The sequence below is a fragment of the Pinus tabuliformis genome, chromosome Q (assembly GCF_031772625.1).
Source record: "Pinus tabuliformis cultivar Carrire ecotype Pingquan chromosome Q, CPIR1, whole genome shotgun sequence".
NCBI classification, from domain to species: domain Eukaryota; kingdom Viridiplantae; phylum Streptophyta; class Pinopsida; order Pinales; family Pinaceae; genus Pinus; species Pinus tabuliformis.
Window position 1 is genome coordinate 413,532,320 of NC_142296.1, and position 72,089 is coordinate 413,604,408.

General features: G+C 37.4%; 1 protein-coding gene across 1 annotated transcript; it reads right to left on the reverse strand.

Moving 5' to 3' along the window:
* Nucleotides 1-47,105: 47,105 nt before the first annotated feature.
* LOC149219945 (uncharacterized) lies at nt 47,106-47,663 on the reverse strand. The gene has a single exon (XM_089386964.1). It carries the CDS (start codon nt 47,661-47,663, stop codon nt 47,106-47,108), a length of 558 nt encoding a protein of 185 aa, XP_089243090.1.
* Nucleotides 47,664-72,089: the final 24,426 nt, after the last annotated feature.

Consider the following 72,089-nt stretch of genomic DNA (forward strand, 5'->3'; position numbering starts at 1 on the left):
TCCACTTGTGAACAACTCTCAACTGCCCATTGCTGCTCCTCATCTACTCAGGGACTTCAACCCACTATGTTCTTCCTGCACTACTTTGATGAAGACTAACATAGGGCATTGAGGGCTGCCACCTATCACTATAAGATGTCCATCTCCCACAATGAACATGGGCTAGGAGGACTACCCATCATCTACTGTAGAAGTCCTTCTCCACACACAAGTCTCGGTCTCAACAAACTGCTCCTGGTTGATCAGAACCTTGAGCTCAACAACTGCGTCTCTCACAACTACCTTTGTCCACCAAGGTGTTGCCCACCAGGCTCCAACTTGGACACTAACACTCATTTTCCTCCAAAAAACCAGCGCTTAATCACATCCACTCTTGGCCCACTCTCTCGCTACCCTTAAACAATCCATGAGTGAGCAAGTCCACGCTATAGTATATGCACCTAGCTAGGGCATCCTCACACCCAGGAGACCCTTACACACGACTTCCCACAGACTTCTCCAACTCTACCTTTTGCTCTACAATAGAGGAGCTATTGCACAAATATAGGCTTCATATGTATTGCACTTCATTGCTATTCATGGACTGAGTTTTGATTATTGGTTAGGGCTTCCACTGAAACCTACAACAACCCACTAACCCAACCAAAACTCAACTAATTTTCTGCAGTTTCTTCCCTTTACCAAGTCTGGCAACTCACTCTCCTAGATGACTTCTCCTGCACCCATTTTAAGTTTCTTTAGCCCTCTAAATAGTTTATTAAGGAGTGCGGCTAGTTCACCATAGCCCTGTCACCTTCTTGGACTAATTCCCATGCCACATCTAGCCTTGAACAAATCTTCTCCCACACCTTCAAATTGATCCCTCACTATAGAATCTGTCACTTGGTTAGGGCATCTAACCATCAGGTCTTCCCCTCCTTTTTGAATTCCATAGGCTACACGTTAAATGATCCAACACTGGTCAAAACGTTGACCCAACATAAAACAGGAATGCTACTCCAACTCATTGTTTAAGGGTCTTCTTAACTGCTGCAACTCTGGGTCTGGTTAGGGTAAACATAGTCCTAACAACCCTCATAAGACAGCTACAACAGTCCTCCTTTGGTGAAGATTCCCTTTTCCAGCAAGCCCTAGCTCAACACTTCCTGATCTCTGCTACAACACCCTTGAATAGGCCTTACAACCCTTCTATCTTTCCCATAACAAGCATGCGGTGGTTCTAGGGCCCGTGGCCTCTCTAAGCAGGGATATCCACCCTCAGAACATCCCTTAAAACAATCTCTAAGGTTGCAGCTTCTCCAACAAGGGTACTCATCCCTTCTCTAGCTCTCGGTCACCCTAAAATAGGCTTCAAACAACATCATTCTCCCACGCTGGTTCTACTTCTCCCTTCTATGGCTAACCTAGAAAATACCTTGCCTCACCGAGTTCTTCACTTGTGTTTTTGTTGCACAAAGGATGCCTTCTAGCCTTGTATTCACCTTGTATTTATATCCAATACAAGGGATCCTCCAACATCATAATTTAGGGGCTGTCAACCTGTCATGTGCCTAAAACTCCTTAGGCCGATCTTGACATTCACATTGCAAACCCACCATATAACTTTAAAAATTCACTTCTCCACTTCTACAACTCAGAATTCGACGATTATTGAAGCATTAGATTCCTGTTTCCGCCCTCTATCGTCTCATGCCATCACATGTAGAAATGTGCTTATGGTTTTGGACCAAATCCGATGGGTGAAAAACCCCAAGCTTGGGTTTCAAGCCCACAAGCCTACTTGTGGCGCTTTTGCATCCAATCCCCAAACTTAAGGGCTTGGCGTACCCCCCAAGGTACCAAAAAATCAACAATAAAATCATGCACACAACACCATATGTACATAGCACTGCATATACAACATGTACATAACACCCTATGTATGCAACAATACATGTCCAACATGCACACAACACCATATGCACACAACACGACATATCTATCTTGCACTCTGTACAATATGTACACAACACCGCATATCCGACATGTACATAACACCATCTATATCCAACATTGCATATGAAATGTACACACAACGCCATACATACCACAGGCACACAACATCATATGTACATAATACTACATATACAAAATTACACATCACCATATGTAAAATCACTGAATATACAACATGCACAACATATACACAACAATAGAACTGCACATCCTATACCATACTACCTCTACCAAGAAACCTTGCTTCCAATGTCCCTCTGCCATCCATCCTTATCCTAGCATGTCACGGATCACGCTGCTTTCATTCCGCTGATGTATCTGTGTCCATAACATAAACATAGACATAGTATAATAACATAATATCAATTCATACCCACATGATACTAAACTCAAAGATATCTTAGGCTACTCTTTCCACTTGATTCCTCATGAACAAGGAATCTCTGCATGCCATTCACTTGCATAAGCAATCATTCCTCCACAAGAACGATTCTTGATGACCTGTCAGACAATAGTATGCACAGAGACACAGACACAGACACAGACACACACACACATATAAACATCAACATAAAACAATCATTATCTTTTTAGAAAACAACATACATACATACATATGTATATAAACATTAACATAATCATGATCATAACATAATTACCTGATAGCATAAGGTCAAGGTTAAGATAATTCCATTTATCTATGCACACCATGCACAACATTGAGAAAAATCGTCCCCAACAAAACCAAGGCATTTGATTCCTCAAATCCATTTACTTCACCTTTCTTGTTACCTTTCTCATGACTATACTGCCACTAGCCATTTACACCCATGGACCGAAACAATCCAACCGATTGTCATATTCTTACCTTCAACTTCCCTTACTCATGCACCAAGATTCATTCAGGTCTTACATTACCTGCTAGGTTTCATTAAGCTCTCCCTGAGCTCCATTAACTTTCCTCTTTCCTAACCAATTCCCAAGACCCTCAAACATAAAGGACAAGAAAAAATGAAACCAAGAAGAAAACCCTGAAAACCAATAACAATATGACACCACCAAAAAAGTGGTATGTCCATACACTAGACATAAACAAAGCTAAAAATCAAGCGCAAACAAAGCACAAAGAATCAAAATCACAAGGATCTCAACATACACCATGAATCAATCCCCATGGTTCCTAATGCTTCCAAAGGAAATCTTAACTTGAGCCTTCTTCAGAATTTCATTGTTGTCTCTTTGCCATGCAATTCCCTGCATCATATTTCCATAAACACATAACTGTCACTGCATAAATAAACATAACAATGCACCAGTTACCTTACCTTGTTGTGCTAAGCACATTTCTTGCAACTGAACACATCCACAACATCTCTTAAGGGACTCCAATCCTTTTACGAATCTAGCCATAACTAGAATCAACTGTTATACTTGTCAAATATATATTTATGAATATAGCACATCCTCATAATGTCAGACAAATTCAAGATTAATAAGACTTCCTGTTTGCAAAGCACTCATTAGTTTGGAATTGTGGTTTCCAAACAGAGCCAAATGAATTTTTAGCCAATTCCTTCCTTTCACCTTTTCCTTGTTGCAATTGAGTCTTACTATGCACTGTCACATTACCCGAATGTTAGTTATATAAACACATCAACTATTACTTTGTGAAGCTAATACTAGGCATGTTGCCTTACCACTGCTCACACATGTCAGTCTGAGGTTCCAAAGATCAAGACATCATGTATATTAATTTGAATCAACCTTTACCAAGTCTAACAACCATGTCATACTCAACAATCAACTCACATTCATCAGTCATAATACATAATTCTACAACTATCACCTACTTACACTCAAGTACATATCAACTGTCTCAACACATATGTATTAGTACAACCATCTTAAAACAAGGTCATTTCGGCAAGAAATATTATAGACATATACTCATATCATTCAAGTAATAAAACATTCAGAAAACAAATAGATGACATAATAGACACCAAACACTCAAACACCAAATAAACGACATAGTAAAACATTCAAACACCAAATAGACGACATAAGAAAACTCATACCTTAATGTATATCAGGGGAGGCTATCTTGTCTGCACAATCAATCTATATTAGAATGATATAACTTCACAACATATCAACTCAAACATAAATAAGGTCATGATATCCATAACAGTAACTAGCTAACATGTTCACATCATAAGCTCATAAAAAATTGTCATTCATGCATAGCAATCACATATGCACAATCAGTTTAGATTAGTACAACACACTATCACAAATAAGTCGACTCATACATGAATACCATAACCATAATCATCTTCATAGACCAATCCAGGTTAGCATGATACGTGTAACATCAAGATCTTCAATGCAATGAGCATAACCATCATGCATATGACCATAATGCATACAACAACATGTTACTATCATTCATGACTATATGAAACATGTACACATGACTACACTAATAAACTAGCATTTATCATACATGTAACCACAACAAAAATAAAATGATAAGTATATAAGTAACCCTAATTATTATAACAACCATTAACCATAGGGAGTGACAATGGTTGTAAGGTTCTCGATAACTTGATTGTTTCCCCTTCGTTGAGTTGGAACACATCACATTCAACTACAAAAGTAAGAATTTCATTTTTCATGCCAGTCCAAAAGAAAGAACGACGTGTGTGAGCATAAGTCTTCTGAATGATGAATGTCATGTAATTGGAGATGAGTGCAATCATCCAAGATGTGGGTTTTGAGGGTGGAGGCCATTGATATAACTACTCGATCCTTGTAGCGAAGAATCTCATCCTTCCAAGAGTAGTTTGATGAGGAATTATTATCTTCTCTTAAGTTATTAATGAGTTGGGAAAGAGAGGGGTGGGAGAACCATTCCTTGTGGGCCTCTTAAATCCAATATGGTATGGGTAGAGATATTGATAGCATGGTGCTCTCATCCTCAAATTGGCGCGATAAATCATCAACCACTACATTGTCATGCCCTTTCTTGTAAATTATCTCATAATCATATCCCATCGTTTTGTTAAGCCATTTATTTTGCTGTGGCGACGATAGACGCTGCTCAAGAAAATATTTTAGGCTTTGCTAGTCCATGCGGATTTTAAAACGTCTCCCCAATAAGTATGATTGCCAGGTGTCTACTACATGTAATATCACCATCATTTCTTTCTCATAAGTAGATTGACCTAGATTTTTTCCATTGAGTTGTTGGCTGGTGAAAGCCAATGGTCTACCTTCCTGCATTAATACAACGCCAATATCGGTACCATAAGCATCACACACTCAATCACAAAAGATTTGGCCAAGTCTGGTAGGGCCAATACGGGAGCAGAGCACATGGCCTATTTGAGAACCAATAAGGTCTACTGAGATGCATCAATCCAGAAAAATGATTTTTTCTTAAGAAGATTAGTGAGGGGTCTAGAAATGCGACCATAATTGTAGAAAATTTTGTGATAGTACCCAGTGAGACTCAATAATCCCCTCAAACTCTTCAAGGTTTTTGGCTAGGGCCAATCTTGTATTTCCTGAATATTTTTCGGATCAAGCCTTACTCTTTCACGACCCACAATGTGTCTCAAATACTTGACTTCTTCCACGACAAAAGATCACTTGGATAATTTGACAAATAATTTATTATCTCAGAGCAGTTGCAATATCTGGTATATATGCTGAAGATGTTTGTCCCATGTTATGTTGTAGATGAGAATGTCATCGAAGAAGACCAAGACAAATTTTCGGAGATATGGTTTTAGTGAGTGGTTCATGAGGCTTTGAAAAGTAGATGGAGCATTATAGAGACCAAATGGAATGACCATGAATTCATAATGGCCTTCATGATTTTGGAAGGAATTATTGGGAATGTCTACTTCCTTCATGCGTATTTGGTGACAGCCCGAGTGTAGGTCTAGCTTAGTAAAGAATTGAGCACCATGCAATTCATCAAGAAGATCATCAACAACTGGAATAGGAAAATTTTCCTTGATAGTGAGCTTGTTGAGGGCCTGAAAGTCCGGACACATGTGACATTATCCATCTTTCTTTAGAACCAAGACCATTGGATATGAATAACGGTTGATGCTAGGAGGGATAACACTGACTTTGATGAGTTCCTTGATGATTTTTTCAATTTCATTCTTTTGGGAAAAAGGATATCGATATGGGTGGACATTAGGTGGTTGGGCACCTGGGACCAAAGGGATGCTATGATCATGTTCACCCCTAGAGGGTGGAAGTTATTTAGGTTTTTCAAAGACCCATTGGTGGTGATCTAATACCTGTTGCATCTCAGGATGAATATGAGGAGTAGTAGATCAATGGACTGAATTACATTAAATTGGGCGAATACTCTGTGATGGCCCTTTTTTAAAAGCTTCTCCATTCGATGCGAGCTGATGATAGTAGGAGCACCTACTTAGAGTCCCCTTAATGTATGAATGTGGTCATTCTTCTTAAAGCTCATATATAACTCCTGTAAATCCATTGTGATAGGGCCCAGTGTGCGAAACCATTCAACACTTAGGACAATGTCGCAACCACCCATTTCAATAGCAAACATGTGGGTCCTTAGGTAGCAGTCTCCCATCTGAAGCTCAATATTTTCACAACGTCCTTCACATTTCATGGTCCCCCCATCAACGATAAGGACTTGGAAATTAGATACCACCTACACAAAGCAATGAAAAACTTTTGCGACTCTCTTATGGATAAAGTTATGAGTGCTACCACTATCAATCAATACCACTATTGGTCGATGTTTAATAAAGCCTCATATTTTGAGAGTTTGAGGCGAATAAATGCCAGCCAAGGCATGTAGTGATATAATCGGCTCATTTGGCATAGCTATGAGATCATTGTCGATTTGGGTTCCCCATGCTTCTTCCTCAGGCACCTCAAGGGATGGAGCTTCATCTGTTGAGCTGTTATCAGTAGCATCAATTTGAAAGAATTTTGGTTCCTTGCATTTATGTCCAAGGGAGTACTTGTCATCACAGTAGTAGCACAATCCTTGTTTTCTTCTTTCAACCATTTTTTTTGGTGACACCTTTTGAACCTTAAGTGTTTGGGTGGGGCCCTGAGCCTAGGTGGGACACACCTTGGCGATGAAATTTGGATGATTGGACTGGGCATTTAAGGCAATTTCCACATCTAAGGCTTTGCGGCATGCGTCCAACCAAGTAACTGGGTGGTGCATCTGGACATGGGCTTGGATGGCTTCTTTTAGGCCACTGATGAAACATTCCAAGTAGAAGTCATCTCCTAGACCATCAGTTCTGATGGCCAATTGCTCAAAGGCTACAATGTAGTCCTTTACTGTACCTGTTTGCTAGAGCTTTGTGAGACAACCCAAAAAATTAGATTCCTAGTCAAAGTGATCACATATGGATTTTGAGAACATCTTCTAAGTTTCTCTCCCTGGATAACATTTCTGATGCCACTTCCACCACTTCCATCTCTCTTGGTCCAAGTAAAGGGCTCCCACATGTAGTTTAGTTTCATCTTCACGGATATCATTAAGGGAGAAATATTGTTCCATTTGTGCTACCCATACTGCAGGGTTAGAGCCATAAAATTTGTACATTTCCAGCTTGGGTGTCCAGTGGTTGGAAGAGTGGTGATTTGCATGGATGTGAATGTGATGGCTAGATTCTCCTTCTATGTGTGCGTCAACCCTAGGCTTCTTCGTATGAGATCTTCTTATAAGGGCTGCTATTTTTGAGAGATGTTTGGTAATCTTGGCCTCGAATCTGTCTTTAAGGTTGGAGACCCTCTTGATTGCCTTTTCCGCAACCATAACTTGAGATCTGGTACACAAAATACATAAACCCCGATCATTTTTTTTAGAGCTTACTTAAGAGTAGTCTGCTCGTAAAGAGGGCAAGCTCGGGAGTTTAATGATGTGGGTCACTTGAAGCTGTGTCAATAAAATTTTTGGGACCGCCAAAAAATTGGGGGCTTACAAGTGAATGGTACCACTGCGACCAGTTCATCGTCTTGAATCTTATGGGCTAAGTCTCTTGCAAGTGTCCGGGATGGTCTCTAATTTTTTTTTGTACTCTGAAAGGAGTTTTACTCCCCGTTGATCAATACTGCAGTGGCTGAATTCCAAAAAGCTTGATACTACCCAATGTCCTGCGAAAATCGGGCCTGGACTGTAGTAACAGAAACCCCAAGGTCTTGGTCTTGCTGAATGTGTTGCGAAAATTTGATCTGGACTATGGCAACCAAAACCTTCATTGCACAAATAATCTAATCTACACTGTGAAAACCCCAACTACTGAATCTGAGTTGTACAATGATTACATAACCCCAACTGCTAGATCTGATCTAGAAGATAAGGTAGAGGGTGATCTTCAGATAACAGAGGGAACTATGGTCACAAAGGAGTGTCAGGTGCTACAGATCACAATATATGCAGGGGTCCAACAATAGTACTCGACCCAATATTTCAGGGTGCTAACTAAGGAGGATCGACCATACCCTTAGTTGTACTACCCGAATACCCTATTGTATGTGCAAGTAATCTCCTCGAGTGTTGTTCTTAGTGTACTATAGTAGCAAGACGACCAACGACTTATTTAAGGTTAGGTTTCAGGTGAACTTACGAAGCTTCCGATGTACCCAAGTGTACGTGGAAGTGAAATTCATGCGTGGTTCTATCTAATGCGCTACTACTTGAAGGGGTACCCATAGGGGTTACAAGGGATTAAAACAAAGTGTGAAAACCTCTTGTAGTTCCTGCGTGCATGCCTCCCCAAATCTGCAGGTTTATGCGCTCAACGACAAATCCCGTGGTTTAAAGACGTCGAAACACGTCTCTAGCCTAAAAATAATTCTGCGAAAATTGGAGGTACAACTAGCCCTAGAAAGTGCTTTGATACCACTTGTTATGCTCTTGACCTACGAGAAATACAGAATGCCAGAAATACGAAGAAATATAGCCCAGAACACAGAATTATCACATGAAATGAGAAAAACTGCAAAGTATTTTATTATTCAGAAACAAATTCAATGTTCACTTGCCTCTTTGAGGGGGAAACCTCCAATAGAGTAGAGCTCAATTACAATAAGACTCGATGATATTTCCCTTACTAACTAAGACTATTTATAGCTAAATGACATCCAAAACCCTAACTACTAGTGGTCCCTTGCATAACACAAGTTAACCACTTTATTTATTAACTATGGCCCATTTACAACTAACTGTGGTCCCTTTTCTCTAATGTGGGTCAACCACTTACAATTATTAATGCAGGATTTATTGACTCTCTAACTAACTATGAATCTGACTCAGCCCATTGGGCTTATTACATAAATAAAAGGATTAGGGTTGGACCCTAAAAATTTTTATTTTCTTGCTTTTGACAAATACAAAATACAATTATTAAGACCAACGCTGGTTACATTCTTCAACACTCACTCTTAACTAGGAAGGTATTCAAAATTTCATGTAGGTACATGGAAGATCTTAAAATGATATGAACTATGAAGAATTATAGCACACACAATGCTACATATTAGATACCCAACTAAGGTACTCTAATCCGGTGGGACTAAGGTGTACTCAAACGTTAGCCTCTCTAGGTACCATCATGCTTTTAAGCTCTAACACCAACATGAGGATATAGGTGCGTATCCAAGGTCAGATCTCCATGACCAATGCCACCCTCCATACTTTAGGATCTAGACATCAACACATAAGCCGACTAGATATCCTCCGTCTCTCCTTTACAACTAAATTTCACTTAATAATTTATTGTAATTAATTCTTACCTCTTCTTCTTTGTCATTATATGTTTATCATCAAGACAATTGTCAAAAATTCAAAGAAAATAAGATAACACAAGATCTAGGCACTCAGCCAGGGCAAAACCCCTAAGAAGGGGAAAACCAAATTAAACTCTTCCACTATAAATTCAAAGCAAGATGAGACAACCGAGACCTCTTGAATAAGACAAGAACTCTTATCCATCCACCAAGTTGACCTCTTTATGACAACATAAATATTCTTGAGTTAGAATCTTTGACCTTTACTGCAAAACTGTTCCCTTTGTCCTGCAATTTTCATAGGTGGCAAAGTCACAAAAATTCCGGCCAGGAATATTCTTTCTCTCTATTCAGATTTCTTCTTTACTTCTCTTCAAAACCTCCTTTTCGCATTTCAAACTGCATAAGTGGTTGGAGTATGTACTTTTGAGGCTGACATGATGAGATTGAGGTTGGCTTATGAGGAAGCCGACTTGGTGGAGGATAGACACAATTTTTTTTTCTTTCTTGACCTTAAGGAGCCCAAGAATTGTCTCTTATAAAAATGACTTTGACTTTGACTCAACACAAACCTAGAGCACTTAATGGGTGCTTTGACCTAATGACCATTGACCCAAACATGAAACCCATGCTTTAATAGAGTTAATAAAAATTTATTTATAAATAATTTTATTTTCTTTCTTTTGACAAATACAAAATACAATTATGAGGATCGGCACTAGTTACATTCTTCAAAAATCACTCATAACTAGAAAGGTATTCATAATTTCATATAGGTACATGAAAGATCTGAAAATGATATGAACTATGAAGAGTTCTAGCACACACAATGCTACATATTAGATACCTAACCAAGGTACTCTAATCGGGTGGGACTAAGGTGTACTCAAGCTTTAGCCTCTCTAGGTACCATCAGACTTTTAAGCTCTAACACCAACCTAGGGATCTAGGTGCGTATCCAATGTTGGAGCTCTATGGCCAACACCACCATCCCTACTTCGAGATCTAGACATCAATACATAGGTCGACTAGATGTCCTCTCAAGCATATTGTTGCCACAAGATGCTTCATCTCTCCTTTACAACTAAATTAGATATATATCCACCATTACAAGCATGCTTCAAACATTCAATATTTTTACGGACAAATTTTGCATAATCACAACCCCAATCAGTAATAAACTTTCATATATATATATATATATACAAGTAAACACAATCCTTTGGGGCCCTCAATCATTATGATGATACTTATATCATCATCAAATTATCCAGATACAACTTTGTCAGAAGCTTTCTTCTTTCAATTCTTTAGTAGCACCAAATGTAACATCAATACTTCTTGGATCAAATCTCTTGAGATGCAAACATATTTTAGAGTGAAAAATAGATTTGATTCCTCTCGGTGCTTGGTAGATCCAGAGTTAAGATAGATTTAGGTTGGTATAATATATATGTAGTTGACATTGAAATATTTTATTTATAATTCACATTCTCCACATTAAAATGTTAAAATATGCCCCCTCATATTTGTTTCATGTATGTATATATTTAATTACTTTTAATATTAACATTTTCTAAAATATTACATATCAAATCCATATTAAACATTGAAAAATTAACAAAAATCCTTGGTACATTGAATTAAAAAGCAAGAGATAGGCATGTTTCATGATAAAAAACCATTAAATGCATTTGCAATAGCTTCCATGCATTCCTAAGAACACATTATGGAACCATAAAGGAGTATTAGGTTGTAAAAACCATAACTATTAATGGAATAAGAATTCTCTCAATCTTTCTCACTTTATATATGTTTATGTTAAAATCTTTTACTCAACCTATGTATTGAAATATTTTATTTATAACCTAAGTTAAACTTATATATCAACTCCATATTAGAAATAAAACAAATTACACATCTCTTTACTAATATAAAGTGAAAAAGAAAGGTTCAATAAAATTACTTTGTTTTTCTCTATGTAAAGTAAAAATAAAATTATGTAATTTAATATGCACATTGAAATATTTTACTTAGAGTTGAGTAAACTATTTTTTGTTATTAATATATTTTTATTTTAAATATCACATGTAAATAGAGTGGACCCTAGAATGAATTACACATCATGTGATATCAATAATATTATTTCCTCTCACATTCATATTAAATAGTGAAAAATTTACATTTCTTCCTTGTAACTAAAAGGTATTTTTTTTTTTTACTTGATATCTCTATATAAAATTATATAAAATTAAAGTGTAAATTGAAGTATTAAGATTATGGTGGACATTAATTTCTTTTGTTATTACTATTTTTAATTTGTTAATTTAAATTATTATTTTACTATTTTTAAATGCAACATTACGTGACAACATCTATCCCATATATTTTTAATTTTTTTAAACATAATTTTTATTTTTTTATTTATTTTTTTTAGTTTTTTTTTTGGCTTCTATTTATATTAAAAGACCAGTACATACAAACTGATATAAATATCTCCATGCTTCATAGCAATAATATCAAAACTGCAGAGTGCCTAGAGGCAATAATGCAAGTTATCCATATATACTAATACTAGTAGCAAATATCGAAATAAAAATAAAAATATGACTGTAAGTTTGATTGTCTCTTCAGAAATGTTACTCAAAATAGGAAAATCAAGAGTTTCCAGGAAATATCAATATGGCAGGCAGATCTTGCCTACTTCTCGAATGTGCTGATCTACTATAAGTTTGTAATGCATGATCCCATATTGCCCTAGAAGACCTACCTTGGACAACTTGTCAGCTTCCACATTGTTCTCTCTGAATACATGTGTCATAGAATAGGAAGTGAGAGAGGCCAATACCTGTTGTATCCTGTGGATCCATCTAGAAACTAGAGGTGGGTCGAATGCATGTTGACCCAACATACCATCAATGCGGGTTTTTGAGTCACCATAATATTACTGCTTTTCTTTGGCAAACCAGAGCAACCCCCAAAGAGCCATGGTTTCTGCTCTAGTGTTGGTACTAGGACCTCCATTCCAGTGTAGGTTGTATTTGATATTGTTATTAGGCTTTGTATTTGATATTGTTGTCAGGCTTGAGAACTACTCCACAACCACACATTCCTCTTTGTGAAGCTCTGTCGAACCACCCTGCTGGCAGATTGATTGTAGGAGAAGATCTAGTCTTCACCAAGTTCCAATTTGTATATGTAGGTGAAGGAAAGGCACCCACCCATGTGATCACTTTGTAGCAGATTCTGTTTGTGTCAATTGGAATGCCTTCAAATATGTTTTTATTCTTAGCATTCCAGATCTCCCAAATTGTATATAAAGGTGTTGCAGAATCCCCAGAAGTACATGCAGTCCATTGAGAAATTAAATCTTCCAGATTTGTAACCGAGAAGTGTGGTATGTTCAATAAACATGCAATCTTCCCCCAAATCCGAGCAGTGGTAGAATAGTGAAAGAAAATGTGAGAAAATGTGATTTGCAGATTCTAATGAATTTCTACAAAAAATGCATATACTAGGACCCTGAAAGCCCCGCCCATGTCAATATTTTATTTTTCCATACGAGCCAGATGAACAAAGTGATTTTAAGAGGGATCTTCAGTTTCCATACCTTATAAAACCAAGAAATCTGCTTGAGATGTGTCGCTGGGAGATGAAATATCTATATGATTCTGCTACCATGGGCTATATATATGATTCCGCTACCATGGGCGCCTGGTTGCGCATCTTCCCACTCTAAGTGATATGATCTCCCAATGGGTTATGGAATAGCCTTGCCTAGCTAAGAAGGATAGTAAAGTCTCTCCAATTGTTCTCAAACTATCTAGACACACCTAATTCCAATGATGACTTCCAAATAGGAATCCATATTGGAATCTGCTAATTGCTTGGCTCACGAAAAATATACATTTTCTATTAATGTTTTCCAAAGTGCATTTTTGTAATTTGTGCATTCCGTTCAATCCTTTGATATTATGGGAACCTATCAGAATTCCCCCCATCTCCCAAATCCCATACCATCCTCATTCACCACCATGGGAGTATCTTCATGTGGCTCCTCGAGATATTGGATGCATAATTCCTCTCTATGATATTATTTCTGAATATTTCTTCCATTGTATTGTTCTTCAAATATTTCCAATAAATAATATCTTGCCAAATTCCTCTACCATTTACAACTCCCACAAAATTTTTGAGGAAATCATTTAAAAAATATAATTACATCACATCTTCCTAATATTCTTTATTTTTCATTATTTAGTAAACATACATTTTTATTTATTTTTTATATTTCTATATTCTTTATTTTTCATTTTTTAATCGATATATATTTTAATTTTTTTTAAACATAATAATAGTTGACAACATCTCTCACATTCCTTATTTTTCATTAATAACCCACATATATTTTTAATTTGGTGACAACATAACTTATTAATAACTTAATAGGTTGTATGTAAGGCACCTTCATACAAACGATAAACTATATCAATGCCTAAACCTCTAGAGCGGTTATTATCTAGGCATCCTCACGGCATCAGAGTCGAGTAAGAGAATCGCATAGTAATGATTACTATTTTATTTTATAAGAGTAAAATAAAATAGTAATGATTAATTTTTATTTCATCGCTCCTTCGTTTGGTATTCATAAGTTTTGTGGTCTAATTGTTAGAGAATTATATACACCGGAAAATTACTCTGAACATGATTTTTTCAGTTGGAAAAAAAGTAAAAAGAGACGAAATAGAAATCGAATATAATCGGATGACAATAGAAATCAATAAAAAGATTAAAGACGTGATGATCCAAGGTAAAATTTAGGTTTCTGCGATATATATAATATGTTTGACAAAAAATTCTTTCATGAAGAATTATGGGAGAGAAAAACAAATTTTAAAGAAAAAATAATTAAATTTTATTTTGTTATTTTTATTTTTTTATTTTAAAATTAAAAAAACTATTCAAAAATTATGAAAAATTTAGCTTTTTGTCATTTATATAATATGTGTGACAAAAAATTCTTTCATTAAGAATCATGGGAGAGAAAATTTGTAATTCATCTTCAGGACAATTCTAATATAAATTTTTTTTAGACTTAATTATTAATATTTCTCAATTTACTATTCTTTTAACTATTAAATTTTATTATTAAGTACAGTTTAGGCGTAAATTACATGAAGAAAATCTTTGACGACACGTTTCGAACCAACTAATGTGGTTCATCGTCAGGACAAGTTGAATGAACAGATCTAACTTTTCATATTAAATAGATAGCAGAACATTCTAAATCAGGAATCGCTATTAAATCTTCTTTAATTTTTACTACCAATTATATTTTTCATTTTCGGTGTTTTGGGAAAAAGACTTTTGCATCATGAAAGTTTTTTATAATGTGCTTGATAAGAAACACTATGTCAAATACATTTGATTGCTATAAAAATATACAATATGATTGAAAATGCTTAAATGTCAAGTGGCTATCAAAACTTTAAGCTTTTGGTCTAAATTTATTTTGATCGAATTAGAATTCTTATATTAAAATACCCTATGTTATATGATAAATATATTTTTATATATTAAATATTAAAGGTATATTGAAATATAATTTATTTTTCTATTATTTAGTTCATTTTTGTAGGTTAAGAATTTCATATATTCATTAAATTTGAATATGTAAATTTTTGAACATGTAAATTTTCATCGATGGAGATTGTATTGTTTAAAATTTGTCATGAAAAGAGCATTATATATTTTTAAGTAAATAGGGTTCAACGTTAATATAATTATAGATAGTTATAAAGTTTCTTTATAAATTTTAAATTATTATTATTAAATAATATTGAAGATAATGGAGAATATATTAGAATAGGTAGAGTTGGTTCATGTAACTTCAGGATAAGAATTAGTTTCTATTTTTTAGGATGTTGTTCTAACTTCCCTACAACCATGTTTTCTATTTAATGTGTAATGTGTATGAACAATGTAGAGCGTTCTGCAGAGTTAGACTCTCCTGGTTCAGACTCTCTTTCGTAGAGTTGATCAGTGGGTTTTATTTTTATTAATACAAACATTACCATTTTTATCATGGTATCAGAGCGTCAGGGTTGAGGAACCTATACGCTGGTTGGTGGGTGGTTCTTTGAACCGAGATCATCGCAGTTGTAAGGCGGATAACTGCGACGATTCCGACGAGGGCACTGTAGCACCTTCGCGCATATTTTCAAACTTTTCCATCGCAGATCATTGCAGGAAAGACGTGTACAACTGCGACGACGTCGCAGAAACAACAGGAACTTCTGCGACGATCGTGGAAGCCAATAACAAGGCTGTGGTTGCGAAGGGAAGCCAAGAACAAGGCTGTAGCTATCAGAGAAGCTGCGTGGGGAAGCCAATAACAAGGTTGTAGCTGACAACAGAAGGTTGTTTGGAGGCTGAGAAGAAAGCCACGGTGATCTGCGCGTGTGCTGCGAGATCAAACAACATTGAAGAGCAGTGATCTATCTCTATCACAGATCTGGGGTAAATTTAACATCTTTTACCTGTCGATTTTTTTTGTTTCTTGTTTTTGTTTTGTTTTGTTTTTTTTTTTAAATTGCCAAGCTGAATAACAATATATTTGAAGCATGCATGAATGAGCATAACAAGCTTGATGGTTCCAATTATGCAAATTGGAAGTTCAAGATGCAGACTCTGCTAGAAGCACAAAGTGCTTAGACGATTGTGAATGGGGATGAGCTAAGGCCCACGACTGGATCAACATTGGTCCCAGATTGGGAGAAACGAGAAAGTAGAGCAAGGACAATGTTAAAGATGTCAATGAAAGACTGCATTATACCACACATCAGAGAAGGTAAGTCAGCTAACGAGATCTGGGGAATTTTGAAGGAATTGTACGAGATCAGGAATTCAAATCGTCTTCTGTTCCTCAAGAGTAAGATCCTATCCATGAAGATGGAGGAGAATGAAACAATTGCTTCATTCGTAGCAAGGATCAAGGATCTGAAAACCAAATTATCAGATATTGGTCATACAATGGATGATACAGATCTTGTAACCATTACAATGAATGGTGTCACTGATGATTATCAAATGTTCATCACTGGGATAAATGCCAGAGAGAAGATCCCGCATTTTGAAGAGCTGACAGGTATACTGATGCAGGAAGAAGAGAGGAGATCGACTCTGAAGCCCCAGAGTGCCGATCTTGCATTGATGGCGAAGAAGAACTTCTACAAAGGGAAAGGGAGTCCACAACAACAAAACAGAGCAAGTTCACAGAAACGACCAAATCTGACCCAAGGTATGCATTTGAATAAAAACTACTCTGAAACTAAATGTTTTTATTGCGGAAAATTGGGTCATATTGCTAGGGAATGTAGGAAAAAGAAATATCATGAAGAACAACAAAAGCCAAAAAGACATGCAGGTCATCTCGCGAATGGTGATTAGGTGCAGAATTTAAGATTGTTCATGGTAGATTGTGATGAAAATGTTGATGCAGACATCTAGTATGTAGATTCAGGAGCGTCAACACACATGACAGGGAATAAGCACTGGCTGGAGGATTTTAAGAAATCAACGAAGGCGCACAGATTTACCTAAGTGATGACAGAAGTCATCAAATCAAAGGATGTGGGAAAGTTTCTGTCATTCTACTTGATGGTAATATCAAACAAATTTATAATGTAATGTATGTGCCTAGCATAACAAAGAACTTGATTTCTGTATCTATGATTACAGATCAAGATTTGAAAGTTGAATTTTTAAAATCTAACTACTACATTAAATATCTCCTAGATGGCATGAAGACAATTTCTACAGGGATCCGAACAGGAGGACTGTACAAGTTGGATGTGAGACCTGCACCAGGCCGAGCATTGACAGCAACGAGCTTGACTACAAAAGAGCTTTGGCATCAGAGATTCGACCACATCAACTACAATGATTTGCTGTTATTACAAAAGAAAGAAATGGTAAGAGATCTTCCTATGCTAAAGCAAGTACATAATGACTGCAATGCCTGTACTTTAGGAAAAATGCATAGAGAAGAATTCCCTGTTAGATTAGAAAAGAAATAGAGGGATATACTGGAGTTAGTGCACACATATCTTTGTGGTCCTATGCAGACAAAATCATTAGGAGGTGCACTATATTTCCTACTGTTTATTGATGATTGTATGAAGTTTTCTTGGGTGTATTTCTTAAGTAAGAAGAGTCATACATTCGAATAATTTAAGCAGTTTAAAAATATGATTGAAAGACAAATAGGGAAACAGATAAAAATTCTCCGTTCTGATCAAGGGGGAGAATACATGAAAGATGAGCTTATAAGATATTGTAAAGATCATGGAATTTTGCAGCAGTTCACAATACCCCATACTCCACAACAGAATGGAGTAACAAAAAGAAAGAATAGAACACTGGTGGAATGTGCTAGAAGTATGCTGAAAGGTAAGAATCTTTCAAATGGTTTTTGGGCTGAAGTAGTGAATATTGCAGTTTATTTGAAAAATAGGAGTCCTACAAAGAGTATTGAGTCTAAAACTCCTTTTGAAGCATTATATGGATATAAGCCTGCAGTAAAACACTTAAGGATATTTGGATGTAAAGCATTTGCCCACATACCAAAGGAAGATAGAAGAAAATTAGATTCAAAAGCCATCAGATGTACTTTTATAGGGTATTGTTCATCATATAAAGCATACAAATTATTTAATCCCTCTACTCACAAGATCTTTGTTAGTAGAGATGTTAAAATACATGAGTAGGATATGAAGAACTTGATGAGGACTATGATGGATGGGACATTCTGTACTTTGAGGAAGAAGAAGCAGAGAATAATCAGGGTCAGCAGCAAACAAAGGCAGAGGATGAACAACAACAGTAGCAACAATAGCAACAACAGGAGGAAGAAGTAAATGATGACCAAATAAGGTTTGAAACTACCACCCCACCACTCAGGAGATCAGGTATGAAAGCTCAAATGCCTGCAAGATATAAGGAAAAATCTTTTATAGCTAGTATGATGAATGTGGTTGAACCGTCTAGTTATAAAGAAGCAAATGAAAATAGTGAATGGAAAACATCCATGGAACAGGAATATGATTCAATAATAAGAAATAACACTTGGGAATTGGTTGAATTTCCTAGAGGAATACAAACCATAGGTTGTAAATGGTTATACAAACCGAAAATTAATGCATATGGAACTATAGAAAAACTGAAAGCTAGGTTGGTTGCAAAGGGGTACACACAAAAAGAAGGGATAGATTATGAAGAAACCTTCGCCCCTGTAGCTAAATTGAACACCATAAGAATGTTAATCGCTTTAGCTACTAAGAAACATTGGATGATGCACCAACTAGATGTAAAGTCTGCATTTTTGAATGGAGAAATAAAAGAAGAGTTTTATCTAGAGCAACCGGAAGGGTTTGTCCAGAAAAGAAAAGAACATTTAGTCTGTAGATTGAAGAAAGCACTTTATGGACTAAAACAAGCTCCCAGTATGAGAAAATTGATTCATTTTTTCTACAAGTTAGCTATAATAGAATTAAGAATGATCCTAATATTTACACCATGAAAGATGAACAAGGGTGCGTAGTGCTGATTTCATTATATGTAGATGATTTGATAATTACAGGTGATGCTATATATCTAATTGATGAAATCAAGCAACAGATGTCACAGATGTTTGAGATGAAGCATCTTGGTGAACTTAGATACTGTTTAGGTCTCGAGATCTGGAGAGATTTAGGTCAAACATTTCTATCTCAAGCAAAGTATGTCAAAGGCTTGTTAGAAAAGTTTAGAATGGATCAGTGTAAGCCTGCACCGGTACCATTGCAGCAAAACATCAAATTGCAGTGTGAGGATGGCTCAAAAGCGGCAGATGCAACACTTTACAGACAACTGGTTGGGAGTTTGATCTACCTAACCACCACTAGACTTGATTTGGCTTATGCAGTTAGCGTGTTAAGCCAATTTATGTCTAAGCCACTCGAAAGCCATTGGAATGCAACGAAGAATGTTTTGAGGTATTTACAAGGTACTGTAGATTATGGAATTATTTACACTGACTCTTCTGATGTTAGATTGGCATGATTTGTAGATTTATATTGGGTAGGAAATGTAGATGATCGCAGATCTGTAACAACTTATGCATTCAGTCTTGGATCTGGGGTGATTACATGGAGCAACAAAAAGCAAAACACAGTCTCCTTGTCCTTAGCAGAAGCAGAGTATCAAGCCATGTGTGCAGCAACGTGTGAGGCAGTTTGGTTGCGGAGACTTCTCCAGGATGTTGGGGAAGAACAGACAGTCGCAACAACAATTAGATGCGACAATCAAAGTTCAATCAAGCTGGCCAATAATCCGGTGTTTCACAAAAACACTAAACATATTGATACTCAATTCCATTTTGTCAGGGAGAAAGTGCAATCCAAAGAAATTCATCTGGAATATTGTAATACATGTGATAATGTTGCGGACATTTTCACTAAGCCTCTTGGAAAAGTTAAGTTTCAAATGTTTAGGGAGATGTTAGGCATATATCTGAACCCATTCTCCATTAGGGGGAGTGTTGAAGATAATGGATAATATCCTAGAATAGGTAGAGTTGGTTCACATAACCTCAGCATAGGAATTAGTTTCTATTTCTTAAGATGCTGTTCTAACTTCCCTAAAACCATGTTTTCTATTTAATGTGTAATGTGTATGAACAATGTAGAGTTTTCTGCAGAGCCAGACTCTCTTGGTTCAGACTCTCTTTCGTAGAGCTGACAAGTGAGTTTTATTTTTATTAATACAAACATTACCATTTTTATCAAATAAAAGTATTAATGATTTTATTATTATTATTATTTTGTGATAAATATTAAATAAAAGTATTAAAGTTTAAATTATTATTATAATATTTTATGGGATTAAAATTTATATAGGAATTTGAATTTTCAATTTCACAATTTATATAACACTTTATAACATGATAATTAAGTATTTTGGTAAAAATTACATAAGAGAAATTTCTCTTATGTGATTTTTACCAAAAGACTTTGCTTAATTCATTATGGATCACAGAAGCCTGAATATAAAATATGAAAATTCTCAATTCAACTACACTCTTGAATTATTAATATTATTATAATACGAAGAATAAATAATTATAATAACTAACCATTATAATTTAAGTATAATATAATATATAATAATAAAAATTCATTCTTATATGTTTATAATGTGAGTCTGTTTCCCCTAGGGATCATTGATCATATTTCAAAATTTTTGGCAATAAAAAACATTAATATTTTGTTTAAACCCATACTGCCTTTAAACAATTGTTTAAATCTGCTAAAAACAAGTTTGATCCCGTGCTTCCTACTCCTTTAGAAAAGTGTACATAATCCAAATAGGAAGATTTTTGAGACTTGACTTAAATAATATATAGCTGACAATCAATATAATCGAATCTATAAATCAACTATTGTTAAACATTCCTATAATTCCAAACACCTCATCAAACATTCCTATAATTCCAAACACCTCATCAATTTGACGATTTCAAAATTTTATCTTCATCTCCTTTCCACCCTCACCATATCATTAAAAAAACCTTTGAAATATAGAAACACTCCAAAAAAATTTGAGTTATGTAAACGACTATAAATCAAATCAATCTTGAAAATGCATTATCCAGTTTCTCTCTAAAAATCAGAATGTTCTTAAATCCACATTATCCAATTTCTCTCTTAAAAATCACAATATTCTTAAATCCTCTCATTAATTTTCTTCCCTCTGCCTTTTTTTCTTATTTTCTTCATATTTTAATTTTACCCTTATGTAAATCATAAATTCTTTATTCCCTTATACCTTATTACATTACCTTTAATCCAAAAATATTTATTATCATTATCACTCTAATCCTTTTTCTTCAAATCATTTTGCTTCTCATTTTCCACCCTTTCATAATTTATTATCTTTGATATTGCCTACATTTCTCCCTTGATAATATTCCCTCTTACAATCCTTTTGAGTTTAATAAATTATTATCGCATCCACATTCTTAATAGTAACTAAATCATCCTCATCATATTATATACATTAAATAACATCATATCATTCATTCATATATATATATTAAAATACTAATACTCCAAGGTGCTGGATTTGGAAAAACTGGCTTGAACCGATCACTGTCTTGCAACTAATGGGGCAATTAAAATTCCAATGGAAGGCACCCTTCCCATGGTGAATGAATTTCTCTGTGAATTCAATGATGCCAACTATATTGCCCAACGAATGGAAAGGCGACAGAAGGTTCTCGGTGACAGACGAACCATCAGAGTGAGGTTGGTTGGCCATTTCGAACCCCACAGTGCCCAGGCGGATGCAGGAGTGTGTTGGGAGTGAAACAAGAGGTGCAGTGATATACAGATGTGCCAACCTGGAGAAAACCAAAGAATGCCCAAGGATGGGCCAACTGATGTGAACATAGCAATGACGAAAACCATTGACATGGTGACTGAAGGGTGGCATATCCTGCGACAAAGAGAGATAGGTAGTACTATTCGTTTGAGACCCTGACAAGCCCAAATATGGAAGCCATTGTGCTTTGATATAGCCCTCTACTCACAGCTCAAGGAGTCTTTCCATATAATTATGGATCGTCATCATTTTCCTGTAACTCAGAGCCAAGCGATTGTATCTAACTCGTTAATGACTACAACGTGTGAGGATTTAACATGGTGTACTTGCATATTGGGATGGGTATACGACTGGAGGTGGACGGTGTAACCATTTATTTGAATCATAAGCATGATGTTTGGCTCGCACTAGCACCCTCCGTGGAGTATGCTTCTATATATTTACTTATATATATATATAATTTATACATTTTTAATATCAAATTGATATATACCATTAAAAAATAATAATAACAAATAAAAATTTAATATAGATTATAAGTAGAATATTTCATGAAACAGATTAAATAAAAAATTAATGTTATATATATAGATAGAGAAATTTTACTCATGAATATGTTCTTTCTAATTAGAAGTATGAAATAGATTTTTAATTCCTTTGAATCTATATAGAGATAATTCATGAGTATATATTTTTACTTTTGAATATGATATATATATATATATATATATATATATATATATATATATATTTGGTGTTTTGTTTAGGAGTGACTTTCAAATTAAATTATTATTATTATTATTATTTGGAAAATGTGAAACATAAATAAAATATTTCAATTTCAACCATGTATAGATTATATATAACAAGTGAAAAATAAACACTTTATTGTGTTTATTAAAACTAGCATAGATATGTGTTGAATGAAAATATATTAAGAGATGAAAGGAATAAAACTCTCTAGATGAAAACTTTTCTTTATGTTTCACTTAAAAGGAGGTTTGCAGCTTGAGAGATTTTATCCCTCTAGGTGCTTAGCAGATCCAAAGTTAAGATGAATATATACTCATTTATAATAACATTAATAACATATTAAAAAGAGGTTTGCATCTTGAGAGATTTTATCCCTCCAGGTGCTTGACAGATCCAAAGTTAAGATGAATATATACTCATTTATAATAACATTAATAACATAATATAACTATATGTATATATTTTTACAGCTAGTCATCATGTTAGTTCAACTTTATATAAATTTTAGGTGGACTGAACACTCATCTTGATTAATAACATAATATATCTGTGTATGTATTTTTACAGCTAATCATCATGTTAGTTCAACTTTGTATACATTTTAGGTGGACTCAACACTCATCTTGAGTGATAGAAGTCGGATAGAAGCACCATAGTGGATAGAAAAGGAGTGCCTAGAGGACTATATAAAATACTAGTATAGATCCATCTTAAGTATGGATCTAACATGAGTGGAGAGGGATCAATGCAAATTTTTTTTAGAGTGCAAAATACAATGCCTTGTTTTTCATTGTTTAAATTGTATATTTGAATGCTATATAGAGTATATATAAGACCAAATAAATTTTTTAGCCATAAAATCTTATTTTTTCATGATATATACATAATTTTTTTAAATGATATATAATATATACATAATTCACATTAAAAATATTCTATATAACATGTATATGGAGACATTTTATCAAGACAAATTAAAATGGTTTTTTCATTAATAATATATTTTAAAGTATATGTCAATATTAAATTCGTATTAAAATATTTTATTGATAACCCACATTGAATATTCTTTTATATATAACATTAAAATATTGTATTTTAACAATTTTTTTTTCTATATATAGATATATATGAAATTGATATCAACATAAATTAATTAACATAGATCTTCAAATAATTTATTTAATCTCTTATTGAAATATTTTTGAAAAGCATAAGGTTTAAACATCTTACTCACATATTCTTTTTTACTTCTAATTACTTTACAACATAATCATTTCTTTTTTATTATAGAAGACATTTTTTTAGAGCATAGTTTTTAATTTTTATTTTAAATGTGCACTATAAACTCAACCGATAAAGAGAGACATACAAAATTACATATCCCCTCATACTAGATTGTAGAATAAGCCTCTCAACTCAATGATAGGCATTGTTACTAATAATATGAACATTAATATTAATGTTCAAATTAAATTTATAAATGTAAATTGATTAAGATTTAAAATTAGAAATTAGAAATAATAAATTTAATATTTGATATTTAACTTTTCAAAATTAAAATAATATACAATTATACTCAACATAAATTAATAATAAGAATTTTAAATTAAATTAAATTATTTAAATTTAATTAAAATTAATTAATAATAAAATTAAAATAATAAACATTTTAAATTAAATTAAATTATTTAAGTTTAATTAAAGTTTATTTATTATTTTAATCTTCAATTCACTATGTTGTTTTTGTTTTTGATGATGTTTTTATGATGGGTTGTGAATCCACCCAAAAGACAATTATTAACTGCCAACCTAACATAATTATTAATATCACACTTATAATATTATTAATTATAAAATTTTTGGCTATATACTTTAATTTTAACCTCTTTATTTTAGATTTCTTAATAACTAATAATTAAAAAAATAATAATATTTATTTTAAACCAAATAATAATAATAATAATTTAACCCATTTTCCTATCATAATAATATTATTATTTAATCCATTATTCGAATCATAATATTACTTATTATTATAATAATAATTATTTAAACCTGTTATCTTGCTTTAATCATGTCATTTTAATTTAATCAAATCTAATTATCTTAGATATCTTTATTTAATAATTTCCTTATAATTCACACAATGGTTCTCTAGAGATACTTGTCAATAATATATCTATTAAAACCTATCTAAATGGAAATGTTCAAATTTTATCGGGTTTTAAATAAAATATTGAAAAAATAAATTATCAACTCCAGATATTGAAAAAGTAAATTACCAACTCCAATGTTTAACTATTATTATGTTGATGTATTAGTTAAATATATAATACAATAAATTAGGAAAAACAGCTACAAATACCAATATTGACTCTAATATTAAATAAAATACCTGAGAATATTTTGTATGTGCTGGATGGAGTTACACCATATTATTTAATAAAATACATGAGAACTTCATTTGTGTGTGGGGCATGGCACAAGTCAGATTTCATCATAAATTGTTAAACCATAATTAATAAATAAGATTTATCAAAATTCTTTTCTTATTCTAAATATTTTATACTAAAAATCAAACCGCCAGTAGTTACATATATCCAGATCTGATACAAATGCCACCATCACACTAACGAATTACATTTATCCAATTTCTCTTCCAAAAGCTTGAATATTTTATTTAAAAGTCACACCAATAGAATAGTACCTTAGGGGTTATCTTCTTCATTCCATCCGGCCATGGAAGAACAAGGCACCTGTATTTTTAATGACTCCCAAAGAAGATTTTCAAAATTCAACTTGAGATGTCCAATCATATATTTCTTTTGGGTTCACGATGATTTCAAATGTAATTATTTATCTTTAGGAATTCGAGTTGCGGTTGCATGTAAACGCATATATCTCTGCGGCTCTCTGCGGATCTCGCTCAGGGATCTGTTTTCGTTAGCAAGGGATCTGTTTCCGTTGACATTTTAGCAGTTGCGGCTCTCCACACATCCAGCGGCTCTCTGCGGCTCTCCATTGAGGGTTCTCTGCGGCTCTCCATTGAGGGTTCTCTACACATCCAGCGGCTCTCTGCGGCTCTCCATTGAGGGTTCTCGCATATATATCCAGCACTCGCATTCTGAACTCGCATATATTTAAACGCATGTAAACCATATATTCTATATTATGTGAGATAATAGAATGGAGAATATAGTATTCTCGCAGGTCTAGTATTCTCGTAGATCTCGCAGATCTCTTCTGGTTCAGATCTCGCAGGTCTTTACTCGATAAGACAGAACTTCAGGGCTTTGCGTCGATCTCGCAGGTCTAGTATTCTCGCAGATCTCGCAAATCTCGCAGATCTCTTCTGGTTCAGATCTCGCAGATCCTCTTTAGATTTGCGGTTTGGCTTTCGATCTGGTGCAGATCTGTGTAAAATATGGCTCCGAGCTTCGCAAAAATAATTGGTGGCTCATCCGCCTCTGGAGGGCAATCTCCTGCCCATATCGTGAGTGAAGCCCTAGCTCCCACTATCCAAGTGGTCCAGGACTCACTCGATGAAGCTTTGAAGTTCTCCGAAAGTGCCCTAATTTGCCGGTTCAATGGTTTTTGGCCGCGGCTGATAGCACTCCACAATTGGATCTCGGAGGTATGGAAGCCTATCATTTCTGATGAAATAAATATCTACCCCTGTGCTAGAGGTTTCTTTATAGTAGATTTTGAAAATCCTGAAAGCAGACAATGTATTCTAGATTTCGGCCCTTGGTTTTGGGAAAAATCAGGCCTATTCATGAAGCCATGGAACCCATCATTCGATCCCTCTACAACAGTGATAACCTCAGCACCAGTTTGGGTGAGATTGCCAAGCCTACCCTTGCATCTCTGGAATCTCTCCTCGCTAAAAGCCATCGGAAATGCAATTGGGAAATTTTACTACAGGTGCCCAGAAACAGAGGAATATGCCAGAACCACCTATGCACGCATCTGTGTGGAAATGGATTTCAGCGCCGGATTCCCAGCTGAAATAAACCTAACAAGTAAAGACTATGTGTGGAACCAGAAGCTTGATTATGAAAGTGTCCTCTTCAGATGTCGATCGTGCTTTGAGACGGGGCATCTAGCCAAAAATTGCCCAAAAGCCTCTGAGAGAAATTTTGCTAGAAAAAACCACCATAGATCTACATGGTGGGAAGGAGCACAAAAAGAACACTACACTGTCATCAAAGAAGAATATTCTAGAGAAAACTCTGAGTCACAAGAAATCAAGGAAGAAGGAAACAACTCTCAAAGCAAGCAAGGAGAAAGCCCGCCCCAACAAATCAACAGTTATGAGGATTTGAATACCGCAGAAAATAAATCTTCATTTAACAGCGAAGCAGATCTCCTAAACCAAACTTCTCTGACTATAGATCGCGAAGCTAAGACACCAATGTCCCAAGAACCAGAAGAGATGAAGGAGATGCAAGACAAAGGAAGTTGGAAGACCGTAGAGAAAAGAAAGAAAGCTACAACACCAATCTCGCCAAGAAAGACGAGGAGCCAGACAAGTAAAAATTAAGAAAATTGTAGGTCCGATAGACCAATTTGGTCTCAGTGGACGTTAACCATCATCATCATCATCATCATCATCAGCAAAGTTACCCTGATTATATTATTTTATTTTTGTTTTTTTTGTGAGCTTGTGAGGATTTTTTTCATTCATTTTTAAGAAAATTAGACAGGTTACATACATCCATATTCAGAGGACTAGGTGGTCTTTTCTTTATCACTTTACAGTATTACAAGCCATCCAAAAACAAAAGAGTTTGAGAATGTTTATCATAGTTATATATGTCTGATTATCCTTAATTCCCGTAGTATCTAGATAACTGAGACATAATATCAAAGTATGTTGAGCCTTCATCTATACAGAGCAAAAATAAAAAAACCAAACTATGTAAATCATGTTATTAAACATCATAAGAGTCCATAAGTGTTGCGTCTTTCACACTAGAGCCGGGTAATTCCATTTGAAAGAGACATGGAATATGCTTCTCTATGCCATTGAGGCAGGCATTCTGTTGCTAAATTTGGAATTGTATGAGCTGAAATTTCCTATGAATTTCCTAGAGTCTGGGATTAGTCTTGGATGAGCCAGCTGAAGGAGTCGCCAAGGCTCTAGCCACAATATTCTTCATCAACTAGTAAATATAGAAAATATGTTTGTATGAGAGGACCAACCTTTGAAGTGTCAGGGATCTGACAGCAGGTCTCACCATTCCTCCACATCCAAATCCACACAAGCTATTTGTTGGTTTAAATCTGTTTCCTAGCCAAAGATTAACTAGTGGGTCTGAGGTTGTGTGTTAGTCTGATATGCCTGTACAAAATCCCGAATAAGGCCAGAAGTAGATTTACGGCCTCGACCCTAAATTGGATGTCGCTGGGGTTGGTTTCCTCCCCACCGTTGGCCTGCACTTCAGTTCCTCCCCCAACCTCCTCTTGCTGAGGTGCCTTTGCCCGAGGAAGGACATACCATGCTGCAATTATACCTACCCCGAATGTGATATGATACCCTAAAATGGAAAGCCAAGACCTCCAAATCAAGGCGTTTGACTAGCTTAAGATCCTGGTGTACACACTGAGAATTTAAACCTGTAGGTATGCCACAATAAAATTCCATATAACAGTGAGTGTTAAGGAAATAAACCAAACTTTTTCCAATGATTATGAGATGGGTGTGCCGAGATAGGCCGAACACATCAACCAAGGGCTCCTTGAGCCTTCTTGAGACAAAACACAAAATCCATTCGGGCGTATCCTTTCGCAGGAGACCCCTTCTCTTAAAGGCCAACAGGTACATCGAAAAAACAAGATAATAGACAAAATCATCCATGCAGGACATGTAGACTGAATTCCAGTGCTCAGACCCCAAATACATGCCCATCCGAGAAAGTAAAATTCCATAATAGACAGAGACAATTCTACTATATTCAGACAACCCATCAGAAAAAAAACTCTTTCCTCCCAAATTTCACGGAAGATTTCCCTTCTAACCCAAGACATTGTCTCAGAGACTCTTCTTTAGCAAAATATCAGATAGAATTGAATCACAGGGATAAGGGCATAAGAGAAACACATTGAGTGAACATACCCGTTGTCTTCGTCCACAGGGAAGAGGGTGAGACCGTCTGCACCAAGATGGTGGACCTCGTGAAGAACCTTTGCGTGCGACCCAAAGCTTTCCAACAAACTTGTAACCATTCCAATAACAATACCTCCAAATCGATCTGAGCTCATAGCATAAAACCCTGACGAGGAGATGTCCCATTGTCCTCTCTAGTCGCCATTAATATCATGTATGCATGTTGCTACCTTGCACTTGAAAACAAGTGTGTAAGAGTTGTAAAATGACTGCCCAACATCCTTTCATATTGAAACTCTGTCCATGACATAGATCCCAACAGTACCCAATTGTTTACATACACCCTAATTAGAAATATATATATATATATATATATTATTTTTAATAAATCAAGTTATTAAAATATTTTCATTCTAATAAATAATTTGAAAATTGAAATTATTATATTTTTCTCTCTCAACTTAAACTCTATTTTTTAATTGATATTATTGATAATTATTTTATAAAAATATTATAAACCATTAAAATAAAATAAAATAAATTTTTTTTTTTAACTATAACGGATATGGATTTTTATTAAATCTGGTGGAAAAGGAGAGGGGCTTTGCCGAAGCAGCCCTGTTTACATTCTGCTTGCACTTCTAAAACAGCTGCTAAATCTAAACCATTATGGAGGAGTTTCTACAAATCTGTCATCATTGATGAACAGCCACCCTCTGTCCAGAGCGCTCCCTTTGTTTGCCAACAAGTCCGCTTCGCTATTTGAAGTTCTGAGAATATGGTAGAATTTGTAAGATGCAAAGAATGAGAGGACTCTTTTCAGTCTTTCAAGAGTTCTGTTGAGACCTGCATTTCTGAATAGCTTTCCAGCGGTCAGTTTCTTTATGAGGATCTCCGAGTCTCCGAAAATCTGGATATCCTTGATACCTTTTTCTCTAGCAATTTGACAAGCTTTAAGGAGGCTGAGCAGTTCTGCTTGGTTGTTGGTCTTCACGCCGAGACCCCAGTAGAAAGAATCCCTGGAACGCCCTTCAGGAGAGAAGATGATCCCGCCGGCACCCGAGGGACCGGGGTTTCCTTTAGAAGCCCCGTCAAAGAAGATTGTATGCAAGTTTTGAGCTCTCCACCATATCTGAAATGTTTCGTCTGCGTCTCTCTTCTTCCAGGTTGGGAGTTCTAGTTTAGGGGAAAGGAGGATTTTCCTATTTTGCAGTTCAAGCTTTCCAATCCATCGCTTCTCTATCTGCTGGAGAGATGCATCCTCTTTAAAATACTGTTGCTGCACCGATTCTAGAAGAAGGGATCTAGCCTTAGCTGCAACTTGCAAAGGAGTTAGATGGTATTCCTTGAAGACCTTCTGATTGCGGGCCAACCAGATCTTCCAACAGACATACTTGGGCAAAGCATTCCAGATTTTATACCAAATCGTTTTTTGAGGGATATGTCGAGAGTACCGATGGTTCCAGTCAGCGAAGAGGTCTGGAACTGATATCTGGGCAGGGGAGCTTATGTGAAGATCTTGAAGCGTAAAATCCCATACTTCCTTTGCGAACTGGCAGTCGATGAAGAGGTGTTGAGCTGTCTCGGCATTGCTCCTGCACAGGGCGCACCAGTGAGGACCAGCGAAACCTCTTTTTACAAGATTGTCACCTGTTAGTATTTTATTGTGAATCAATGTCCAGACAAAGAAGTTAACTTTCGGTAGAGCTGCGGGATCCCAAATGCTTTTCCAAAACGCCGGACTGTGATTGTTATTTCCGGGTGTCTGGCTCGCTTTATAACCTTCCGCTGCTGTGTAATCGCCAGAAAGGCCCCAGCCCCAACGATCTTGTATCGATTTATGAATCGGGGCGGCCTCTTCGATCAGGTCCATAAAGATGTTCAGTTGCTGTTGGAAATGGGCTGGAGGTGCAGGGATTGCCCAACCTGCCCAGTCGCCTCTCTGATCCCAAGCGGCTATGTCGAATAATCTTGTCTTCCCAGCTGTGATTAACCAGGCCCTTAACCCTGCGATTTCTTCATTTTCGGTTAGTGGATTTCGCCCCATTATCCTATCCTGCCAAAGATTAATTCTCTTGCCATTCCCTGGGATTCTATAGATATTTCTTTTGAAGGTTTTGCTGCTTCTATAGCAGAGTTTCCACAACAACGTGCTATTAGCTGTGTAGTCCAGGTGAAGGTTTCTTAAATCAATTCTGTTTGTGTATTTTGAGCGCAGGATGATACTTACAGGATGACTTGGCTCTTTAAACATTTTCCACAGGATCTTGCTTCCTAAGGCAAGATTGACCAGAGATGGATCTCGGATTTGCAATCCTCCTTCATCGATGGGTTTCTTGACTGTTTCCCAATTTACAAGATGGAGTTTCTTATTGTTGCCCCTGCCTCCTTGCCAGAGGAAGTTTCTAAGAAGAGAGGAGATTTGTTCCATGATATTTCTGGGAGCAAGCAGAAAGGCTGCTTGATAAATTATTAATGAAGAGAGCTGTGATTTGATTAAGATGACCTTACCTCCTTTTGTCAACCAGTGTCCTCCCCATTTCGAGATCTTGGATTTGAATTTGCAGATTATGTCAGTCCAGAGCGATCTCTTATTTATTCCTGAGATTATGGGTAGGCCGAGATATCTGATTCTCTCCCATTGTGAGTGCCCTTTGAATCCAAGAGTGTTGGCTATATTGTTGAGCTCCTGTTGATCTATATTCCAGCTGTATACTTCGCTTTTGCTTTCGTTTACCAGTGCTCCTGAGACTTTGCAGTAGTTCCTTATGACCGTGCCGAAGGCTTTTGCAATTCTGATTGAGGCGCCCCCCAGAAGGATCGAGTCATCTGCAAATAATGCATGGTTCAGGGGCCTTGTGCTGTTGGAGGTTTTGAGGCCCGGAATGGATCCTGACAGTCTTTCAGCTTCAAGTTTTCGAGTTAAAGCTTCAGCCAAAATGATGTAAAGGTAGGGAGAGAGCGGGCATCCTTGCCTGATGCCTCTCTTGGCTTTAAAGAAGTTTGTCGGTCTGCCGTTTATGAGAGGAGCTATCCAAGGATTGTTCATGCAGGCTTTTAGAAGGTTGACAAACTGAATGGAGAAGCCAAAGGAAAGCAAGACTTTACTGAGAAATGCTCTATTGACTCTGTCGAACGCATTCGCCATATCTAACTTTATTAGCATGCCTTTCTCTTTTCTCAGCTTGCTTGAGTGAATGGTCTCCTGGACTTGAATGACGTTGTCCAGGATGTGTCTACCTTTCACAAAGCCTCCTTGGGAAATAGAGATGATTCTAGGGAGCAAGGGCTTCATTCTGTTGGCCAACAGCTTTGCCAAGATCTTATAGGAAGCATTACATAATGAAATTGGCCTGAATCTGGCAAAAGTTTCCGGATTAGAGTCTTTGGGAATCAGGGCTAAGTAGGTTGAGTTTGTGCTGCCGCCTACTTTAGCTTTAGACATGAAACCCCTTACCATCTTTTGAAGATCATTTTTTATGATGTCCCAGCAAACTTTGTAGAAATGAATGGTGAATCCGTCCGGCCCGGGGGCCTTGTCGGAGTCCATGGACCAGATAGTTTTGATTATTTCTTCCTCTGTAACAGGTTTGCATAAATCTGCGTTGTCCTCTTGAGAGATTAAGGAGGGGATGTGATTAAGAAATTCTGCTTCCTCCGTTTCTTCTCCTTGGTCATCCGGGCTGTAGAGGTTCTGAAAGTGTTGTTCTGCAGCTTCTTTGACTTGCTGATTGCCCTTGCAGATTTGGCCCGTCATAGTCTTTATTTCTGCTATATGGTTCCTTGACAATCTAGCCCTGAACTGCCGATGGAAGAAAGAGGTATTGCGGTCCCCTCCTTTTAGCCACAGGCTCCTAGACTTTAATCTCCAGTATTCTTCCTCGTTTCTAAAAGACTGGTAGGCTGCTCTCTGCGCTTTGATTTCCTTGTCCAATAGGTTTTCATTAATGCTTTCACGCTCCATGTCATTTTGAAGGGAATGCAAAGCCTGGACTGCTGCAACTCTAAGAGAGGAGGGGTTGAGCGTTGGTTTCTTGATCCATTCTTTCAAAGCTTTTTTGGTGAGCTTCAGTTTTTGCTCCCAGACAAAGCTTGGGGAACCTGAAATAGGGGTGTTCCAGGATGCTTTCACCGTATCCATAAAGCCTTCTCTTTCAATCCATTGAGGAGAGAAACGGAATGGGATGGGACCCAAGTCCTCTTCGTCTTCTAAACAGAGCTGAATTGGCTTGTGGTCCGAGGACAATTTGGGCAGAATTCTTGTTGTTATGATTTTCTTGTCCATGAGGAGGGATTGCACTAAAAAACGGTCAAGCCGAGCAGAGATATGATCTATTCCAGTTCTGTTATTTGACCAGGTGAATAGACCTTGGATTGGATTGAAGTCTTGAAGGTCCCAGAGCTGAGCAAGCTCCTCCACAACGCCTACCATGGGGTCTTTGGAGTCAGAACCTCCTCTTTTTTCTTTGGCTTTCAAAACAATGTTGAGATCTCCAGCGAGAATGATATTATTGGGAGTTTCCTGATCAAGGAATTCTGCCAAGGATTTCCAGCAGTCTCTTTTTTCTGTATAGTTTACAGGTACATATAGATTAACTAGAGAGATAGATAACTTACTTGGAATGTGGGTAATTTCTGTATATATCCAATGCAAGGTCTGATAAGTGCTGATCAGTTGGAATTGTTCTTCGTTCCAGAGCGTTGCCAGACCTCCCGAGGATCCCCGGGCGTTGACAGCTATGCCTGAGTTTTTCTTCCATTTTGTTTTACTGGTTTCTAACAGGGCTTGTCCTGTTATCTTAGTCTCTTGGAGCATGAGGACATCAGTAGGTTCCGATTTTAAAAGGTCCTTAACTGCTTCTATTTTTGCGGGGCTCCCCAGTCCTCTGCAATTCCAAGAGACTAACTTCATTATTTACCTATGCTTGGGGTGGAGCCGCCCTTGGAAGACCTGGGCCTATTACTTCTCCCGATTGTCATTTCTATCGTGGCTTGGCTCCCTTGAGTTTTGAGCCTTTCTGCTTCTTCTTCTCTTTTTTCCTTACGGGATCTCCTTCCAGGTCTTTTTGACGGCCTCTCAAAGAGTTCTTCCTCTGAGGACTCAGAGCTTTCAGCTGGCTTTTTCTTCGCGATTTCGGCATACGTTGGGCTTGAGGGGCTGCCTTGGGTGACTTCGATGTGAATGTCTCCCCTTCCCTCTTTTTCCGGAGGGGTTTCCTCAAGGTTCTCTTTTGCCTGGTCTTTGATCGGTGGATCTGGATGTGCCTCCTCGGCTCCTTTTGCGTTTTCTCCTGTTTCCTGAGTTAGGGTGACGTTGTTCCTGTCTCTTGTTGCTGCGCTTTTTCCTGTGTCTTTCTTTGCATGGGCTGTTCTCTGGACTAGGGTCCATTGCTCTCCATTCTGTTTTTCAGCCTGCTCCTCTGCTTTCTTCTTACAATTCTTGGCGAAGTGACCGTAGCCGTGACAGTGTCTGCATTTAAAAGGAAGCTGTTCGTAATCAAGCTCTTGGATGTGCGTCCATCCTGCCACCGTGAGCTTGATCGCTTCAGGCAATCCTTCTTCAAGGTCCACTTCGACGCAGATGCGCGCGCAAGAGTATTGATCTCTTCTTACTGCCTGATCTATATACTTGCCTAATGCATTACCAATGGTCTGAAACGATTTTTGGTTCCAGCAGTGGAGGGGCAGATGTGGGAGCCTTACCCACACCGGCACTGCAGATGGGACGTCTTGAGAGGGATCAAAGTCTGGGTTCCATTGATTTAAATACAGTCCCTGCGGCCCCATGAAGTAGGGACCGTTTCTGAAGATTAAGCTTCTGTCCTCCGAGCTTTCGAAAACAAAAACGAAATACCCTTTGCCCACGAAGTAACTCTTCACTCCGTTTTTTATCAGAGGTTGCCAATTTCTTTGGGTCCAATCCTCCACGGATTTGGGAGAGGGCCATAGGCCTGTAAACTGGCCTATGAGGCCCTTTTCTGCCAAGTTCAGGGCAGCTTTGCAGGTGTCCTCCTCTGGCAGGGCAACAGAGGGAATCGAGTCCATTCTTTTGATGAATTTTTGCTGGGTCGCTGAAGGAGTCCGATTTGATCCATTCGTTATCAAATTTCTGAACGCAGTGACTTCGGGGGGCGGATCCCCAGGGGGGGCAGAACTCTCAGGGGCCTCCATCTGGCTGCAGAGGGAGGGGCGAGGCTGTGCGCAGAGGCGCTACAGCCTTAACGACGCCGCAGACACTCAGGATCCTGGATGCAGAGGGATGGGCCGCACGCAGCAGGTGGCAGTCGAAGGATAGAAGCAGAGGGGGGCGAGGCTGTGCGTAGAGGCGTAGCAGCCTGGGCGACGCCGCAGACACTTAGAACCCTAGATGGGTCGAGCCGCGCGCTGCAGGAGGAGCTCAGAGTGATAAAATAAAATAATTTGACTATATGTAATATATTGTAAAAAATTAATTCATAAAATTAAATTCGTTTTTTTCTTCCTCAACTATCTTTCGAAGAGAATTTAAAAAATGTAAAATTTACTTATATATATATATATAATTTTGAATGATAATTTATTTATTTTTTTAAATTTTTATATTGGGGAAAAATTAAATTAATAATTTATATAAAAATGTGAATATATATATATATATATATATATATATATATATATATATATATATATATATATATATATATAAGAATTATGAATTTAATATGTTGTGAGAGTGATCAAATCTTTTCAGGTGTAAATCTTAGTGTAGAGTTTGATTTTTTTTTTGCATTACTATCATTTCTTATAGATCCCAATGAATGTGTAATGACTCTCTCTTTTTATACGCATACAATGTACATTTTTTTATTGTTTAAATTATATTTTTGAATGCTATATATAGTATATAACTTAAACTTGTAAGTACAAATCTTTGTTTGATATACCTAAAAAATACCAAAATATAAATTAGTGAGACTACTTCAAACATTCTAACCACAACAACTTGTCTTTTTCAATTTCTTTATTTGATATATACATAAATGATTTTAAACAATATATAATATATACATAGTTGACATTAAAATATTTTACATAACATGTGCATTGAGACATAAAATGATATTTTGTTTAATAATATATTTTTATGTAAATGTTTTTGCAGATAAAAATATTTTATTAATAACCCACACTCATTTTTTTTTTTTTATTTTTATGAATGTTTTTAAATGCCACATATTTTTTTTTCTCTCGTTAAAACTATACTATTCTATTATATACAGGAACAGGAAAAACAGTTACAATCACAGAGTCATTTTGCCAAAGGCCAACTGTGGCACTTTGGAATGAGAGTTATCAGAAAGAGCAGCCCACGCAGGGGCACCGCGACTGAGCAGAACAACCCACGCAGGGGCTTTAAACCACAGAAGTGCAGCCAGATCATACTTAACATCCCGCGCAGGGGCTCTGGACCAAAAGTGTTCATCCCTCGCAGGGGCATCAAAAAACCTTCAGCAAGATCCCTTTCGGGCCGAACAAACATAGCAAGAACATACAGTAAGCCAACATGACAAACACAGAAAATCAAAATAGGACCTGAGCAGCGCCTGAGAATGTGATGCTGAGCGGATGGACGGCTAATCGTCCGGCTTCTCCTCGACCACCCTGCACCAGCCATATTTTTCCCTTTCCTCTGCAGTAGGAAAGGAATCCATGTCGTCATTGTCCCCCGTGGGTGATAACGCTGCCTGAGTCTGAGGTAGGTTGGAGGCGTGCTCTGGAGCAGCCGCTGGCGTCTCCTCGACATCCTTTGAGCTCCCGCCCAGGTGCTTCCCCTCGCTGAGATGTTCCTCGCCATCATCCTGAGGTTCTTCAAGGAAGAGAACCGAGACGTGGGCATTGATACGGGGTTTTTCCTGAGAGCTGCTGAAGGAGAAAATGGCAGAACCGAAAGCAGGCAGAGGTGCCGGGTCAGAATCTGGGCTTCTGGAGTCCATGAATTGGCTTGTTTGGAGGGGGTTGGCCTCAGCAATTCGATGGCAAAGGCATCGACAGCAGTGGGATTGGGGATTTTCGATTGAAGGACGTGAAGACCCTCCCCGGGCAGAGCCTCGACGGCTGAGCAGGCACTGTCGAGGCCTAACCATCTTTGCAAAAGCACCGGGGGTATGGAACAAAGCAGAGTAGGAGGACTTGAAACGCCACCCAACCAGCCTTTCAGACTTGAAACAACGCTCAACTGACAGAGGGATGGCAAGAGCTGTTGCCCTGAAAACCATAGACCAGGCAAGAGCCTGAACACCAAATACCAAATACTGAGCGTGAACCAGCTGTTCCAACCCACCACCTTTCTTAAACTCTTGATCGCCTCCTCGAGTCCTGTTCGCCATAACTGCTCGCTGCAGTCGCACCAATAACCCGGACAGAGCATTGAATTGCTGTCCATGATCACCCATACATATATTCCCTGGCGGCGATCCTCGCATTGAATGCCTGCCTTAAGCTTGAGGCAGCACATGACTTTCATGTGGCTCCTCACTTCCACCCGTCGTGTCACCCGCATCCGGGGTTTAAATGCCACATATTAATTTTATGTTAACAATTAAATAAATTACACATCTTCTTCTTATTATTCTTATTAGAAAGTACTTGATTTTTTGTTTTTATTTCTAATTTTAAATTTTTGTTTCTTGGACATTTATTTTCACAATCTATTTTTATATATAGATATATATGAAGTTTATATCTACAAAAAAAAAAATTAGTTAACATAGCTGTTTAAATAATTGATTTAAAACTTGTATTGAAATAATTTTAAAAATTATGAAGTTTAAACATCTTGCATATATAAACTTTCCTAGTTGATTTCCTTTACCATCAAACTTTTCATCAATTAGTTAATGTAAATTTGTTTAGGGTCTAGTGTCTCTCCCCATTATCCCCCTTTAGCAACTACAATACCTAAAAGATATAATGGAAAAATAGAAAAATATAACAAATTCTTACCCAAATACTTAGAAGACACACTGGAAAAATAGATAAATAAAAAGATACATCAACCTCTTTAAAACTTATAGCAAGTTGTGGCCACCTTGAGTGCTCACTTCTAATTTATCCTAGACTCCTAAGTCTCATAAGAGTGCAATTTCAACATAAAACTACTTTAAAACAAGTATATTTAAGTTGTCTAAATTATTTGAAATTGAAATAAATTCATTCTATTCTTAAAATTTAGACTATTTTGGAGCCTAATATGGAAATTTATCTTGTGAATTACACTAATATCCTAATACTACTCCTAAACTTCTGTAATAATATGATTTCTATGCTCACTTTAGTTTTTTTCTCCTTCTAAATATATTAACCTTCTTCAAACAATATCCCTAAAACAAAAAGGGCATGCTATGGCGTTTTTTTAACAAAGTTTTGAAATCCCCACCAGTCTTATTAGGATGGATAGCTTTTCTTTATGGTCATTGTTATAAGTTTTTAATTGAATTTTTTATTAATAAATTTCTGTGTATATGAATAATATGTATTCTATAGCTCAGTGTGATGTGTAAATTTATTTGTTAGTTATCAAAGTTGAAATTTTGCTTATATCCACTATTTTTTTTAATCTAACAATAAAAACAATTAATTTAAATGTTTTTATAGTATACATTGAATTTGAATGGATCATAAATTTATCTTTAATAATTTTTTTTACCACATTAAAATTCCAAATCGAAGAAAATTTTAAATGTCTTTACTCTTTACTAAAGTACATACCATTTAATAAAATAAAGTAAAAAGTTTATTTCACCTTTTTAATTAATAACTAATAATTAATAAAAATCCAAAATCTAAACTTATTTTAAACATCTTTACTCTTTACTAAAGTGAATACCATTTTTTTTTCAAGTTTCTGTGATGCATAATGAATTAAGCAAAGTCTTTTGGTAGAAATCACGGATAGTTGTTTAATAGTGTTTACTTATTAATATTTGTTTTTAATAAAGTAATAAACTAATATCACAATTTAAATATTATTTTTCAAAAACTAATAATATTTGGTTTTAATAAATTAATTTAGATATTATTTTGTAGCCATTAAATATTAATATTTTTAATAAATTAATAAACTAATATAATTATTTAAATATTATTTTTCGAAAACTAGTAATATTTGGTTTCAATAAATTAATTTAAATATTATTTTTCAAAAACTAACCATTTAATATAGCCGTTACTTTTTAATAAATAAATGAAATAATATCATTTTTTAGCCATTATTGAATAATATTTATTTTTAATATATTCATAAATTAATATCATAATTTACCCATACTTGTTAGTTCCAAATGAATAACCCAAAAATTTCTTTACCAAAAACTTTTACTTAATAAATACCATTTAATAAAATAAACTAAACAAATTTATTTCATTTTTTAATTAATAATTAATAACTAATAAAAATTAATCACAACACAAATTAATTAAATTTAAATTATTTTAAATCATTAAAATGTCGAAGAAACAAATCTCCAGAACCCAACTGAACTGTTGATTCACTTGGCCGCTCAAAGGAAATTGCCGAAACCTAATTCTGATTCCAAATCTGATCTCAGGTTGCCTTTGGGTTGCAGAGAATTGTTTAGTCTTTCACGGAAAGGAAATAATTGTTTATAGATTTTTGGACAAAAATACATATTACATTACTCTTTTTCAATAAGATCTTTAATCCTCAGATTTTTTTTAATCAAACTACCCTAACTTCTTGTTCCACAATATTCTGTATGGAGATTAGTGCATGGATGCTTTCTAGAGCTCTCGTCCAAAATTGTTTTAGAATAAATCAGTAATATTCTAATCAACAAAAACATTAAAATATTTCATCGCAAAAATACAGTTTGCTATTAATTATAACTGTTTAAGTAGTTTATTTTTTTCAGCTATATTTATCGAAAATATGGACAGATCAACTCTGAAGGGAATTTTTTAAAGCCCTTCGACCAGATTAGCAAAGCCTAATTCCAACAGCGTCGAAGAAAATTGACCCTATGATCAACGAAATACTTAACCACAGGAACTCTACGAGTTGACTAACTTCACCTACATAATTTAAGCTTCACCTACCTGATTTAATCTTTGAGACAAACATATAACTACTAACACGATCAACTAAGTAATCTAAAAATGCATCTCTTCCAAAGAGCTTGGACTCGGTGCAAGTATCTTAACATAGTTTCCTGATTAAAAGCAACAAAATATATGACTGTTGGATTTGTGGCGACAACTCTTTTAGATAGCATGTTTTCAATGATTCTGCTGCCTGTATATGTGCCAGTAGGAAATATATTGAAAAAGGCTCGCCAAAGTGCGAATACGATTTAGCGAACTGAGAGAGTTTGCAAAATATCCCATTTTTAAATCTCTCTCTTTTTTCTGAGATAACCAACCGAGAGGGTTCGCAAAATATCCTATTTTTAAATCTTTTTCTTTTTCTTTTTCTGAGATTGTTTCCTGGGACAGATTTCTGAAAAATAAAGCCACTATCCTTATCACAGTGTTCCTCACCAAACAATGACTATGAATGCACCACAACCACATTGTCATTGTCTTTTTAAACAGTAAGAAAACCAACTGAGAGGGTTTGCAAAATATCCCATTTTTAAATCTTTCTCTTTTTCTGAAATAACCAACTGAGAGGGTTTACAAAATATCCTATTTTTAAATCTTTCGCTTTTTCTGAGATTGTTTCTGTTGACACCTAATCCTCAGCGGTTGGGTAAACTGGAATGTGAACAATCATCAAGAAGATGAAATGATCAGTCACATTCATGTATATAAACAATAGTTACCTAATGAAATAATCAATCAGTCTTTTCTGCCAAGTCTGGAGTTACCCTGGCCTGACATGGTATCAGAGCGCAGGTCCCAGATTCCTTGTAACTCCTCTGTTCATAATGCCTCTGGCCTGAACGTTTGTCTGGCCATAACGCATCTGCCTGAACGTTTGTCTGGCCTGAACGTTTGACTCTGTGCGCGCATAAAGACTCCATGCTCGCTGCCCTAGGTGCTCCGCCATTTGCCCAAAGATGATAAGGATTCCGTTGTCAGAATCGACAGAGACAGTGAGAGGTTCATTCACATTTTGAATTAGCTCCTGCGCAGGCCGATTTCTTCTGCCTCAACGGCTTTAATGCCCTCTGAGTGATAACGCCTTGCATACCCATCGAATACCAATGCTTTAGCACTGATCTCTTTGTTTTTACCGTTTACTGTATATGCATTAAGCCTAACCTGTGTGAAAGATTGGGATCCGCCAGAACATCACCGCCCGAGAGCCATTGCTCATCTTCTGAGCCCGAGAGCCATTACTCATCCTCCGTTTTCTTTTTGCGCTATGTCTGTAAAGAAAGAAGATCGACCTCATTCTGGAATTGGTGAACTCCTTCGATCGTGAAGGATGAGAGGACTTTTGCAGCGATACTCTTTCCTTCCCGCAATTTACCAAAGAAGACTGACCCAAAATCGCCTTGCCCAATCTTTTCATTAAAGTTTTGTGTGCATTCCCTTATCTCTGGTAATGTAAACACACGAGACTTTGTCGAGGTTGGCACCATAATTGTCAAGTAGTCTTCACTACGATGATTTTTAGTCCTGAATTTCTTCCAACGAACCGCAATACACACTATCAACGCTGCTGCTGTTATTAAAGGTCCGCTTATCATTATTCCGAGGACAAGGTTCATCGCTCCTGATCGACGATTTGCTGCAGAAATGGCAGAAGAGGTCGGAGAAGGATCCGCATTGCAGAAGAGGACTGTATAGTGAGTATACCAAGGACTGTATAGTGAGTGTCTGTTGGGCAACCGAACGTGAAGTCGTTGTTGTCACCCGCGTAGGTCTGCACAGTTTTGTTCATTCAAAGCAGTTGTAATATTGCACAATTTTTTTATCTTTTGAATGGTAATGCTGTGAGTCAAAGTATTGCGCCGTCTATAAAAACAGTCTTTCAAAGCAGTCAAAGTATTGTGCAGTTTTCAAAGCATTCAGAGTATTGCGCTGTTTTTCAAAGTGTTTGGTATTGCGCGATTTATTACACAGTTTTATGTGAATGGTAATGCTGCGTTGAAGCATAAAGTGATATATTGAAGTGATATGTACATAATATTTCAATACTAATGCTTCTGTCAAACATTAGAGAGATTTGTAGAAAATATAGTGCATAAGGCTGTAAGGAAGTTTTTTTTTTTATCAAGCAGAAGTTATTTTTTACAGAATGCATTCAATCATCTCTATGGTAGGGATAGTTCTCACTGGCAAAGAGAACTATCCTGAATGGTCCCGGATGGTAAAACACACCCTCATCTACAATGAGTTGTGGAAAGGAGTATGTGTTGGAGAAGAAGACAAAGACCCTGTGCAGCCTACATCAGATAAAGAGCTTGTCATTTGGGAAAACAAGAACAACAAAGCCTATGCATTGATCGCAGCATCTGTAAATGAAGAAGTAAGTCGTCATATTTCATCTTATTCAACTGCCTTTGAAGCTTTACAAAAGCTGAAAGAACTCTATGACTCACATTCTGCACTTGAAGTTATTCAGCTCATGATTAAACTCTCCACTCTTGAACTGAAAAATAATGATCCTCTTGCTCTTGCATCTGAAGTAAAGTCTATAATGCATGATATTAAATCCATTAAGGTTGAGCTGGATATCCCTCTTATTGCTTTTCTCAAGGCACTCTATCCTACTTACTCCAATTATCTTGAGTCATTACAAGCAAATGGAAATCTTAAAGATATAACCTTTGACTCCCTTATGAAAAAGTTTGCTGAAAGAGAGAAAGCCTTTGGAAAGAAGACAGTCCCTGAATCTTCTGAAGAGACTGTTTGCCTTGCTCATAAAGAAAAGCATCCTGCTCAAGATTCTACAAGAGGAAGAGGTGGACGAAGAGGAAGAGGAAGATACTTCAGAGGCAGGGGGGGCAGACATTCTCAAGGAGAAAAGGCAGATTTACATTGCATTCGTTGCAAACGAAATGGATCACATGATGCTTCTACATGCAAGCTACCATGGGACAAAATTGAGCAGAGAAGAAACCAACAGAAAGGTAAAACTGATGACACAGACAAAGGTAAAGCACCTGAATCCGCTCACTATATTGAGGCACAATGTAACATTGGAGTAAATGAAGATTTGTTTAATGCTTCACTTGCTTCTTCGAAAAATGACTGGTTGCTTGATTCAGGAGCAACCTGTCATATGACTCATAGAAAAGATTTTTTTGAAGATTTCACTGACAATGTTGATGGAGCAGTATACTTTGCAGATCAGTCAAAAATCAAGCCATCAGGGCTTGGCACAATCAGGCTTAAACTGCCTGGTCTTCCAGACTTTCTTCTGGATCATGTTCTATATCTCCCACAGCTCAAAAGAAACTTGCTGTCCTTGGTCCACATCCGCCAGCAAGGTCACTCCATTCATATGTTTGATGGCAAGCTTGAGGTAAGAAAAGCATCTGACCACTCACTTGTCATGAGGGGAATAGAAGAAGAAAGACTTCTTAAACTGCAAGGAACCTCTGCTCATGCACGACATTTCTCATATATTTCTCATCATAAAGAAGGTACACTTCCATCAAGTTTATTATGGCATGCTAGATTTGGACATTTAAACTATGATAGTCTCCGCTTGTTGAAGAAAAATGGTGTTGCTGGTTTGCCTACAATTCCTAGAAAACATAAGCAATGTGATGCTTGCATTCTAGGAAAGCATAGCAAACAGTCTTTTCATGATTCACATTCAAGAGCACATAGAAAGCTTGAACTCATTCATTCAGATTTATGTGGTCCAATGCCTGTTCTTTCTGCAAATGGAAATAAATATATCATGACATTTATTGATGATTACACCAGAATGTGTTGGGTTTATTTATTGAAGAACAAATCTGATGCTTTTCAAACATTCAAGAATTTTCATAAGTGGATTGAAAATGATGCAAAATCTCATATTGGGTCTATTCGCACTGATAATGGAAAAGAATATACATCAAATGAATTTGAAAACTATCTTCGCCAACATGGGATCAAACATCAAACAACTGTGCCTTATAATCCCCAACAGAATGGTGTAGCTGAAAGAATGAATAGAACAATCTTGAATATGGTACGATCCATGCTTTTCTTCAAAAATGTAAAGATAATGTTTTGGGCTGATGCTGTTCTATGTGCTGCATATATAAAGAATAGATGTCCATCTAGTGCTATAAGAAACAAGACTCCTTATGAATTGTGGTATGGACATGTTCCTTTGGTAAAACATCTCAGGATTTTTGGTTCCACCTGTTATGCTTTAATACCAAAGGTACATAGAAACAAACTTGGTGCTAGAAGTCGTAAGTGTATCTTCCTGGGGTATTCAAACACCTCTAAAGCATACCGTCTCTATGATGAAGTAAATAAAAAGTTTGTTGTATCTAGAGATGTCATTTTTCTTGAATCATCCAAATCTGACAGTGTTGTTGAGCGGCAACTTGATCGCCTGGATAGATTCACAAAAACAAAATCATTTCAAGAGTTTGATAATCAGATTCCACATATTGAAGGGGGAATTCCTATACTAGATCAACATGTGGAATCTTCTTCTGAAGAACAATCTCCCTTGCATGAAACTCCAACACCGGATGATCCTTTAAGTGATGTAATTGATAGAATTGGGAGACTCAATCTTGATTCAGTCCCAACTCAATCAACAGAGCAGCCTGGACCATCTCAGAAAGGTCCCCCAAAGTGTCTGACAAAGACACTTGAAAGTGTTCATCCTGATGAAATTGGAAAAACAGGAACCAGAAATTCAAACCGACAAAATGGAGATGATGTAGATGACTCTAATTCACCTGTTGATATCGATGTTACTTATGATTGTGAATTGAACTTGTCTACAGATTTTGAACCAACTTCCTTCAAAGAAGCTGCTTCTCATGATGAATGGAAAGAAGCGATGCAAAAGGAGTATGATGTTCTCATAAAGAATGGCACTTGGAAGCTGGTTGATCCTCCATTTGGAACCAAACCAATTGGCTGCAAGTGGGTCTACAAGAACAAGTAAAAAGCTGATGGCTCACTTGACAAGCACAAAGCTAGGCTTGTGGCAAAAGGTTTTGCACAGAAGGAAGGGGTCAATTATGAGGAAACTTTTGCCCCCACAGCAAAATGGGCCACCATCCGGACACTCTTTGCACTAGTTGCTCAGAACGGTTGGAAAGTCCATCAAATGGATGTAAAAACTGCATTCTTGAATGGAGATCTAAAAGAGAATGTTTTTATGTCCCAGCCTGAAGGATTTGCTGTGAAAAGACATGAACATAAAGTATGCAAACTTTTGAAGTCCTTGTATGGCCTCAAACAAGCACCATAAGCCTGGTATGAAAAACTAACTGAGCATCTTCTGAAACTCAACTTCAATCATTTTGATCTTGATGATGCAACTTTATTTGTCAAGAAAGTTGGCAAAACAGTTGTATATCTTGTGGTATATGTAGATGATCTTTTAATGACAGGGAACAATGAAAGCTATATTGCATCCATAAAGAAAGAATTAGGAAAAAGTTTTGAAATGACTGATTTGGGCTATGTTCATTACTATCTTGGCATTGAAGTAACCCAACATACAAAATCCATATTTCTTTCTCAAAAGAAATACATTGGAGATTTGTTAAACAGATTTGGCATGACAGAGTGCAATCCTCTTTCTACTCCAATGGAACAAAACTTGAAGCTCACATCTATTGAAGGAAAGGAATTTGAGGATGCAACAAAGTATAGACAGCTTGTAGGAAGTCTCATCTACCTCACTACTACCAGACCAGACATTTCATTTGTTGTTGGAATCCTCTCCAGGTTTATGCAAAAGCCTTGTGAGGGACATTGGTCTGCTGCAAAAAGAGTTCTAAGGTACTTGAAGGGACCTCAAGACCTTGGAATCAAGTATACACAGGTGGACGACTTCAGCTTGATTGGATACTCTGATTCAGACTTCGATGGAGACAAAGAAACTGGGGTATCTACTTCAGGATATGCTATGAGTCTTGGATCAGGAGTTGTCTCCTGGAGATCACGCAAACAATCAGTTCCAACAAATTCCACAACAGAAGCAAAATACGTGGCAGCAGCTGAAGCAACGAAAGAAATTGTGTGGCTCAGGAAAATTCTTGAAGATTTGCAGGTAAAACAAGTACAATCAACTCCACTCATGATTGATAACACCTCTGCAATAAAGTTGGCCAAGAACCCAAAGTTCCATGATCGTACTAAGCACATCAATACTAAATATCATCTGATTCGACATCATGTTGAGGCCAAAACAATCCATCTCCATCATTGTTCCACAAATGAGAAAATTGCAGACATCTTCACCAAAGCGCTTGGAAGAGAAAAGCTTGAAAGATTCAGAACGATGCTTGGACTCACCAACATCCCTTCAGATTAAGGGGGGGAATGTTGACACCTAATCCTCAGCGGTTGGGTAAACTGGAATGTGAACAGTCATCAAGAAGATGAATTGATCAGTCACATTCATGTATATAAACAATAGTTACCTAATGAAATAATCAATCAGTCTTTTCTGCCAAGTCTGGAGTTACCCTGGCCTGACAGTTTCCTGGCACCGATTTCTGAAAAATAAGCCACTATTTCTGAACAATAAGCTGCTAACCTTATCAGTGTTCCTCACCTCAGCCACTGTATGATAAAAAATACTTCTCTTCCTATCTCCATATACCCCATATAATGTTGAAAGTCAGAATACAATAATCCTTTTATCTCCCAAACAATCCTCCAATGAACTGATGACCCAAGCAGAAGCAATGTGAAGTGTAGTATATGCAAGACGTCGGTCCAAACCTCTGTAGCAAATGGCCAACCAAAAAATAAGTGCTGAACATAATATGAATTTTGCATACACAGAGGAAAAATACCAGGGCCAATGAATCCCCAGGGGCAACAGTAACTAGCCTGCCTAGATTGTCAGCTCAACAGTTATCTGCGACTAGCTTCCAGTCATGGGAGACCCAGTTATATCAGCGATATTTTGATTCTGGATTTTCTTTTCACTATGCTTTCTAATAGCTTTTGAGGAAGGTCTCCAGAAATCAACTATAGATCCCCAATCATAGTTGCTCCGGGTCGCTTTGAATATAGCAATTAAGACAGCTGCATCCAGAGCTGCATATTGCAACTGAGAATGGTCCAAGGGACGTTGTGCCCAGTTACTCTTCCTTGACATTTTTTGTAAATTGCCATTCAATACCTTGAGTGCAAGGCCAGAAAGGCCCCCACGAGAAGACCCATCAAATTTCTGAAGTTCTAATGTACCTTCACAGGAGTGGAAACACTTCAGGTCTCCATAAGAATGAAAAAGCTGTTTCAAATCATTATTCAAAGCATAACCCACCTTCAAAATCTTAGTAGAATGAAATATAGGTTTGAGACAGTTGTCCAACCCATCCCTTTCAGCCTGGAACAGTTTTATCATGTCAAATAAAAACACTTTCTTGTCAGTAGCAATCTGTTTGACTATTTTCCTGTCAAAATATTTGGTATCCATTCGCTTTCTCTCCCAACCATCTCTACCTCAGCGAAATGCCTTGTAGCAGAGCCGAGCCCATCAATTGTGTCGATCCATATAACATTCTCTTATGTGAAAAAATCCCTCAATTCTAGATAACGAATCTGAGGGACAACCAATTGTTCCATTGAAGGAGGACACAAATTTATATCAGAACATTTATTTCAAGTAACCGATTATTTGAAAGGGAGTAGGGTAGTGGCCTAATATTACGATTCACACCCAGTTGAAATATCCTTCTCAACAATTGAGAATTCACAGTGACCCAGGAAGAAAACACTTATCTAATAAATACAAATTATATTATTATTATTATTATTTTGTTCCGTACGAAAAAAAGCCAGATTTTATATTAATATCAGATCAGCCACATAGTACATATTTTTGGTAGAAGCCACTTGCTATAAACATGGCCAAAAAAGAGGCTATAAACAGTCTTCTTATGTATCTATTGCTTCTGAAAGTATGCAAAAAAGAGAAAGCTGAGAAAATGACAAGACTATTAGAGAATGTCTGAAGTCAAAGAAGATATATCCAAGAGTTTTGCAAGAGTAAGATAGAAACCTATAGTTAGGAGTACCACCTGAATAGGAAGTATAATGTGCTTCCGTGAGACTAAGCCTTTGCTAGATACAAAAAACCAGAGGGAAGAGAGAAGCGGGAAAAAAACAGGTTATGTTCCAGGGAGGAAGAAATCCACAATCTGGTAAGTAGTGTCTGTCAGGGAAATATCCATTTTCCATTTACCTGGTTGAATTAGAAGCCCTTTCTTTGATAGCTTGTCTGCTTGAGTATTCAGTGATCTATCGACATGTTGAATAGACCATTCCTTTTTCCTTTTCTAGAAGAAATCAATTTTGTCCATCCACCCTGCTAGAAAAATGTTTTTTATTGAATGTTTGCCAGTGACATGATCAATTATGATTTTTGAGTCCCCATAGATCTGAAGAATCGGAATGCTTAGAAAGTTATTAAATACAAGCAATAAAAAACAAGTCTTATTACTAAATTTTTTATTCACACTTAATTGAAATATCCTTCTCAATAATTGAACAATTGAGAATTCACAGTGCCCCAAAAAATCTAATAAATACAAATTATATTATTATTATTTATTAAATACAAACAATAAAAAAGCAAGTCTTATCACTAATCACTAAATCCAGCCTCTAAAATTTTGATGCTTGAAATTGATGGGCAAAAACTCCCCAAAATGTTCAGTCATTTATGAGCACTTTAATATTTATACAAATAATCATAAATATTGGCTTTCATCCTCTAACATCTGTATGTGGACTGAACAGTGTTTTGGACACGAATCACATCCCCCCACGTAACTTGCCATTTCTTGATAGCGAACTTAGTAAGTTCTTGAAAGCTAGGTGAGGAAACCAGAAACGCTATCACCATGTTTCAAAGTGGGGTTTCGACGAATGATTAATTGGCCCTGGTTTCATGTAAACCAATGCGGTTGTCGAAAGTTATTATTGAGAATTAGCTATTTCCTCCAATGCTGGTAAAAGTTCCTGAACTATTCATATCTTAGAACTCAAAAATGCCGTGTTCTTAGTGCATACATGAGATGATCTTGATCTTTTTGGAATGTCTCCAAAACATTTCAAAAGTTTTGAGATGTTTACATATTAAAATTTTCCTTAAACATAATAATTATGTTATTATGTTTAATTATGTGAGATTGAAAGACATACCGGATCAGCTGGTGTGGGCCCATGTAGAATCCGGGTCTTACTTCCTAAAATTTGGATATAAATTTCTTATGTCAAAGAAAGGATAGGGGAATACAGAATGGTGGGCCAAACACCCGTGGAAGCTTAAATGCCCTGCTAAAGCAAGACTTTTCTTTTGGTGCATTCTTAAGCGAAAGATTCCAACATGAGATATCTTTCAAGCCAGATTTAAGTTACGTCCCGGAAGATGCTTGCTATGCAAAAATGATACCGAAACAATAAAAATATATAAATTATATATTTTTATTAAAGAGGTAATATAGAATATTATCAAAGATATTATAATTGTTTTATATTTTTTGATGAGCCCCAATTTTTGGTACAATTTGGGCTCATTTGGCCTACTTACCTTGCTCAACCATTCATCTTTTATCACTTATGCATTCATTTCTTAGTATATTTGTGTTATTTGTAGGAAGAAGGGCAGGCATTATATCTATGTGGCTAATACATGATGATTTCAGGTTTTTGGCATTCAAGAGAGCAAAAGACCACGCAAAAGGAGACAAGGAGACAACAAAGGTGACATTGCGGGTTCATAGGGAGGTTGTCCACAGTCTTGATGACCTTCCTCGTGATTTTCACCTTAACTCCGAGCTCCAACAGCTCTCCCCACTGAGCTTAAAGGCAGCCAACACGTTCTACAGGATCAGTAGTTTACAGCAGTTTGACTTTCAGTTGGACAGCCAAGCTCCACGAATGGAGGAAGCCAGCTTGATCTTCATTGTGTATAAATATGAAGGCCGTAGCCTTTGTTAGGAGCTTTTTGAACTTTTGAACTGATATTGTAATTTCTGAGCACAACTCAGTGTTTGTTTTTGTAAGCCAGTTTTGGCATGACATTAGACTTTTGATTATGAATAAAGGCAAGCAGATTTGGATCTAATTCTGAGCTTTTAAGGGAGCTATAGCTCTCAGGTTAGGGCCCAACCTGAGAGCAATAGATCTCCTCTTCTTGTAGTGTTATTTTCTTTTCTTTCCAGCACTTCGTTTCTTCGTTTTGATATGCATTTCAAGAACACAGTCTGCTGATGTGATTTCTTTAATGAGATTGAGTAGGATTAGCTTATGGTTAAATCACTTTCAGTTGCTTAGATTAGAATAGGAGGATTGTAATTCACTGGAGCTCCAAGAAAAGGTTGTTAGTACTTCACTGCCATCTTTGTTTAGCGATTGGGGTGCAGTCTATACCAACCACCAAAAAAACGCAGTCTTTTTCTACTTTTATGCAAGCTGCAACACAGTCGTTTTAATCATAGAACCATCCATGCACTTTGATCTTGAGCCATACTTCTTCATTACAACTCCATGCACAACTTCTCTTCACGGTTTACATTGCTGTTCATTGGTTTAATAGCACAGGTAGCACAGGTTAATGGATTCTCGTTTTCGGTGCAAGACATAAGCAATTTGTTTTATTTAAACTGCTCAGTATCATTCCACTTCCTTCTTCTTCTTCTTAACCACGCCTAAAGCCACCTACTCGACCTCTGTTCAGCTCGTTTACCTTCCAACTCTTCCATTGCCACGTAGCTTCATTTTCTTGACCTTTCGTTGTTTCCATCCTTCTATTCACCAACCAACTCTGTGCACTCTTTCTCCATCTTATTTCTCTGCTCCTGAGCCATCACAAGTTCCATCTCCATCTTGCCCATCCTCCCATACCACTCCTTAACTCCTCCATCACCCAAAAGTCCAACCATAGCACATCCTGTAGAAGTTAGCAGACTTCCTGTAGAATTCCTTAGTTTCCTGTAGGATCCCCTGCAGACATCCTGTAGAAGCCTGCAAACTCGGTTGCCGAGCACCTGAACGTTGTGGACTTCTGTGGACTGATGCTAGGGACCCTCTGGGACCTCTCCTAGCCCTCCTGACCTTTCCCAAGCTTTCTCTCCCTTCGCACCACCTCTGCACAGCCAAACCCTAATAAGAAACAAAACCGTAATCACTCCAACCACTTAAGCAAAAATACAAAAACAATGTTCTTTTTAATGGAAGTAGTTTGAGTTCATGCATTTCACATCACTAGAAGTAATGGCATCATTCTTAGACATTTGCACTCTCACTATTGCATCATAGAGGTTAAACTAGTCAGATTAGGGTTTACTAGGGTTTCCATGTTTTGGTTGGCTTTCAGTTCATTTTTGCAAAGTAGATTAATTTCCCTTGAGATAGCCTTCGTCCATCATTTAGAAAGCTTCTTCTGAGAACATAAAGAAGTTGGCTTGAGCCCTAGCGGACTTGTGCCAGCTGACCAAGTGACAGCTGCGACAAGAGCTAGTACTTGTGCATACAGCACCGTCGCTTCCAAGTTTGTACGAACTACTGGGTTGATAAAATTAGAGATAGGAAGCCCCAGGAGTTGTAGCATTATTGCTACAATACTGGAGCCCACCATCTTTTTGGCGCCATTGCCGGGGACGCGTCAGAGTATTAGTAATTGTTGCTTTTCTTCTATTTTCTTACTCTTGCCTTCTGCTAAGTAGTTTATTTCATTTCCATTCTGCAAAAGTAGCATAGACATTTCCTGCTTTCATAGATTAACATTTCCTGCTTTCATAGATTAGCATTTCCTGCTTTCATAGATTAGCATTTCCTGCTTTCATAGACTAGCATTTCATTTCTGCAAGCGTAGACTAGTGTTTCAATTCTGCAAGCGTAGACTAGCATTTCCATTCCTGCAATTTCATTTGAGCAAAGTAGATTAGTTCTTTCCTGCTTTCAGTTTAATTCTGCATCTTTTTTAGTTAGTTGTAGATCAATCTGTTTCAGTTTTGCAAGTACCAAAGAGAAAAAAAAACAAAAGCAATCAAAAAAGAAAGTCTTTTCCATTTCATGCCTCGTAGAAATCGGGATAAATCAGGCAAATTCCTACCCAACACCCCCACCACATCACTGAGTCACCCTTCTCTCTTCTTTGGTGACAGTGATCCAGAAGAACCTATAGGTGAACATCCCGAGATATACGAAGATCCTATAGTAGAAGAAGAGTTAGAGACCACTCCATCTTAAGCTATGGCTGACGATAGAAGAGAAGATGAGAGAATAGAAGGTGCCTTCCCCATCCGAGAGACCAATGGAGAGATGAAAATGAAGAACATTAGCCCCTCCGCCTTACCTCACTTCCATGGACTGACTACTGAAGATCCTGATACCTTCCTGTTTGAGTTTGCTGTCCTTTGTAGAACCTATGACTATACTGAAGATGAGCAAAAGCTGAAACTCTTCCCTTCAACTCTTAAGGATGCAGCATTACGCTGGTTCATGGGCTTACCTGGGAATAGTATCACCACTTGGGCTCAGATGCAGCAAGCTTTCAATACCAAGTACAGGGATTACTGTAGGTCCAAGGAAACCAAGGGAGAAATCTTTCGGATGACCATGGGAAATGATGAGTCCTTAGAGGATTATGAGGAGAGGTTCCAACTTAGCTATAAGCGGGCCAGGTGCACACTTGACCCTAAATCCCTGAAGTTGGTCCTGCTCCGAGGAGTCCCTGAAGACCTCTTAGATACCCTTCACATGTTAGCTGGGGGGGACATTTACCAACTGCCTTATGAAGACATCAAGACTGTGTTTAGAAACCACTCCAGGGCAGCTCGGAAACGAGGTAGAGGAAACCTCCTCTCAACTAGTGTCCCTTTCTCCAAACATGAGCTTGCAAATCAATTAGAAGATCTTAAGAGTGAGGTGAGACAGACCATTGCCATGCAACTGGACACATTCAGGATCCAGCAGAAGAAAGAAGAAGTTGAGAGAGCCTTGGCTGTCTTCTGCCCTAGGTGCACAAGGAGACACCCTAAGAACGAATGCCCATTGCATTCGGTTGAAGTATGTTTCGCTTGTGAGGAGGACCATCCCACAAATCAGTGTCCAACCTTACCTGGGTTTAAAGCCATGTACCAAGGGACAGAAGCTCCCACTGAACCTCTCTATTACCTCAACCAAAGGAGGCCACAAGGATCTAGACCTTATCAGCAGGGAATGCAAGGGGCACCTCAAGCTTATTACAGCCCCAACCAATCGACTCCTATGCCTTCCTGGGGTCCCCCTGCTCATCCTTCCTGGTCCATGCCTCCTCCATGGTCTTATCCACCTCAGTACCCTACTCAACCTACTTCTCATTCATATCATTCACATGCCCAGCCACAGCCTCAGTGGAATGCACCTCAGTCGGGGTGGAGGCCCCAGTACAATACTCCTCCCGCCATTTTGCCTCCACCACCAGTTCAACCTCAGCCATTACCTCCTGCTCCTCCAAGGCAACCTCAAATGCCTGCTCAACCGAACCCAAACCCCAACAATAGACAGGCCCAACAGGTATACACTGGGGAAACCTCATGCCCTACCTATGCTGTGGAGATCCAGGAGATCAATCTTCGATCTGGAAAGACTCTACCAGATCGCCAACCTCCTCCCCCAGAGGATGAGGAAGATAAACAGGAAAGTGAACCAAAGGCTATTCCACCCTTTCCTGAGAGACTAACAGCCACCACACAACCCAACCCAGAAGAGGATGAGCTTCTGGGTGAGCTCAAGCAGTTGTGTGTAAAAATACCACTTCTCCAAGCCATCAAGGATGTGCCAATATACAACAAACTGGTTAAGGAAAAGTGTTTCAAACACCCAGGCAGGCGGAAGAAAGATGCTTCAACCATCAATGTCATAGGACAACTGTCTGACCTTATGTTAGGACAAGTCATCTGCCCAAAGTACCTAGATCCTGGAAGTCCTGTAGTAGATGTCCACATCAATGGCACCATCATACCTCACACCTTGATTGATCTGGGGGATGCCATTAATGTGATGACCAGGGACACCATGCTCAAACTCAATCTCCAGGGTTCCTTGAGGAAGACCTCGACAGTACTGCAATTAGCAGATCGCTCCACTGTGACTCCCGAAGGGATTGTGGAGGATGTCTTGGTCTCTATCGACTCTTGGGAATATCCTGCAGATTTCTTGGTTCTGCAACCCAAGGCAAAGCTTACTGGATATCCTCTCATTTTGGGAAGGCCTTGGTTAGCTACTGCAGATGCTTACATAAGTTGCCGTGCAGGAAATATGACCATCAAAAATGGTCCTATGTCCAAACAGCTAGTCCTATACCCTCCTGCCCAACCCTCCTTAGAGCATGACTTACCACTCTGGTTAGAGGAAGGAGAGGAAGACGAGGTGTACTCAGCACCTCTGTGCACCCTAGATACCACTAGAAGAGACCCCCCAACCGAGAATGACTTGATCGAGACCTTGATCTAGAATCCACCTTCCAGTGCACTATCCTTAGAGAAATTGGTGGAGGATGCCCAAGCTAGCACCTTAGTGGATCTTTGTACAACCAACCCTGTCACTCCCAGAGTCAAGAATGTGGAGTTCGGCCCTGAGAGAATGTTAAAGATCAGCTCCTCCCTATCTCCTTCCCAGGAAAAGGAGCTGTGTAGCCTGTTGGCCAGTCACCTAGATGCTTTTGCTTGGAGCTATAAGGAGATGAAAGGAGTCCATCCTTCGGTCTGTACCCATCACATATACATCAAAGACGATTGTAAGCCGGTTAGGCAACCCCAGAGGAGAATGAATCCAGCCCTTAAGGACATTGTCAAGGAAGAATTGCAAAAACTGTTGGATGCCGGATTCATCTACCCCATCTCAGATAGTGAATGGGTGTCCCCTCTGGTGTTGGTTCCCAAGAAAAATGGGAAATGGAGAATCTGTGTGGACTACCGAGAACTGAACAAAGCTACCAAGAAAGACCATTTCCCTCTACCTTTCATAGATCAAGTGTTGGATGGACTGGCAGGAAAGAAGTTCTTCTCTTTCCTGGATGGGTTTAGCGGGTACAACCAAATCCAAATCAGCCCGGAAGACCAAGATAAGACCACCTTCACTTGTCCTTGGGGCACCTTTGCCTACCGAGTCCTCCCCTTTGGGCTATGCAATGCTCCTGCTACCTTCCAGAGAGCTGTCTTAAGCATCTTCTCGGAGCTGGTCCATGATGCAGTGGAAATCTATATGGATGACTTTACTCCTTATGGGGCCAACTTCCAGGAAGCATTGTCCAATCTGGGAAAAGTCCTAACCAAATGCATTGAGATGAACTTGTCCCTTAGCCCTGAAAAATGTGAATTCCTAATGACTGAAGGGACCGTGCTAGGCCATACCATTTCTTGCCAAGGGTTACAGGTGGATCTTAACAAAATTGCTCTCATCAAGAAGGTTCCTCCTCCCCAAAAGGTAAGGGATGTCCGGAGTTTCTTGGGATTAGCAGGATATTACCGGAGATTCATTAAAGACTTCAGCAAGCTAGCCTCACCATTGTTTGGCCTGTTGGCAAAAGATGTGGAGTTTAAATGGACTGACGATTGTCAGAGGGCTTTAAATGAATTGAAGGACAAGTTGGTGTCAGCCCCAATCCTGAGAGGTCCAAACTGGGCCCTACCTTTCCACATCCACACTGATGCCTCGAACAAAGCCATAGGTGCAGCTTTAGGACAAGTTGAACAAAAACTTCCATATGCCATTTACTTTGTTAGCAAAAACTTGTCCAAAGCTGAGCTGAATTACACTGTAACCGAGAAAGAATTCTTGGCGGTGGTCCATGCACTGAACAAGTTCTGACATTATATTACTGGCTATCAAACCTTTGTACATACAGACCATGCTGCAATTAGATATTTAATGAATAAACCAGATGTGAATGCTTGTATTATTAGATGGTTACTTTTATTGCAGCAGTTTGATTTGACCATTGTTGACAAACCAGGTAGAGAAAATGTTGTTGCTGACTTTTTATCTAGATTGGATTTGTCTGCAGATGAGGATGGAACAGTGGATGACTAGATGCCCGATGAACATCTGTTTGCTATTTCAGTACTCTCTCCATGGTTTGCTGATATAGCAAACTACCTTGTTTCAGCACAGTTCCCTCCGCACCTATCTTCAAAAGAGAAGAGCAGAATCATCAGAAAAAGTGCCTCATTTACTTGGATCGGGGGCAATCTGTTCAAGCTTGGCCCCGATCAGATCTTAAGGCGTTGTGTAAGGGAGGAGGAAGTCTTTGATATCCTCCTCACTTGTCATGATGGGCCTTGTGGAGGACATTTTGCAGCAAAGAGAACTGCCTTCAAAATCCTGCAGGCAGGCTACTATTGGCCCACACTTCATCAAGATGTCAGAAGATATGTCAGCCAGTGTGACCAATGCCAAAGAATGGGGAAATCGACCCAAAGGGATGAGATGCCTCTCCAACCTCAGGTGACTCTTGAGCCATTTGAGAAGTGGGGTATGGACTTTGTGGGCCCAATCAACCCTCCTTCGAGGCAAAGGTCTTACATCATTGTGTGCACTGACTACCTGACAAAGTGGGCAGAGACCAAAGCAATCAAAACAGCAACAGAAGAAAAGGTGGCCGAGTTCCTAAGAGAAAACATCTTCTATAAGTTTGGCTATCCAAGAGAGCTGGTCACCGATCAAGGGAGCCAGTTCACCTCCAACCTGGTTGAAGATCTACTAGCTCATCACAAGATCAAGCATAGGACTTCCACCCCCTATCACCCTCAAGCAAATGGGCAGGTGGAAGTCACCAATAGAGCATTAGAAGGCATCTTGACTAAGGTGGTGAGCAGCAGCAAAAAGGACTGGGCAGATCGCCTGGTTGAAGCCACATGGGCTTACAACACCACTTGGAAGACCACCACCGGCTTCACACCTTATGAGCTGGTCTATGGGAAGAAAGCTTTGCTGTCCATTGAGTTTGAATACAACACTTTGAGGATGGCAGCTCAGCTGGACCTAGATCTCAGCCATGCACAACAAGAAAGGTTATTGCAGCTGAATGGACTGGATGAGCACCGAATGCAGGCCCTCCTTCACTCAGAAGTGGTTCAACTTCAGAGAAAGGTGTGGCATGACCAACATCTCCATGACAAGAAATTTCAGCCGGGAGATTGGGCCTTGTTGTATGACTCCAGATACAAAGATTTCAAGGGGAAGCTGAGAACCAGATGGCTAGGGCCATATTTAGTGGAGAAATGTCATGACAATGGATCTGTTCTTATTCGGACCATTGATGAGGAAGCCATCCCCATGCTTGTCAATGGGCATCGATTGAAGATCTACAGGAAGCCTCTCTCAAGACAAGAGTTCATCAAAACTATGGAGAAGGCAGTGTTGGTCATAGAGAAGGGTTCTGCCCCTGCTTTGGGCATACCCTGCAAAATCTAAAAAAAAAAAAAAAAAATCTAAAAAGAAAAAAAAAAAAAAGTGAAAAAATAAAGAAATAATAAAGATCCTTGGGTGAAAACCTTTCTGAGGCGCCCAAGGCAGGCGGTAGGGGTGAAAACCTCATTGAGGCGCCCCTATTGTCTTTTCAAAAAAAAAAAAAAAAAAAAAAAGATTGGAAAAGATCCTTGAGTGAAAACCTCTTTGAGGCGCTTAAGGCAGATGGCAAGGGTGAAAACCTCAATGAGGCGCCCCTGTTATCTTTCAAAAAAAAAAAGAAAAAAAAAAAGAAAAAAGAACAAAAGAAAAAAATAAGGTCAGCAGATTCATTATGTAAAATTGCATGCAGGTGTTCTATGGAGGAGAGGAAGCCTCTCAACTCAAAGCCAAGGGTCCTCATCATGCAGTCAGGACACCTCACCAGCACCTCCTCCAAGAATACTCATTTTCTCCAAGGTATGTGCAATTTTATTACAGCTTGAGTCTTCTACAGGAAGACGCAGATTTTCTACAGGAAGATGCAGATTTTCTACAGGAAGATGCAGAGTTTCTACAGGAAGGTGCAGACTCTCTACAGGAACGCAACCTTTCTACAGGAAGCTCTGTATTTCTACAGGAAACTTCCTGTAGAAGCTCAGAACGGCCCAGAATTCATTTCATGAGGAGATCTAACGGCTAAGGATCGGTTTGGACGCATGCAAGCCACTGTTGTCACCCTTGCACATTGCTGTTATCTTGTTCCACCATCCTTGTCGACATGCAACAAAGTTACCTGCACCAGCAAAGCAGATCGATGAGTTCTCAAGAAAAAGCAAATTGTAAATGGAAAAAAACGCTAGAGATCTCGCACCATATTCATCCCAGTCATCCAGAAGCTCCGGGAGCGTGATCGTGAGGCCATCCATCGTCGTGCAGCATGCACCCAAGGAGGAAGAACTGTTCCAAGACATCCCGCGGGAGTCCTGTAACAGTTAAGCCTGCTAGAGTGGATACCATTCACAGCGCAGGCCATATGCAATGAAACGTGGGCGCATGCGACCAAAGCGTCCAATCCATCGTCGGCAGCTTGTGAACATGGACCTCCGGGCCTGTGTAAGTTCGCCAGCAGCAGGTAAATCCACTCATCAGCGTCCAAAGAACCGAAACATCGTGTGCAGCCGCGCAGGTAAGTGTCTCGACCCTTCCTTCCATCAGATTGCATGAATGTTACTTTGATTGATTGCTAAGTGTAAAGGTGAATGGGTTGAGCGGCCGTATGGCCATTTGGCCGGCCACGTCGGCCAGTTAATGGCCTAGTTGGATGTGTGGGTGGCGGCCATGACAAAAAGAATGGGAAGCACGCACGTGAGAGCAATCCCGTCGAAAAAAAACGAGTTTAACAGAAGAGGCGGCGACAGATCTGCGGGAATTGATGCGGCAGCAAGTGAACGCGCAGTTGAATGATGGGATGACATCACCCAACGGTCCGGCGGGGACAGCTCACCCCCGCGCCACGGATTCCGCCGAATTCAAAATCTAATCGGCTAGATTGCACTCATGCATTTATCAACCACCGTTTTGAACTCGAGCGGCTATCCTGATCTTTCTGCAGTTCGATACGCCGAGCCTTTGGCTATCAGAACGATTGTGAAGCACACCCAAGGCGCAGACCGACTACAGTCTTTCCCGAAAATCGCACGCTGCATTCTACAGGAACGCTGTCATTCTACAGGAACGCTGTCATCCTACAGGAACGCAGTTTCTACAGGAAAGCGGGTGCCTCACGTAAAAAGGTGGCAAATTAAAAAGGTAACCCTGAACTCTTCATGCAACTGGTTATTAAAGGTGGCAGAATTGTCGTCCACAGTCTGGTCATAGAAAAATGGTGAAATTGTTGTCTGCTGTGCCTATACTGTCATTCTACAGGATGACAGGGTAATTAGACCGTGTTAAGTTCCTCAGGGATAAGTTTTGTGGATTATGTGCATGACATTCTACGCTCTGTCTCAGTAAACCAAATTTCTTCCACAATCACCACCTCAGGTCAAGGAAGCTGTTTTATCATGCCGGGTGGGTTTATTAGACGAGAACCCACTGATTCAACCAAGTTAAGGGAAAACCAGGAGGTGGTGGAACTCTTCACACGGGTTCAATGGATATCTTTTTGTGACAAATTGCAGGGTTACGACGATGAAGTGGCAGAAGAATTTTTGCAGGCTCTGAGGCCGAAATCCAAGACACTGGCCACAGTGAACTTCAGGGGTCTAAGCCTCAAGCTCACCCCGCAATATATCAGTCGAATTACTGAACTTCCAATGGGTTTGCCATGGGATAAGGAAGAAAGGAAGTTGAGCCAGCAGACCAAGAAAGAATTCTTTCCACCTGAGGAGGAATTCTCGGAGGACAAAAATGGGGTGCGAAGAACCAGCTTGCTGCCACCATGGAATGAAGTTAGCCTGCAAATCATGAAGTATATAACCTGTGAAGGCCGTTTTAGCATCGTGTACGCGTATCACTTTCGGTTGCTCACTGAATTGAGGCACCGGGTTGATCTTCCTGTAGAACAGAAACTGAGCATTCCTTATTTCCTGCTACAGTCCCTAATTGAGTGCGCCACAAAGTTAAAAGAAGGCATACCAGATCAGGTAGCCCACCATGGGTTGATCAAACTTCTTGTGGAGGATGCGCTTCATTCATATAAGGTTCCCCTCTCATGGGAATCATTCAGGAATTTGACAAGAGATGGAGACATAAGGATGTTGATTGAAGAAACGGGTTCCTCCAGCAGTGAGGAAAAAGAAGCAGTGGCCGAGGGAAAGAAAGAAACAGGCCAGAAGACCCCGACCCCAGTGCAGAAGAAAGAACAAAAGAAGAAGCATGAGAAGAAGGATGACAAAGAAAAAGGTGACACACCCATCTTGTCAGCAAGAGAAAAGAGGTTGCAGAGCAGAACGGACAAAGCTGAGGTGGTCCACATCAGCCCAAGTACCTCATCAGCACCTGCAACCAAACCAAAAAGCAAAACCCATGCAGCAGAGCAAGCAAAGGTGGTGACACCCGTGTCTACAAGAAAGTAGAAACAGGCTTCTACAGGAAGCCCGAAAACAGAGAAAGGGTCTTCTACAGGAAGCCCGAAATCAGAAAAGAAGGGGCCCTCTACAGGGAGCCCTGAGAAAGCAAAGCGCAAGAAAGAGAAGGCTGGCATTCTCGAAAAGGAGGCAGCAGCTGCGCTGGCCACCCTCAGTACACCTCCAAGGCCAAAGGAGAAGAAAGAGAGGGAAATCCCTCTACCTTTTGAAGCTAGGAGAAGTAAGAGAATAAAAACGGGCAAGCCGCAGCCTCCACCCAGCAGCCAAACCATTTTAGGGGGTGTCCCTACTTCACCCAGTGAAAGATCCCCCTCTAAAACATCGGCCACCCCCGAGGGGGGAAGCCCAAAAATAACCTCCTGGACACGAAGGATAGGCCAATCGGCTTCCGAAGTCCGGCTCAAGAAAACAGGAAAGGGGGAGGAAGCGCCACCCTCGTCACCGCCAGGGGCAGAAGAGGCAGGGCCACCAAGAACAGGAAAGAAAGAGCATGCTACGGGCCCTAGTTCTCGACCGAGGACAAGGAGCTGGAGCAAAGTTGCTCAAGGATGAGCAAATATTTTAGCTGGGGGGTGATGATGAGCCCCAATTTTTGGTACAATTTGGGCTCATTTGGCCTACTTACCTTGCTCAACCATTCATCTTTTATCACTTATGCATTCATTTCTTAGTATATTTGTGTTATTTGTAGGAAGAAGGGCAGGCATTATATCTATGTGGCTAATACATGATGATTTCAGGTTTTTGGCATTAAAGAGAGCAAAAGACCACGCAAAAGGAGACAAGGAGACAACAAAGGTGACATTGCGGGTTCATAGGGAGGTTGTCCACAGTCTTGATGACCTTCCTCGTGATTTTCACCTTAACTCCGAGCTCCAATAGCTCTCCCCACCGAGCTTAAAGGCAGCCAACACGTTCTACAGGATCAGTAGTTTACAGCAGTTTGAATTTCAGTTGGACAGCCAAGCTCCACGAATGGAGGAAGCCAGCTTGATCTTCATTGTGTATAAATATGAAGGCCGTAGCCTTTGTTAGGAGCTTTTTGAACTTTTGAACTGATATTGTAATTTCTGAGCACAGCTCGGTGTTTGTTTTTTTAAGCCAGTTTTGGCATGACATTAGACTTTTGATTATGAATAAAGGCAAGTAGATTTGGATCTAATTCTGAGCTTTTAAGGGAGCTATAGCTCTCAGGTTAGGGCCCAACCTGAGAGCAATAGATCTCCTCTTCTTGTAGTGTTATTTGCTTTTCTTTCCAGCACTTCGTTTCTTCGTTTTGATATGCATTTCAAGAACACAGTCTGCTGATGTGATTTCTTTAATGAGATTGAGTAGGATTAGCTTATGGTTAAATCACTTTCAGTTGCTTAGATTAGAATAGGAGGATTGTAATTCACTGGAGCTCCAAGAAAAGGTTGTTAGTACTTCACTGCCATCTCTGTTTAGGGATTGGGGTGCAGTCTATACCAACCACCAAAAAAACGCAGTCTTTTTCTACTTTTATGCAAGCTGCAACACAGTCGTTTTAATCATAGAACCATCCATGCACTCTGATCTTGAGCCATACTTCTTCATTACAACTCCATGCACAACTTCTCTTCACGGTTTACATTGCTGTTCATTGGTTTAATAGCACAGGTAGCACAGGTTAATGGATTCTCGTTTTCGGTGCAAGACATAAGCAATTTGTTTTATTTACACTGCTCAGTATCATTCCACTTCCTTCTTCTTCTTCTTAACCACGCCTAAAGCCACCTACTCGACCTCTGTTCAGCTCGTTTACCTTCCAACTCTTCCATTGCCACGTAGCTTCATTTTCTTGACCTTTCGTTGTTTCCATCCTTCTATTCACCAACCAACTCCGTGCACTCTTTCTCCATCTTATTTCTCTGCTCCTGAGCCATCACAAGTTCCATCTCCATCTTGCCCATCCTCCCATACCACTCCTTCACTCCTCCATCACCCAAAACTCCAACCATAGCACATCCTGTAGAAGTTAGCAGACTTCCTGTAGAATTCCTTAGTTTCCTGTAGGATCCCCTGCAGACATCCTGTAGAAGCCTGCAAACTCGGTTGCCGAGCACCTGAACGTTGTGGACTTCTGTGGACTGATGCTAGGGACCGTCTGGGACCTCTCCTAGCCCTCCTGACCTTTCCCAAGCTTTCTCTCCCTTCGCACCACCTCTGCACAACCAAACCCTAATAAGAAACAAAACCGTAATCACTCCAACCACTTAAGCAAAAATACAAAAACAATGTTCTTTTTAATGGAAGTAGTTTGAGTTCATGCATTTCACATCACTAGAAGTAATGGCATCATTCTTAGACATTTGCACTCTCACTATTGCATCATAGAGGTTAAACTAGTCAGATTAGGGTTTACTAGGGTTTCCATGTTTTGGTTGGCTTTCAGTTCATTTTTGCAAAGTAGATTAATTTCCCTTGAGATAGCCTTCGTCCATCATTTAGAAAGCTTCTTCTGAGAACATAAAGAAGTTGGCTTGAGCCCTAGCGGACTTGTGCCAACTGACCAAGTGACAGCTGCGACAAGAGCTAGTACTTGTGCATACAGCACCGTCGCTTCCAAGTTTGTACGAACTACGGGGTTGATAAAATTAGAGATAGGAAGCCCCAGGAGTTGTAGCATTATTGCTACAATACTGGAGCCCACCATTTTTCACTTACATTTATTTAAATTTAAAAATATAAATTAAGAGCAATATAATTAACCATAGTTAATATTGGTTAAACATGTGACCATAGTTAATTATGGTGGATTATAGTTAATTATGGTCAACAATGGTCCAATGTCACATTGTGACAGATTGTCTCAATATGAAAATCAACTATGTTCAACCATAGTCTAACATTGGGTTGTGACAAAAATTGTCTCAATATGAAAATCAACCATGGTCCAATGTCGCATTGTGACAAACACTGTCTCAATATAAAAATCAATCATGGTCAAATATAGTCCAACGTCGCATTGTGATAAAGATTGTGTCAATATGAAAATCATAATATTTATCTTGGGGTTTATATTCGTTGGTTTATAATATTAATCCCTTGGATTTTTAGTATTACTCTGTTGGGTTTATTAGTGCTAAATTCCTTGAGGTTATAATAATATTCCCTTGGGTTTATAATATTAATCCTTTGTATTTAATATTATTTCCTGAGTTTATAATACCTTCGATTTATAATATTAATAATCTCTTTGGTTAACAATATCAATATTTTATATTAATGATAATATCAATAATATTATCATATGATTATAATATAATTATTATTATCATAAATTGCCATTATAATTGTTTTAATTATAATTATATTTATAAGATAATATAATGATAATAATATTTTACTATATAATTATTATTATTGTTTTATTATTTATATCTATATATTTATTAATATTAATATTAAATTCATATCCATTAACACTTATCAACGTACATCAACCACATTTAATAATGTGGTTGTGCATGTGATTGATATACACCTATCTACGTATATCAACTACATTTATTAATATGGTTGTGCTAGTATATTAATATTATTAAAGACATTATAATTTCTTTACATTCTTTGATCAATTTTACTCAAATTTAAAAATATACTTTACTTGTTTTAAAAATTAATAATTAAAATATATTATTTTGAAATTTCTTATATAATAAAATTTGAAGTTTTTTTTTTTTTTTGAAAAATGAAGATAATTATATAAACTTTAGATTTTAATTTATAGATATATAACATGAAATATTATATCAACCAACAAGATAATTATATAAACTTTTTAATTTTAAGATATATAATATGAAATATTATATTAATATCGATTAAGATATTATAGTTGTTTATATTTTTTTTTGAGCATTTTTACCTAGAATCAAATACACATAATTAACACAGTCATATAAATTAAAAATGGCCGTTAAATATCGATAGGCAACAATTCATGATAAACATCAAAACACTTACTTCATGGTACATCTCACATCGCCAAAGATTTAAAAAAATCATAAAAATTAACCAAATTATAACTATATGTTAAAGTATTATTATTAAATTATAATTAACATACAAGTTTTTCTTTTTTAATTAATATATTAGTTAAACATATATGCATTTACAATATTCTTAACCATGGAGATTCATCCCCACTTTACCATAGAGATCCTTAACTTGTAAATAGGGTTTGTTACAATACCATAGACCAATATCATGACTTATCAATACAACATGCCAAAAAAACCATAACTCATTTCATATGATAGTTTTTCATATGAATTTTTTTAATTAATAAATTTAATTAAAAAGGTAGAGATGGCGTCCGTACTTTGGAGATAAATCTTAAACTCTAATATGTGGTTGCTACATAAATATTCTAAAATATTCCATAGAGGTTAAATCCTACCATCTATCTAATAATTACTAATAGTTAAATTAGAAGGAGGGGGAGACAAATTCGTTTTTTTTCATAAATCCATGATACAATGATGTCACTCTAATCACATATTTTCCATAGTAGGGCGAGATGGGGATCAAAAACTTCTTCATTTGGAAATAGAGGGAGAACTTATTACTCATTATAGGATTGTTCTCATGGAGCCTTCTTATAATAGGCAGTCAGATATTAATATGATTTTGCAGTGTATCCCAAAACTCATTAGTAAAGAGCAGAACATTGCTTTGATGCAATCGATTTCGTTTTAGGAAGTAGAGGTTGTGGTTATGGACATGCCACAAAACAAAGTACCTAGACCAGATGGATTTACTTATAACTTTTACAAGGCTTGTTGGAATTTTCTTGGACATGAAATTTATGAGGTGGTGGAGGAATCCTGTCAACTGTAATAATTGTGGGGTGGACTCAATGCAACGTTTCTAACCTGGATTCCAAAAGCTGATAAATATGAGAATGTAGTTGGTTTTCGACCTATTGCACTATGTAACGTCATCTACAAGGTAATATCAACGGTGATCATGAATCATTTTAAAACTTTACTTACAGAGCTCATATCTCTAGAGTAAACAAGTTTTTTGAATGAAGACAAATCTTGGACGGTGTTATCACAATTTTAGTTAATAGTTTTAAGGCACTAACAGTTTCTGTGTTAGTACCAATTTGTAAAAAATAGTATAAAATATCAATGCTATTGTGAATTTGTAAAATAAAAAGTACTAGTAGCTGGAGTATCAATGCCAAATGTAAAATTTAAATTTAATATGTCAAAAGCAAAGCGTTGACAAATTCCACATTAGGGAAGGAGAGGGTACTTGATCAAGCAAGCGTTGGCTAAACAAATGGTGACATGTTGTGTCATGATTTCACATTGGATTATTTTTTCCACCAGAGGGTAATCATCATGGTAAACTAGTGGTGTAATTAATCATTTTTATGTATGATTGATTTACTGTCACGTTTAATCTCAAGTGTTTTTGGATGGTGGAAGTTATATTGTGTAGAGTTAAGAGTCGTGCAAGGTTAATCCATTATATTATGTTATTCACCAAGGTTACTATCTCAAACATAATGACACAAACTCAACAGTCAAAGGGAAAGGGTGCCAAAACATGTTTTGTTTTCACTTGACAAAACTCTGTTTTTTATACTTTTTTCCTATAAAAGACAGTGCCAGCGCATTTTATGAAAACATGGGAATGAATTTTTAAAAACTGAAAGTGGTTTTTTATCGAAAACGTACCCCTTCACACAAATTTCTCTCATATTTTGCACATATATCACAATTTTGGATATTTGAATGCATCTTTGAAGCTTATTTTTCAAGATTTTTCCAGAAAAAGTTCATGGACAAAAGTTCAATTCAACTTGGGCATCAAATAAACAGTTGGAAAAATAATTGTTAACTGAAAATCCACAGTCAAAGATGAGTTGAAAGTCAGTTACATGTGGTAGATCTTTTCAAGGCCAAAGAATCAATCAACAGTTGAACTAATTACAGATTAGAGACTTCAACAACTCTAGATATTTTGTAATTATTATGACCAATGCTAATTTTAGATCTATAGTTACTATTGTTTCCTAGAATCATGCCACAATTTGATGTAATATCTATATATTATATGTTTTGTAATGTATCAATAATGCAAGTGCAAAGCCTAAAAGATCATTGAGATTAAAAAAATTAACTATTTTGAGACATGGTATGCAGATAAAGATTATATCCCTATTTTTCAGTCATTATTTCATTAATGGCAGAGCACAAGATCAACATACTTAGGAATTTGATAGCATTCAAAGTCATAAGTGGTAGAACATCATCAACAAATAAAAGCAAATCCCAAATTCAAGGCATTTGGAAACTTAAAAGTCAAAATCATCAACAAAAGACTAATTTTAGATTCAAATGATCAAACAATTTCATATTTTGGGGCAGCATTGAAGTACAAGTGGAAACAGAAGATTCAGGTTTCAAGGTGGGATATTAGACACCAAATCAACAAGGGATTAACACCTCCAACAACTCCAACAAATAAAAGAAAATCCCATATTCAAGGCATTTGGAAACTTAAAAAGCATCAACAAAAGACTAATTTTAGATTTGAATGATCAAACAATTTCATATTTTGGGGCAGCATTGAAGTACAAGTGGCAACAAAAGATTCAGGTTTTAAGGCATGATATCAGACACCAAATCAACAAGGGATTAACACCTCCAACAACTCCAATAGCTCGAGACACTTGCAACAATTTCTCATTTTTTAATTTTTATTTTGAAATCATTTGAGATTTTTTGTTTTTCTAAAACAATAGTAGCAATTGATTTTTACAAAGTCTATAAAGATTGTGATTTTGTAATGAGTAGGGGCTGAATTTTTGTTGAAAAATCTATTGCACTTTGTATATTTTGGTATATTTTAATGAGGAAAGCCTGAAGCTAAAACAAAGATTCTTGTGTTAGGTTTTTTGAATTTGTTTTCTCGAGTTTGATATATTTCTTTTATATTACCATGATGTATGATCTTCTAATGATTGAACGAAAGAACATAAACATAATTTATTCATTACAATGCTCTGTTTATAGCTTCAACGGTTTTCATTCTTATTTATAAACTTGGTTTTGGAATTCATTTATTTGATGCTCCTTCTCAGTGGATTGCTCGTCTCATATTCTGCCTTTCATTACAACAAATTAATGATTCAAAATTATTCAACTACCTTGTGTATGTTGAATTTTTTAGTGTGTGATCTTACATTAAGTCAAAATATACTCCATTGCCTACTGGTGGTTCTTTTTCCCCATATTCCAACCAACGCCAACATCTTTTACAATAATTTGGCCATAGAGAGTTTAACAAACCTTCTACTGCTGTGACCTAGGGTAGTTGAGTTTGAGGAGAGATCCCACTCCATATTGAGAGGCCAGCTTCAATCACAAAGCAGCTAGAGGTCACCTTAGAGTTTTTCCCTTGATAGCCAGGGTGTTCTCTAAGTGATAAAAATTTGGCGCAGTTGCCGAGGAGTGAAGGGGAAATTTTCCCTAGGAGAACGACAAGATCCAGATCTAATTGCTGATGGTGAAAAATGGTTAGAGACCATTGATTTATACATCATTCACCTAGTGACACCATTTTCAGACTCCAAAAGTCATAACTTTCATGTTAGTTCCACTGTTCGAAGAATTCAAAGCTTGAACTATAGATCTAGTTGCCTAATCAATCAAGATGACTGGGTATGTTGAAGAATTTAAGGAATATTGTGACAGTTTTGATGATGATCAAATTGATGAAGCTTTCTCAAGTTTATATACTATTTATTTAAAGTCATACAAATGTAGTTTTGAGGATAAAATTCATTTCTTAAAAGCATTGGCTGAGAAATTTGAAAAAGATATCGAATCCTTAGAGATTCAAATACAATCAAATAATTCCAAATACCAGAATTAGTCTTTTGAAATCCTTTTTCATCCAAGTCAAGAGGAGGTAGTGTTTCCACCAATTGTCAAGATTGAAGATTGTTTTATTTTTTGGAATGAGTTTGATAATTCACAGTTAAGGTCATGGTTTGACATAGTGAATATATTTGAGAAATTCAACCATGATTATCAAGTCATTCAATACCTTGAGGGTCATCAGATAGATCATCATTTCTATGATCCCGTAGTTGACTACATGGAGAGTTTTTTCAGTCTGAATTTTCAGCCATTTTTCCCTGTGGATACAAATTACATCATGAGTTTCCTTTGCCACTATACCGTCCAGTTTTGATTTTACTGAAGCACAATAAAAAAACCATGATATTTGCACAACTACTAGATTGGTTGTATTAGCATTTTTGTATTATTTGATTGAGCAGTTATTTCAGCAGGTTAGAGTAGGAAATGACATGCAATAAGCTTGTTGGGGCAAGCATTAATTTTGGTTTGGTTTTTCAGCAATGAGTTTTTTAGTTTCAATTTTTAGTTTGCAGTAAGTAGTGCGTGGTTTTCAGTTGCAAAGTTAATTAGTTGCAAGTAAGGTTGTCAGTTTCAGGGAAAATGTTGAGAACTTCAAATGGATTAGGCCTCTGGTCTATAGGGGTTTTTGCTGCCATCTATGATTGACAACATCCTCGTGGAGTGAACTGTTATCACAATTTTAGTTAATAGTTTTAAGGCGCTAATAGTTTTAGTGTCAATGATAATTTGTAAAAAATAGTATAAAATATCAACGCTATTATGAATTTGTAAAATATAAAGTGTTGGAAGATGGAGTATCAATGCCAAATGTAAAATTTAAATTTTTTATGTCAAAAGAAAAGTGAAGATAGATTCCACGCTAGTGAAGGAGAAGGTACTTGATCAAGCAAGTGTTGGTTAAACTAGTGGTGTAGTTAATCATTTTCATGTATGATTGATTTCCTATCACGTTTAATATCAAGTGTTTCTGGATGGTGGAAGCTATATTGTGCAAAGTTAAGAGTCGTGCAGGATTAATCCATTCTATTATGTTATTCACCAAGGTTACTATATCAAACATAATGACACAAAATTAGCAGTCGAAGGGAAACGGTGCCAAAAGATGTTTTGTCTTCACTTGACAAAATGCTGTTTTTTAGACGTTTTTTTCCTGTAAAAGATAGTAACTTTAGGAATGGTTAATGAACAAATGGGAATGAGGTTTTGAAAATCGAAAGAGGTTTTTGTCGGGAATAGGCCCATTAAAAAAATATTGTTTCATATTTTTCACAACGATCATGGTTTTGGAGATTCAAATGGATATTTGAAGCCTATTTTTTAGGATTTCACGAGAAAAAGTTCATGGGCAACTGGACAAAAGTTCAATTCGACTTGGGCATCAAATCAATAGGTGGAAAAATTCTTGTCAATAGAAGATCAATAGTAAAGGATGAGGTGGAAGTCAGTTACATGTGGCAGAGATTTTCAAGGCCAAAGAATTAATCAATAGTTGAACTAATTGCAGATTCGAGACTTCAACAGCTCTAGATATTTTTAATCATTATGACCAATGCTACTTTTAGATCTATAGTTACGTTTGTTTCCCAGAATCACACCCCAATTTGATGTAACATATATATATATATATATATATATATATATATATATATATATATATATATATATATATATATATATAGATATATATATTATGTTTTTTCTTGTATCAAGAATGCAAGTGCAGAGCCTAAAAGATCACTGAGATTAAACAAATTCACTATTTTGAGACAAGATATGTAGATAAAGATTATATCTCTGATTTTCAGCCATTATTTCATTAATGACAGAGCACAAGATCAATAGACTCAGGAGTTCGATAAGCATTCAAATTCATAAGTGGCAGAACATCATCAACAAATAAAAGAAAATCCTAGATTCAAGGGCATTTGGAAACTTAAAAGTCAAAAGCATCAACAAAAGACTAATTTTAGATTCGAATGATCAAACAGTTCTAGATTTTGGGGCAACATTGAATTACAAGTGGCAACAAAAGGTTTAGGTTTCAAGATGGAATATCAAACACCAAATCAACAAGGGATTAACACCTCCAACAAATCCAATAGCTCGAGACACTTACAACAATTTCTCATTTTTATTTTGAAATCATTTTAGATCTTTTATTTTTCTTGAACAATAGTAGCATTTGGTTTTTACAAAGTCTATAAAGACTGCGATTTTTTAATGAACATCGGTTGGGTTTTTATTGAAAAAGTTATTCCGCTTTGTATATTTTGGAATATTTTATTGAAGAAAGCCTGAAGCTACAACAAAGATTCTTGTGTTGGGTGTTTTAATTTTGTTTTCTCCAGTTTGATGTATTTCTTTTATATTACCATGATGTATGATCTTCTAATGATTGAATGAAAGAACATAGACACAATTTTTTCATTTCAATGCTCTACTTATAGCTTCAATTTTCATTATTCTTTCTAAAGCTAGTTTTTGAATTCATATATTTGATGCTTCTTCTCAATGGATTGTTCCTCTCATATTTTGATTTTGATTACAATAAATTAATGATTCACAATTTATCAGTTACCTTTCCTTTGTTGATTGTTTTCGTGTGAGCTTACATTAAGATAAAATAGACTTCATCACCCAATGGTGGTTCTTTTCCCCCATGTTCCAACCAACACCAGCAACGTTTACATTAATATGACCATAGAGCATTTAAAATACCTGCTACCATTGTGACCTAGGGTAGTTGAGTTTGAGGAGAGATCCCACTCTGGATTGAGGGGCCAACTTCAATCCCAAAGCGATTAGACGTTACCTTAGAGTTTTTCCCTTCATAGTCAAGGTTTTTTATGAGTGATAACAAACAACATCACAACAGTTCAGGGAATTATTCATTCATTGAGATGTTTGAAGAAACAAGGCATGATTGTCAATCTTGACATGTCTAAGGCCTATGATTGCATATGTTAGGATTATTTGGTGCAAGTTCTTGATGCTTTTGGTTTAACCTGGTACTATATTTCTTGGATTTGATTCCTCGTGTCTTCCCATTTTTTCTATATTTTGATAAATGGATCTCCTTTTGGAATTTGTACTCTGCCATGTGGCTTACGCCAAGGTGATCAACTGTCCCCCTTTCTTTTCATACTGACTATGGAGTGTTTAGGTTGATATTTTAAAAGTTCTTGTTCTCAAGGGAAAATCAAAGGTTTGAAGTTATATAGGGAGGACCCTTTTGTGACACATCAATAATGCATTGATGATGTCTAAAGTTTTGGCATTCCCACCCTTAGATAGGTCAATTCATTTGGCCCTTGTTGTCAACTTTTATGAATGCTTCTAGTACCCTTATTAATAAACAAGCCTAGTATATTTGTTTTTAATATAATGAGGTAATTCAATGTCATTTAGTGTGTGTTTTAGAGTTTCGAAGAGCCAATATTTTGT

Bases quoted from the DNA above. Each gene is read 5' to 3' on its own strand.
- LOC149219945 (XM_089386964.1), bottom strand. From the start codon at position 47,663: ATGGATACCAAATATTTTGACAGGAAAATAGTCAAACAGATTGCTACT.